This window comes from Nicotiana tabacum, chromosome 9 (genome assembly GCF_000715075.1).
Source record: "Nicotiana tabacum cultivar K326 chromosome 9, ASM71507v2, whole genome shotgun sequence".
Classification (NCBI taxonomy): domain Eukaryota; kingdom Viridiplantae; phylum Streptophyta; class Magnoliopsida; order Solanales; family Solanaceae; genus Nicotiana; species Nicotiana tabacum.
Window position 1 is genome coordinate 54,741,667 of NC_134088.1, and position 72,089 is coordinate 54,813,755.

Sequence of the window (72,089 nt, forward strand, 5' to 3'; positions counted from 1 at the left end):
GAACTTCTTGGATCAAGATAAGTAGGTCGAGGACTGGACTGGACTGAGACTGCCTATGAAAGCTTCGAAATTTCCTGAGCATTATATTTTTTGTTTATAATATAATTTATATACTAATTTTATATTATAAATATAGGGCCGTTATAAAAGGACCTTGGAGAAGCTCCGTCGCAATCAGCCGTCGGTTGATTCGGGCGATCCATCAAAACATTCGGACAAGGACGCTGATACAATTTAGTTTGATATTGTTGGTGGTCCAAGAAAGAGGATAGCATAGGGCCTTCCTGAGAAACCATTTCACTGTTACAAGTGTGGATTGTAAGGTATATGAACTTTCACACGGGATGAGGCACTTGATAGGGAGACTATTTCGGCTATGGAGAAGAAGGTCGCAGAGCTTTCTAGCGCTCTTCAAGTAGCAAAGACAGAGATAGGCATAGAGATGAAAATTTTGTTAGGCTTGAGGCTCAACTAAAGCTCACCTCGAGTCTGAAACTTTTTCATTGCCCTGGCCTCTCGTCCTCAATACGATCATTATGCCCGTGTGGTAGATGAGGTTCTTCAAGTGATCAAGGAGATACGATAAAGAACACTCCTTGAATAATGCTTGTGATTTGCCAAGTCTTCCTGGAACTATATTCATAATGTTATTAAGTAATTCGTACATGTTTTAGTAGTTTTGAGTTAGCGTGAATCATTTTAAATGTTTAAGTTATTTTGAGTTAGTGACACGAACTAGTTTGAATGTTTAAGTTGTTTTGATTTAATGTGTTTGGATGGTTTAGTTTGTGTTTTGGTTGGAGATCCTTGTTCGTTTGGGTGGAGATTGATGTAGTTGTGTTGGAGGAGGTTCTTGTTGTTGTTTGGCAGTAACATAATGGTGGACTATTTGATAGGTGGTGTAGCTATAAAATAAGCACTGCCTGCTAATTTTTATATAGAAAATCGATCGACTACCGATTATCGGTTTGTTCATAAAAATATTTCAGAGGATCGTTAAATACCGATCATGATCGGCCGGTTATTTGACAAAAAAATACAAAAATTAGAAAAAATCCATCGAAACCAGTCGGATAATTGGTCCAAAGAAAAATAAAATGGACAAACCTAATATGATTATACTCTAAAGAGAAATCACACCAATCATTAGTGCAAAGAAATTAATGTTAATGCCACGACTTAGCCAATTATTAAGAAAAATGCGCAACTACTTTAACGTTCTGTGGTCCACTAATGTTCAGAATTACCTTCTGAAGATTGAAAGAGACGCCGCATGATGCACTAATGATGTCAATAAGAAATTTGTCATTCATGTTTGGTAAAACATTAGGAAGATAGCATATATAACCTACGGTTCCTTCTCTTGAGGTACGCATATAGCTACAAAAGCCTCCTTGTTAGCTGGACTGCATCAAAACTAGTACCTATTATGACAGGCCAGATATATTGATTGGATTCCAGTTACTAATATATATGTACTAACCATACATATACTAGCGGGTGATCCCATGTCACCCCAATCCACATAAGTCTGACAACACCATCTCAATTGAAAAATATTCCTTCCACCCACACCGATAAGCCTTAGAGCCAAATATTTCACCATCTGAGTCTTACCAAAGACCCGATTCCCGCATAAATACATTGTATTAACCTCAAACATCTATCACAACTCATGCATATGCCCACAATGTATGACCACCCGACGTAATACATCGCCCATATGCCCATAACAACATCTCTGACCACCATAGCTGCCCATAATCAAATCCAGCACCGTCAGTTAACCTCGTACCAGCTAGAACCATGTTCCAAACCCTCACAACACTGAAAACAATGCAAGAAAAATGAAGATCCCATAGCCATTCACTCAAATCAATAAGTCACATCTAATGCCACCTGGGCACACACCTCGCAAGCTAAAACCCAATAAGCACAACACGAATGTGACTGAATATACATGAGAGAACTATCAAACAACCCGACAGGCACAACTCCCTATCAGTACTATACTATGAATCAATTCTGCAATGGAGAAGCAAAACATATGAACTAACCACAAGGATCTCATCCTAATATAACACCATTGCGGCACATAGCCCAGTTCAAACATATCAAACCACACGAAAACGCGAGGATCCCATCCTCAGCTCTGAATCTCAAGTAGTATACACATCATACCAACCAAACCCTTCCACTATTTCAATTCCGTGAAAACAAAATCACAATATGTAACGAACTCCCCATACCGGTAGAGCATCTAAATCACAAATAGTAACCAAACCATCCAGAAATCATATCAAAACATACTGTAATGAGTAACAAAAAGTCACTTCTAGTCTCATAGCTCTCAATAGTAAACAAAACAAAACGATAGACGCAGGCTACCACTATATAATCTCCCAACAGGGGTAAACACATAAGCAGAGTACAAAATCACAAAACTCACCCACATGTGAAGCAAGATAGGAGGACTCATCCCGATACGCAGAACCGAATCAAAATAAGAATGATGCTCCTCTATAACAAATCAAAACCATACCTGTAACGACACCATCTGGTGCAGCAGCCTCAGCCCTACCATAGAAAATATATCAACGGGCTGGGCCTCCCCCTCTAGAGCGCCCTCTACCCGCCTATCCTCCACCCCTAACTAGCTGTGCACGTGGGGTAGTAGCTGTATTCTGATGAAATCCACCCCTCCCAAGTCTGGGGCAATCTCTCATGATGTGCCTAGTATCACCACACTCATAACGACCCCTCTATGGGCGTGGCTGCTCGTACTGAGTCTGTGTTGGATAACGGGAATAATTGTTGTAGGGACCCTGTGCCGGTGGTACACTAAAAGAACTAACTAGAGCACCACGAGTAGTCTAAAGTATGGACTAGACTGGCCAACTGCCCTAGCCTCTACCATGATGGGTCATAGCTGAAGAGTAGAATCCCCTGAACCCTCCAAAACCTCGAGACCTCTTGGTCACCTTATCCTCCCTCTCCTCACCCCGAATACGCTTTAACATCCTAGCAATATCCACCACCTGCTGAAATGGAGTATCAGTCTGCAACTCTTGAGCCATTGCTGAGTCTAAGATCATAACTGATCCCATTAATGAATTTGCAGACTCGCTCTCTGACTGTAGGAACAAAAGTAGGTGCATGACGAGATAACTTGCTGAACCTGATGGCATACTCTAACACCATCATGGTGCCCTGATGCAATTGCTCAAACTCTGTACGCCACATATCCTGGAGGGTTTAGGGAACAAACTCCATCAAAACATCTTTGAAAACTAATCCCAAGTGGGTGGTGCTGCATCGGCTGGTCTACTCTCCTCATAAACCTTCCACCACTGATATGCTGCTCCTGATAGCTGAAATGTAGTAAAAGCAACTCCGCTTACCTCTACGATACCCATTGTGGTGACACTTCTTTAGAAATCCCTATGCATCCTCGGTAACCGTGCCACTAAAAGTAGATGGACTATACCTCTTGAACCTCTAAAGCCTCTTCTGCTCCTCCTCTGATGCCCCTAGCATGACCTCAGGGTGAACTGGAATAACAGGCTATACCGGCACCATACCCGAAACCTGACCAATGTGAGCCCGCTGCTCTGGCGTACAGGCGTTGGGAGTCTGAGATCATCCCCCAATATGCGAAGTAGTTGGTGAAACAGAGATCAATCCCACTTGAGCCACTACACCAAACATGCTGAGGACCTGCGCTAAAGTGTCCTGAAGTCCGGGGGTAACAACAGGTGCCTCCGGTGCCTGTCCCCCACTCGGAGCTACTGGCGGGTCCTCAATTGCTGCTCTGACAGGTGCTCTAGCTGCGGCGCGTGCCCCTCCTCGGCCTCTACCTTGTCCCCAGCCTCTCGCAGCTCTAGCAGAGGGCGCGAGAGTCTTCTTAGCTAACCCGGTAGCTCGTGTCCTCACCATCTATGAGAAAATAGAGATACAAAGACTCAAACTTCGAAATCGACAAATCTGCATGACAAGAATGAAAGAAGTGGAATTTCCTAATAGTTCCGTAGCCTTTCGAAGATAAGTACAGATATCTTCGTACTGACCCGTAAGACTTTACTAAACTTGCTCATGACTCATAAAACCTATGAACCTAGAGCTTTGATACAAATTTTCACGACCCAAAAACCCACCGCAGGCTTCGTGATGGCACCTAGTCTCTAAGACAAGGTAAGCCGATTACTAATTACTACTAGGTAAATTTTTAACAATGATAATTTGAAACAGAGTCTAGTATGAATACTGAAACAAAAGCGTAATAAGACTACGCGACAATAATCATAACAACCTCCTAAGATTTAGTAATACAGAGTCACAAACTCTAGCTAAGTACATGGAAAGATCTCAAATATCGAAATACAATACTGTTCAAATAACCAGCTGACGGTACAATAAAAGGAAAGAACTCCAAGGGACTTCGATGAGCAAGAAGCTCTACTTTGAATCCTCGCGACCAATATGCAAACTCTGCGCGAGTCCGATATCTCTAATACCTGGCTCTGCACAAAAATGTGTAGAAGTGTAGTATGAGTACATCACAGTCGGTACCCAATAAGTATCAAGACTAACCTCGGTGGAGTAGTGACGAGGTACAAGTCAAGACACTCACTAGACAAAATAACCTGTGCAGTATAGAAGTATAAAGCTAATAATGAAAGCAGAAATCAGTAAGTGGAAACAAGAATCAATAAGTGATATAAACAGTAAAGTAATAAGAACATCGTGAAGTATCGTTAAAACCAAATAAGGAACACAAAGGACAACCAATTAATCAAGCCGTTCTAACACAAGTTTCACAGTGAAATCACTTCGTGATACCTCATCTCATAATCACAAGTTACGGGTCTCAACCCACCATCCTATGCTCACGACACCTTGTGCCTACATTTCAAATCACAACCGCATGGACAACTCACGTGCCAATATCTCAATTCGCTCGACATGTTGACTGGCTCATATTCACAATCCGACTGGCGTGGTCACATGCTCATAGTCACAATTCGCCCGACATGGTCACAGGCTCAAAATCACAATCCCCCCGGCTTGGTCATAGACTCACTATCAACATGACAACTGATAATACAAACATATGGGCATAATTAATAAATGTCAAGTTTCATACTCCTGAGCTAGTATAAGTGGCATGCTACGGTATATGCTTGTGCGACTGTACTACTGCTGCCCAAGCTAACAAGTAATATCAAAGACATCGAGTAGCTCATCGAAGCAACACAACAAATCATGTAAGGTGTATGACATACACAAGGAAAAGAACACCATCACACGAAAATCATCACACATCATCCCTGACATTGCCACCCTTATCTCTCCGATAGCCACCCGTATCACTCTGCCCTGACAATATCATTAGCCACATGTATCACTCTGATAGCCACCCATATCACTCCGTATAATAGCCACCCTTATCGCTCCGCTCGAATAATAACACAATAGCCACATGTATCACTCCGTACATTCAACAACATTGAGATGCCACCCTTATGCCATGCATAATAGCAATGGTGAAATGCCATCCTTATACTCCGCATAACAACAACTAACCACACAACAATTCACATGTGCTAACATCACAACAACACGACATATCAACTCGTATCACAAGTGCCCATAGGCCACAACCTTTCCAAAGATCCAACAATATCAATATTTCCACAACCAATAGCCCACGGCTCAATATAATGTGTATAGAATCTCAATAACAACAAAATGAACGGGAAAGTAACTCAACAAGGAGAAACACCCCCTTTAAACACAACTTCAATTAAAATAGATTAATGTCTTCCGATAACCTCAATCCTAATTAATTGTTTAAGGATAAACTCAATAGTGAACGTATTTCTATGAAATGGCAAACTTCAGATTCTAGTGTTTGAATAGGTTAACAATGAAGGAGATGGAACGAACTATCACTACGTCTAAATGCATGAGAATAACCTCCCAACAAAAGGATATAATTTAACAACAATTTCAATTAAGACTAATTCCAGAATAAAATAAATCACATAATGATAAAAATGATAAAAACTTCAAATAAAGCATATAAGAGAAAACTCGACAAGTAGAGAATGTCACATATAACGACAACTTCAAATAAAGCATGTGATAGTAGACATAACGAATAAAAGATATAACATGTGCTAACAATTCCAAATAAGTACATGAAAGAAGCCTAAGAGTCTAAGCCGGTCAATTATCTACATATAAGCCCGAGTACGTACTCGTCACCTCGCGTACACGGCTTTCACATGACACAAATAGCACATTCGACTCAAATCCTAAGGGGTAGTTCTCCTACACAAAGTTAGGCAAGATACTTACCTCAAAGAAGCTAAACCCATACTCTAAAATGATCTTCTCATGTGAAACAAACTACGGACGGCTCAAATCTAGCCAAAATAACTTAATATCATAAATAAAAATCACAGGAAAGAATTTCGGATAATAAAGCTTCGATCTTTAATGAAAACTAAAAAGTCAATCCAAAAAGTCAACCCCGAGCTCGCACCTCGGAACCCAACAAAATTCAGAAACTCCGAACACCCATTCCGATACGAGTCCAACCATACCCAAATTATCCAATTCCGACATCAAATCGGCTTTCAAATCCTCATTTTCATTTTTGAAAGTTTATACAAGAATTCTCATTTTCTCCCATTCAAATAACTAATTTAATGTTAAAAACAAAGATTCAATCATGAAATATAATCAAATCCGGATAAAGAACACTTACCTCAATCCAAAGTGTGAAAATCCCCTTCAAAATCACTTAAATACGAGCTCCATAGCTAAAAATATGACAAAATGACCAAAACCTTCGAAATAGAGTACTTTAAACACTGCTCCAGAGATTTTCGTGATCAAAGTCACCAACCTCGCGATTGCAATTCAAAAATTTTCCAGCACAAATTTTACCCTTCGTGATCGCGGCCATTTCCCCGCGATCGCGATGAACAAATTCCCATTACCCTTCCCAAACTCTTCTCAAACAGTCTGTAGTATAACATCCATAATCTTTTGTACAAGACTCCAAATGACAAATGGTTTATTTTTTGAAAACTAGACTCAAAGGGCTACAACTTTCATTTTTGGATCATCTCCAAATTTCTTATAGATTGCAAGATATAAGTTTCCAAAGTCGGGTTAGTGACAACAGAATTTCCTCTACGCGATCGCGAAAGGTTTCCGTGATCGTGTTTTACAGTGCCCAAACAACAAATTTGCTCTTCGCAAACGCGACCCAAAGTTCGTGATCACGATGCATAGCTCTGTGGCCAAAAACCAACAATTAAAAATGGCATAAAAATGGTCTGAAACCACCTCGAAGCTCACCCGAGCCGCTTGGGACCCCATCCGACATACCAACAAGTTCAGTAACATAACGTGGACATGCTCGAGGCCTCAAATCACATCAAACAACATTAAAACTACAAATCGCACCTCAAATCGAACTTAATAAACTTATGAACTTTCAATTTCTACAACTCTCACCGAATCAGATCAAATCAACCCGGAATAACCTCAAATATTTCATGCAAGTCCCAAATGACATAACAAAGCTATTTCAACTCTCGGAATCTCTATCCAATTCCGATATTCACAGAGTCAACTCCCGATCAATCCTCTCAACCTTCCAAACCTTTAACTTTCTAATTTTTGCCAAAAAGCTTTAAATCAACCTACGGACCTCCAAATCAAAATTCGGGTATACGCCTAAGTCCAAAATTACCACACAAAACTATTGGAATTATCAAAACACCATTTCAGAGTCATCTACACAAAAGTTAAACTCTGGTCAACTCTTACCGCTTAAGCTTCTAAGACAAGAATCATCTTTCCAAATCATTCCCGAGTTATCCAAAAACTAAACTCAACCACACACGCAAGTCATAATACATAAACGAAGCTACTCGAGGCCTTAAGCCACCGAACGGGATGTTAATTCTCAAAATAACCGATCGGGTCATTACACTATATATACTCCTTACATGTTTACTCTCATGTTGTTAGTGTCCTTACTTGTGTGTTACGAGTTCGAATGGATTTGTGGCACATTGATATAATTTGTGTGGTATATTAATTTTTGATTCTAGGAGATATTGGTAAATTGTGATTTGAGCGGATTAATGACTAAATTAGAGCCATATAGCTGTGTTGATATTAATATTAAGTTGGCATGTACGCCAGACACCACATTAGGCTGAATGATATTGATATTAAGGTGACACGTGCAACTGGTCATGGGGCTGAATTATGATGATCATTGACTTTTGTTCCGATCAGCGCTTGGGCTAGGGTCCACCCCTTAGAAGTCAGGTGATAATCCATGTTGCTTTGGACCCTTTAAGTGCAGGCACTTGGTATGTGCTTAGTGTGGGGCTTTATGTCAGGCACCCGTACAATGCTGAGATTGTGCTTAATTGATGATTTGACTGTGCATTTGTTGATTTTGGCATTGATACTTGTCATGCAGGTGTAAATCTTCATCATGCTTATTGATACCTAATATTGAAATTGATATATTAATTGATTTGTTTGGAAAGCATGCCTATTTTTTCTGTTAATACGATCAAGTTAAACTTACTATTCTTGAGATGCTTTTCCTGTTGCCAATATCATTAGGTTGTTACTGTTATTGTTGGCTATTGAAAGTGAGTAGCGTACTTGTCCAATATCATCACTATCTACAATCCGAGGTTAAGCTTGCTACTTACAAAGTATATGGGTCGGTTGTCCTCAAACTACACTCTGTACTTTATGTGAAGATCCAGGTGTTGCTGATAAAGTTGATTGCTAGAGAGCCGTATCCGTACCTATTGGAGATTTCAAGGTAGCACTGATGTTCTGTTCGCAGGCCTTGGAGTTCCTTTCCTTATTTTTGTTATTACTGTTTATGTACTTTAGACAGTATTGTATCGTTATTCAGACCATTGTACTTATTCTATAGAGTTCATGTACTTGTTGCACCGTGTTCTGGAACGGTATTTAAATTTTATCGTTAATTGGCTACAGTTATTTATTTTATTCTGCTTTTGAGACTATTTCTCAGTGTTATTGAAGTTTATTTTTGTATATTGAGTGTTGACTTGTGTTGCTTCCAAATGCACATGCAAGTATGCGTGATCAACAAGTAATATAATGATAAGTAGAGTGTCGAACCCACAGAGACTTGTGTTAACTACCTACTAATTTAATTTCACTCAAATTGTTATTCAGTCGAGTCAATCAAAGTTGAATGGTGTGATTGTAACTAAGTAGAGAATGTAACAATTAGCTAATTTCTCAAGAACAAAATGGTTGTTAAGAATTTAGTAAAGATAAACATTCCAGGGTTATGATTGTTCACCAATCCTATTACGTTCTAGTTAACTCTCCTTTTCATATAATTCGCTTATGGTCCCTAATTAATCGAGTAATTGCTCTCATAGTATTCTCCCGAATTACTACTCGCCTATTCAAAATAGATTAACGCTTATATTCCTATGGAATAAATCTAATAAGAACACATTAAGATCATGATGTTAAATTAAGCATGGTGATTAGGTATATTCCTATACTAGCCACATATCCGCCCTCTACTTAGAGTTAAGATCATGCCCTCTTCAATTCTTCTCTAATCTAAACGTAGCTTTCCCAAGCATAATTCAGATAGTTGATAGAACTTAACAGTTGGCCAGACAATCAAGCAATTAAACACAAAATTGAAGAAATAACCATGTAATAGCGAATTATAATTAAGAGGAAATCAACTTCGATCAATAATATTGATGGCCAAATCATAACCCCATAAACTAATGGGTCTTAGCCACTCATGATAATGTTAAACAATTTCACAAGTGTTTGAATTGTTGAAAATACTAAGAAAGATGAAGAAAAACTGAAAATCCTTACTCCCAAGTGTTCCATGCTTATGTTTTCCTCTCAAGGTGGTGTCTCCTCCTCCAAAATAGGTTTAGACTTTTTTATATACGAGTTGGGGTATGTAGGACCGATAAAGACTTTGTCCCGAGCGAAGTGGGAAAAAATCCCGTCACTCGGCATCTAGGGAAGCGCGTCATGCTGGCCCTGTTATATCCCGTACTTTTCTATGTTGGATTTTTCATAAGATAATTGACATAAGTTCAATGACAAGACTATTTTTGAGGTTATAAGTGCTTATGATATTTATATCAAGTGCATAAGTGTATTTGTATGAATCCACGCGGAATCCTGAGGATAAGGGGGACTCATAACTAATCAACTTTATAAGGATTAAGGTGGAAGCAAGTAAGGAATTCAATATTGACTAGGCAAGTCTTGGAGCTAGGTGGCAAGATTAGGGAGTTTTGGTGGCTTAGTCATCAAATTATTGGGGTGGATAAGTAATTTAAATGTTTGGATAGGCTTGACTTGATAAGCCTCCCAATGTGTCAGCCAAGGAAAGCCCAATAAATGACTCTTAAGTCATAGAGCAAGGTGGCACATTTAGGAAATTGGTGGATAAGTTAGGTGGGAACATCACCCCCCGCGAGGCAACAAGTAAAAATGACTCAAACATCCAAATGGTGACTCTTTGGTTTATGGGATTAGGTGGAGTTTTAGGGGAAATTATGGGCTGCCACATGGCATGAAGTTGGCCAAGAGTAGCACCAATGTGCACATGAGTCATAGCTCTTGGTGTGCCTTGTTTACACGTGACAATGCAAGCCTTTAAGCCTTCATATTATACTTCTTTTGTAATTAAGACGTGGAAAGAAGGTTGAAATCTTTCCTTCTATTATTAGGGAGTCTCTTACTTTAGAAACATAGCAAAACATATATCCATGATACTCCATATGTCCAGCAACATGAAATATGCCATGATCATAAGAAGTGCTTAGTTCTTGTTCAAAGATTTAAAGGAGCAAAAATTGTTCTTGGAAAGCTCAAGTGAAAGTAGTTGATAATTTCTTCAAGTAAGGTATATTAAGGTTATCCCTTCTTTTCTTTTGGCATGATCCATATTATACAAACAAAACGAGAAAATGCACAACTTTCATAAATGACTATATTCATAGACATACTAGGTGTGCCTATGTTCTTGATTCCCCATGTGTCCTACTATCATATCGTCTGTTCGTGGGTCTCATGACATTCCGAGAGATCTTATTGACTCACTTCATTATGCATTGTATTCATTTATACATGTATATTAACCTATGACCATATGACATTATATACGCGTATATTATATTTATATGGGGTATGGGAAATGGTTACTGTATTATATACGCACCACCACCTGATCAGTTGGTATACGTTGATGATTTTTCCCACAGAGGCTAAGATGATATAATGGGATGCCCTCAGAGGCTTGATGATGTTATGTACGCACAAACATATGCATTATATGACATTTATACGTATATGCATGATATTATAAATATTTCATGATTTACAAAGCTATCCAGACTTACAGGTTGAGTCCTTTATTCCATGTTTCTTCCATGTCCTTTATACACTGATTTATATGCCATACATACTAAGTACATTATTCGTACTGACATCCTTTTGTTGTGGACGCTGCATTCATGCCTGCAGGTATAGATAATCAGTTTGACGAGCCCTTATAGTAGACGAAGTTAGCATTCAGCGAAGGATCGGTAAGACTCCACCTCATTCGGAGTGCAACCGAGTCTATAAATCATCATGTCAGAGTTTTGCTACAGACTTATGGGTAGGCCGGTACCCTGTCCTATTTTATGTCAAATAATATTAGAGGATTTGTAGACAGAGGTTCATTTTGTACAGTATGTTAGAGGATTCTTGTTTTAAGAATGATGGTTCATTGATACAACGTTTGCCCACTTATAGTTATACATTACGAGTCGTGGACATGTTGGCCCATGATAGTTGCAGAAGAAAAAGAAATGAGTTACAAAGTGGTTCGCTTGGGCCAGTACGGCACCGGGTGCCAGCCACGCCCCCCAGGTTTAGGGCGTGGCAGGCCCTGCGTTGGGCAATTGCCCCAAAAATTTTGCAACTGTTTTGTGCGCCCCAGGCAGCGCGATGCGTTGGCCTGGGTGCTAGCCTTGGCAATTTTTTCTCTTTGTTCTCCTGTTGCTTCAAATCATTCGCTTTCATCCCACATTGCATCTAGGTGAGTCCTACACAAAAAAATATCACGAATTAGCATAAATCATTACATTACACATACAATTTCCACAAAATATGAGTACAATGGGAGGCGATATGCATATAAATATATATGCTTTAAGCTGAATGTCAACACCCCACACTTAGACTCTTGCTTGCACTCTAGCAATGTTGTCACGCCCCAAAATCGAGGAGCGCAACCGACGCTCAACCGGGTGAACCCGGCCGAGCAAGGCTGTTAGATTTCCTTCTGCCCAACTCATCCATGAATAGAGATAATAAATATTTTCACTAATTAGACAAAAAGGTGTTCATGTCCAGAATACCAATTCATTACCAATAGTTCTATCATTTTTTTACGTCTTAAATAGAACAAGTAATACAACCACAATATAACATAGTTTGTCTTTTCCAGCACCAATACACAACCCACACTATGTCTACGGAGCCTCTAAAATACCAAAAAGTACAATGATAGTGCCGGCAACAAGGCTCCGGCTATACCTCAAAATACGATAACACATACGAAACAAAAGATGCTCAACCCCGGAATGAGATGGGGCTTACCAAGTCAGTTGGGAATAATGAGCACCGCTATCACTGGTCAAAATCCTCAGGTGTGGAACCACCTGCATCCATTAAAGATGCAGCGCCCCCGGCAAAAGGGTCGTTAGTACATGTTGAATAGTACTAGTATGAAAACCAAACACCAATTAAAGAATTCGTAAATACAATATAAATATGATGAACCATGGCGATAATAGAATAGCATAGTTAACCGTTTAAATCAAAGCAAGCTTATCAAGAGTTGTCATTAACATTTATATAATTTAAGATGAGATCCTCTATAATCATTCTCACACAAAATGGCCTCGCCACCTCACCCCAATGTATGCGGGTGGAGGTATAAACACAATACCAAAACTCTACTAAAGCGGTTCGTGCCGCCTCACCCTAATGTATGCGGGCGGAGGTGTAAAGAAAAAACTCATAACTCTACTCAAGCGGCCTTTCCGCCTCACCCCAATGTATGCGGGTGGAGGTGTAAACAAAATACCCATTTTCACACAAAGCAGCCCCGCTGCCTCACCCCAATATATGTGCGGGTGGAAATGCATCAACGATACCAATACCTACACAAAGCGGCCCTGCCGCCTCAATATATATATGGGGGTTGTGGTGCAACAATAATACTAAAATCATACACAAAGCGGCCTTGCCGCCTCACCCCCAATATATGTGGGTGGAGGTGTAACCCAAATCACATTCTCTACACAATTTGGCATAATAGTTTTTCACATAAATCACGACTTGGAATCATAACACGTAGATGCACAATCCATAGTTTGGAACACATCCTCAATTTATAATACAATATCATGGGAGCATTTGAAATGCAAATTAAACATATGTCTTTGTCACAAAACTTATTCGGAATACTCAACTTGTAATAAATATCTTGGAACTTACAAGGATATTGGGGTTCCAATTCTTAAATAAGAGTTTAGCCAACATACCTCAATGGAACTTCCTTAAAATCTAAAATGTTCCGGAATTCTTAGCAACTTCAATCTATTTTAGAAATATAACAAATTAAACCAAAATTAGGAAGATGCTCATGGTTCTAGCTCATTTGAGCATTTTATCAAACACTAGGTGAGCATTAAGGTTTCAAGGTCCTTTTATGCAGGATTCCATCATCCCACAACCCAATCTTTACCATTTTTAGCTCAACAATCTTCCTACACCCTTTGATAACACATGCATATAAAATAAACAACTTTCATGCCCAAAAGTTTTCTTGCTAATTATCCATTTCTAGACAAAATTCAAAATTGAGGTTTAGGGTGTAGAATCTTACCTCTAGGATGAAGACCTAGTGAGTTTCCCTTCTTAATATTTCAAAATTTGAGCAAAAATTGAAGAACAATTATTGAGGAACACCTTCTCACTCTAGGGCACTCTCTCTCACTCTAAAATGTCAGATTTTAGCTAAAAAATGGCCCAAAGCGTGTATTTAAAGAAGTAGGGTCGGGTTTTAAAAGCCCAAAAATGAAGCTCCGGAATAAGTTTTGCGATCGCATAATCGATATGCGGACCGCATATCAGCCGCATAATTGGTATCCAAAGCTGCCCACAACTCTGCCTGGGTCTGCGATCACTATGCGGCCCACATACCTGTTCTGCGGTCACATAATGAACCGTAGAACAGTTCTGTTGTCGCATAGTTGACCGCATAATGGAATCCAAAATTGCCCCTCTCCTGCCTCACTCTGCGGTCATTATGCGGTCCGCAGAGTGATTATGCGGTCGCATAATGGACCGCAGAATTGCATTTTTTTGGCAAACATTTTTCCTTTATCAACATTTTGCGGCCATTATTATCAGAGTGATTCTATCATCCTCAACACGTAAAACCAATTCGGCACCACAAAATATTATTTTCTTTTGCAAAATTTTATGCGGTCTTACAAATGTAACTCTCAACCATAGCCAAACATCTTACACATCAAATATGGAGGAGCAATTCATTATTGAATCATACACTCTACCCTTAACCATGGTCGATACCGGCAATCAAGTATGAGCATATGAAATTCACATTCTTCCCGTTTATACATGCCCAAGTATATGCATTTCAATTCAACTAATTCAAACAACCTACCCATAACTACCCTACCTCAATAGCCGACTCGTTACCACTAAGCACCCTCAACTCGCGCACTCACCCAACAAGAGAAGTTAACAATATTACCAATCCATTATGAGACCATGTGCCCTCACCAATAAATAAGAGAGTGAATATAGAAATAGTCCACATATTCAAGTATAACTTTGAACATAATTTAAGGACATCACACAATTGAATAAAAGTCACTCACTCTCGCAAAGAAATTCATGTGCATCCTGTGGTCCTACCATAAGCTTGCTCGTAGCGTACATCTCTACTAATCTAAGCTAGCCAAGTCTAGGATCAATTAGGTCTTTCCGGGTTGTAATGTAGGCTAAGGGACGAGTAGGATAAATTTAAGAATAATGACTAACTCTCCTAAGGACATTAATACACTACACTCAACATCGAGCACATATTCTTCTCAACCAATTTACTTTGCCACAAACCATACACAACATATCCCTTTTTCAATTAAGCACTTCTATAACCCCACTAGCATGAATTAGGAAGATTAGGAGGTGTGCTTTTTTCTTTTTGAATATCAACATTATTTTCTTTTCTCCTTCTCTTTTTTTCTTTTCTACACACACTCCTTACATTAAGCTTCATCGTCTAGTGGCCTTTTTATAACTTTGGTGCACCTTGCGGGCCCTTCCGTGGTTCCACTCAAAAGCTACTTTCCAATATCTCACCTTATTTCTTTTAGCGACTAAGTGCCTTCGGAGAGAAAGGTTCAACAAGCTTACGTTAAGAACAAAAATAGGGATACGACTTGTAATGTGGGTGCCAAGAAAAAGGTCTACAGGCTCAAAGGGGCTAACAACGGAAAAAATTATTTGTAAGTGATAAGCACATCTATGATCAAGAAAAGAACTGCCTATGTCATCTCCTAGACTAGCACCACTTAATGATTTCGCTTCGATTAACACACATGGCAAGTTCTAGACTACACAGAATATCACGAATCCTTACACACACATTGCACATGACTCAATCAAGATGGTTATGTTCAAATCTCAAGTCAAGCAAGAACATATAATTGAGAATTTAAGAAATAATGCACTAGATGACATACAAGTCAAGCAACTGAGAAAAGGCATCACAGAATAGGCTACTCATTTCACTTAGGCATCTCATTCCAAATCAAATACAACAGAAAGACAGAGAGCATTCCATAGCTAAATGTACCAGCACTAACATGTCAACATGTATCAAGAGCAACTCAGTTTTCTTCCTATCCCACTCCTAAAAGATAAAGCCAAAATACCCAGTTCAAACTACACCCTTTAATAAGAACCGGCGTCCAAAGAAAAACCAAGGGAATTACTACCTAACTATCCTAAAAAAAATAAAAAAAAATCTTTTTAGTATTTTTAATCGGACCTTAATCCCTCAAGAAAGTTGTCCAAAAGATCCATCGTTGGGAAAAGTCTGAGCTATTTCTGATTTTCTATATTTTCATTTTTGTTTTTATATATAATTGTCTACTACTCTATGCTAGATGACTACTAACAATGAGTTATACAAATATTTAATAACGACAAAATTTTATACAATTACACTACATAGAAAGTAATTCCCCCACCCTATACTTATGTAATGCATAGTCCTTGATGCATATAAAATATCAAAGTAAAGGTAAGGTGAGAAGAAAAACACCCTACTAATCCGACTCCTCTAGGTCATACTCGGGACCAATATCAGAACGCCCTCCAGCCGAAGCTCCGGGCTCATCATTATTTGCACTAAGGGGAACCAAAGCCATTGGCAACGTGACCTCAACATTTACATCACCCTCATCATTCGACCCTTTGTTGGTGTTATCATCTTTAGATGGGTGAATAGGACTGCTAGGCGTGATGGTAGGCTATACTCTCACGTTTTAGTCACTTATTGCACTCTAATTCAATACACTTTACTCGTGTTTGAGCTTTAATCACTTGTGTTTGGTACTGATTGCGTGTTTTATACCTTGTAGGGGTGATTCCTAGTGATGTAGATGTTATGGAGCTAATTCGAGCTAGTTGGAGCTTTGAAGTCTAAGTAATAGCCCAAAGGATAAAGTCGGGATCGCGTTCAGGGGTCGAGAACCACGTCTGGACATCAAAAATCAAACAAAAAGTCTTATACTAATAGGATTCCTAAAGGTAATTATGTAGGATTTCTAACGTGTAGTATTATGTCCTAAAACTAATAGGATTATAAGGCTAATATCTAGAATTTTAATTATGTCCTTTTATTATGAGTTATTATGCTTAATGTTATAAGGTTATTTTTGTAAACCAGCATTGTATTCATGCTTTTATAATAATTTAGATTAAAAGTACAAAGGGCCTTAGCGAAATCTCGTTCGCCCTTTTTTGCCCTTTTAAAATAGAGTTTACACCGGACAAAATATCCATTTAATTATTTTTCTAACATTTAAGATTACAAATCAATTAAAATTTAAAATTTTTCTTATTTGAACTATCTAAGAATTCCTAATATTTGAAAATTTAAAATTGTGTAAGATTTAACTATCTATAAATTCTTCCCTAAGGTTTGCACAATTAATTTTTCTTTTTTTCCCGACAAAGAAAATCTTCCACTTTCTTTTATTTCTTAAGGTACAAAACTTACGTGCACATACCCACATGCAAATGAATTACCAAATTTATCCGTGATCCATCCTACTTATTAGCGATTTGAGCTATTTTATGATTTTTGATCTATTTAGTAGTTCAAAACTTGAGACATTATCAGAAAATTTATAAGCTTTGGCATTTGATTTCTCACTTAGAAAATAACGTAAAATAAATAAAAAAAGAGAGAATACATTGGCAAGAATTGAAGCACCAAAATCACGGCAGTATCAAGATGTATAATACTCATTTTATTCTTTTGTAAGGTAAAATTAGTAATAGGAATTTTTAAGAAGTATATCTAAAAGAAATAGGATTACATGACTAAAGATATTTACTTGTTCAATTTTATATGAATTAGGCAGCCCGAAAGTAATTATACTAATAGGATTTCTAAAGGTAATATGTAGGATTCCTAAAGGTAATTATGTAGGATTCCTAACGTGTAGTATTATGTCCTAAAACTAATAGGATTATAAGGCTAATATCTAAAATTTTATTTATGTCCTTTTATTATGACTTATTATACTTAATATTATAAGATTATTTTATAAACCGACATTGTATTCATGCTTTTATAATAATATAAATAGATATAGATAGATAGGTATATCGGTGATTAATGGTTTGATTGGATTAAAATAGAAAAAAATCACGCTGGGTCGCAAGGAAACCCGTTTTTCTATAATCGGTCGTATCTGACCCGCAAAACTGGAGAAGAAGCAGCTGGTGCAGCTCGTGGGCGAAGGCGGGAAGCCCACTCTCAGTTGAAACTTGTTCTGGAGAGTGCGGTTCACCCCGACATCCGTTTGTGATAATATTTTTGTAGTTTTGCTCGAAATTAAAATACTCTTTCTGTATTTTTTATTTAATTGTTGAACCATGGAAAATAGTTTTTCCGTATTTAATACCATTCTGAAAATGTTAATTCTGTATTAATTATTTAAAGGGTTATTTTTCAAGAATAAAAAATATGGAAATAAATGTATGATCCCGAAAATGTGTCTATGTGAATCACTCTTCCTAGATGCCTATGTAAAATAAATGTTCTATTTTTACGTGAAATTAGGCATAAATATTGATTTTCTTCTTAACTTGTTCTTGGATAAATAAGAAAATCAATTTATCAATTAAAGTTTTCTACTAATATATATGAGTATCAAATATTTATAGATATTTCATAATTAGTATATATATATATATATATATATATATATATATATATATATATATATATATATATATATATTTGTTTGTATATAGGACTTGTTTAATTGAGAAATAAAAATATTTGACAGATATTTTTATTTTGTGACTTGGCTTGAGTTAATTTGGTTAATTTATATTTAACGTCTATCCTTTGACAATGATTGGGAACATAGTAAAATTTCGAATCTAGGATTTATGTTTGTGTTTATTAGCCTTGTCAATTTGCTAAAGTTACATTTAAGTGTGTACAAAATATTAAACATGCGTGCTTCTAGTCTAAATTGTGAAACCCTGTGTTTTGCAAATGTGTAGAACTTTTGTGTTCTATAAAGACCATCTACTGCTTTAAAAAATATTGTTGCAGAGCTTATCAAAAGTGAAAAGCTCAACGATAACAATCATAAAACTTTAAAACATTAATTTGTGATATGTGCTGGAAGAATATATATATATTGGATTATAAATAATGTCGTGGATAAAGCCTATGACGCTTGAAAAATAAGAACTTCCTAGCTCGCATGACGTTGCTGAGCAGTGAAGATATCACAAGGAATTCTACTCACAAGATTACCAAATATCTGGTAGATGCTCTTGAATCTAAGTATGATAGCAATACGATTACCAGACTTAATGTCATAAGTAGACTAATGAGCACTAAGTCCAAGCGATTATCTGTTTCCTACCTCAAAGTTAGGAGCATATAAGTATGCACCTGACTCATAATAAGCGAAATAGTGTGTTTGATGATGCGAGGCAACATCTAGAGTTAGGAGAAGAGCGGCATGAGTCTGCCTAAGAAGGTGTAAATGTGCACATAACTACAACTTCTAGTTCAAAAAATGGTTTTAAACGTAAAACCAGTAGAAAACTGGAAAAACAATTCTTGACATTGAGGCATATGAATAACTCATTTTTGTTCTGGTTTTATAAAAAAAGATTTTAAATGGCATAACTCATTTTTGTTCTGGTTTTATAAAAAATGATTTTAAATGGATTTGGATATTAGTTCCTTTGATCCATATGTTGGTTTTTCATATTTGCCTTGTCACACAATCATGAGGTAACGTGAAATTTGGCATGCTAGACTTGGTCATATGGGCCTAAGATATGCAAATACTTTCAAAATAAGTTTGTTGGCTAATTTTGAACATGTGGATAAGTTCACTTGTGAACATAATCTATCCAGAAAAAGCTAATCAGAAATCATTTGATAATAATACTAGGACTGAATTTTTATTGAGATTGATTCATTCGGACGTCTGTCGTCCTATGAATGTGAAAGGTATGAAGCTTCTAATATCATCATATTATTTGATTGAAATTACTTCTATTTGATGTTACATAAATCTATGGCAATAAGTTGCTTTAAGAAATGTGTAAACGTAGTTGATAATCAATTAGATGAATTAATAAATGTATTGAGAATCAACTGAGGCCATGAATACGTCTCGGCCCTATTAAACAAGTTTTTATGATAAAAAAGGAATTATTCATCAGTTGACCATTCCTAAGACCCTACAAGAAAAGGATGTTGCAGGGAGACGGAGATAGAAGCTCCTCAAATGGTTAGATCGATGATGGCCCAAGAAAACTTGTTTTCCTATTGAAGAGATACACTATTGATTGATGCCTATGTTCATGATCATGTGCCAACAAAATCAGTTACACCTAATTCACATGAGTTGTGGACTATTAGGGAACCTAAACTAAAGCGTTTTGAGACTTTAGGATGTGCTGTCAAAGTGAACACTCTCCTCATAGAAAATTGGGCTATAGAGGAAGCGAATGTGTCTATATGAGATACTCTAAACTTTAAAAGGTTACTTGTTCATGGGGCTACAAAACTTTCACGACCTCAAATCTCACCTTAAGGATCGTGATGACACCTAGTTTCTAGGACTAGGTAAGCCTATCATTGTAATGAACCTGTCGATAGTTTTGGATAATTGTAGCCTTGTTCCCCTATTTATTGCCTCTTCTATGTTTATTTGTGGTTATGTGACTTGACGGTATGGTTGGATTGGTTTCGGGAAGATTTTGGAGTGAATTAAGACACTTACTCCCAAGGTTGAAAGCTTAAGTTGTAAAAGTTAACCGGAGTTTGACTTTTGCATAGACGACTCTAGAATTGTATTTTTAGGATTCCAATAGCTTCGTATGGTGATTTTGGACTTAGACGTATTTTCGGATATGGATTTGGAGGTCTGTATGTTGGTTTGGCGCTTTTTAGCGAAAGTTGAAAAGTTGAAGGTTTGAAGGTTGATAGGTTTGATCGGGAGTTGAATTTGTTGATATCGGGTACGAATTTTGGATCCGGGAGTTAGAATAGGTTTGTTCTATCATTTGGGACATGCATTCAAAATTTAAGGTTATTCCGGGTTGGTTTGATGTGATTCAACATGAGTTTCGGAAGTTAGAAGTTCAGCAGCTTCATAGGCTTGAATCGGTGCGATTAATGGTTTTTATGTGATTTGAGGCTTTGAGTAGGTTTGTGTTATATTTTGGGATTGGTTAGTATGGTTGGACGGGTTCCTGGGGGCCTTAGGTGTGTTTCAGATTGGTTTCGGCTTGTTTTGGATTGTGTTGCATTTTGCTGAAGTTTGCTGGGACTAGTGTCTTCACATCTGCGGAAGTTTGATCGTAGATGTGAGTCCGCAGAAGCAGACAATAAGACACATACGTGACGTTGGCCAGAGGAGCAAGGGGTTCGCAGATGCGAAAGGCTCATCGCAGAAGCGGAGCCGCACCTGCGAAGAGGGACCGCAGAAGCAGGTGCGTAGGTGCGATTGGTTTGGCTATAGAAGCGGTAGGTCGGGGTTCTAGTGGAACTTGCAGATGCGAGCTTGTGCGAGCTTGAGACCACAAATGCGGTATCGCAGAAGTGGCTAAGTGACTGCCGATGCGGAACCACTGGGCATGATTTATTATTCGAAGGGTTTGGTCATTTTCTCATTTTGGGAGTTGTGGAGCTCGGATATGGGCGATATTTGTGAGACTTTTTGCTGCAATTGAAAAGGTAAGTAAAGTTTATTCAATTTTTATGATAGATACTAATTACCCATAGATTATTAAATCTAGTTTTTGTGCATTTAAGGTGAAATTTGGAGATTTTTTGTTATGGTTTTGGAGAGTAAAAAATATTGATTTGAGGGTCGATTTGTGGTTAGATTTGGGTGAAACACTTATATTTGGACTCGTATCATAATGAGCGTTCGAAATTTGAGAGTTTAGTAGGGTTCTGGTGTGCGGGCCAAGGGTTAGATTTTTGGGTTGACTTTGCTCAATTGAATAAAGACTTTGATTTATTATTTGGGATTGTCTTCTATGGCATCTATTGATGATATTAAGTTATTTTGGCTAGATTCCGGTCACTCGGAGGCCGATTCGCATGGGAAGGGATATATGGAGTATTGAGTCCCGCGTTTTGAGATAAGTAACATATCTAAACTTGAATTTGAGGGTAATTATCCCTAAAACTATGTTATTTGGGATGTGTTGGGGTGACACATGTGCTTGGTGATGGGCGTGTGTGCGTGCACCGGAGTATTCATTATTCGGGTGGACTTTAGACTATTACTGGACTTGTTAGCTATCATGCCTCATTATATCCATGTTTTCTCTATTTGTGTGACTGTTTGAGCTATGATTCATGTTAGAAATCGTGTCAAGGCTATGCGCTTATTTGATAGAGATATATTGGGCTATTCTTGCCATTTTGAGTTATTTGACTGAATCGTAGTCATATCCTCGGTCATAATACTTCATTTGCATGTTATATCTCAGTCTCTGTATATTATTTGTTGTTACATTCCATGTTGATGTTGTTTTCCCTATGTGATACTGTTTGCGCTGAGCTCTACGAGAATGTAAGCCTTTGAGACTTGAGAGGTTGATGACTGATATGGGCCATAGAGCCGTGTTTTGAGTGATATTTGGATAAGGTTGCACGCCGCAACAGAGTGATATTTGGATCGGATTGCACGCCGCAACATATCATATTGACTATTGATTAGCTCTTGGGCCAGGATCCGCCCCTCCGGAGTCTGAATTTACAGTGAGCGTAGGCACAATTATATATGTATATATATATATATACACATACACACGTTCTTTGGTGAGGAGAATTTATGCCAGGTATCCGTACAGTACTGAGTGTAGTTGTGTATGATAGTGAGGAGCCTTGTGACAATCACTGTGAGCGTGCTAAGTGTGGTTATTCTTGATGATTTCATTGTGATGATATTGAATTGACATGCATATTTGACATATAAGCATAAAGATGTAGCTTATTCATGCTAGCTGGTAACTATTATACTTGAAAAATATGTCTAAATTCCTGTAATGTGAACGAGCTAAACATGCTATCATTGAGTTATTTTCTTATACTGCTTCCTTTATATCCTGACATGTTACTGATTATTGATGTTGGTAACTGACTGTTTTCTCTGAGCTCGTCACTGCATTCAGCCCAAGGTCAGGTTTGTTACTTATTGAGTATATGGGATCGGTTGTACTCATACTACACTCTGCACTTTGTGTGTAGATCCCGGTACTTTTGGACGTGGAGATTGCTAGAGTTGTGTTGGTACCAGCTTTTGGGAGACTATGAGGTAGCTTCTATATCATCCGTATACCTTGATGCCCTCTTTCATTTATTTCTGTTATTACTGTTCTATTGTTCAGACAGTCGTATTGAGAATTTGGCCTTGTATTTTGGTATTCAGTAGTGCTCATGTACTCGTTGACACCAGATTCATAAGATGGTTGTAGTAGTGTTATCACTGTTCTTCTCATATATTTTCATGATATTTCTGTTTCTCAGATTACCACTTTTTGTTTATTTAGTTTATTGTTATTGTGAATCTGTTGGCTTGCCTTGCAAATAGTGTTTGGCGCCATCACAGCTCCGGTGGGAGTTGGGTCATGACAATATGGTAAGATCAACATAATCAAATAACAACTTTAATATTATTGAATGTGGAAAATGCCATAGCATAACTATAATCGGAATACATTAGTCACATAAATTCCAAAATCCAGTAATACTAAGTCATAAGCTCTACAGAGAATACACAAGAAATTACAAAATATAACATTGTTTGGAAATATAATAAACAGTAGCAAAGAAACTATAGAAGGTGACTCTGAGGCCTGCGAGCGGAATAGCAGGTATACCTTGAAGTCTCCACAACTCAGCTCAAATCTCTAGCGACCAACATGATCCGACGTACCTGAATCTGCACCGAAATGTGTAGAAGCGTAGTATGAGTATACCACAATCGGTACCCAGTAAGTATCAAGACGAACATCGGTGGACTAGTGACGAGGTTCAAGTCAAGTCACTTACTAGACATATAACCTGTACATAATATCAATATAAAACTAACAACGGAAAGCATAATCAATAAATGGAAACAAAGAGTAGGCTTGTAATAACATGGCAAATTAACCAAAACAATTAAAACACAAAGTGAAATCATTTAAGGAAAACAATGACATGTTCAAATCATCAAGCCATTCCAACACAAGATTTACAACAAAAATCATCCGATGTACCAAATAACAAAATCACAAATCACCCTTATGTCGTCGCATGAGCTTCACATTTTAAATATTTTCTCTATATAGCTTCACGCGCATAAGCCCCCTTATCTCGCCGCATGTGCATCACAATGAAGTATTTTCCCTCACTTGTAACACGCGCATAAACTCCCTTGTCTCGCCGTATGCACATCAATTCACACCACCCATAAGTCTCTGCATGCGCATGTCTCTTACAATACAATAATCAACCCGTACCACATGAGCACATATGCCACACATCGCCCAAACAACAATACCAATGCCACAAAAATACATAGCCCACGACACAACAACAGCGTATGTAAGAATTACAACAATAACACAAGGATACGGGAGGTAAATCAACAATGAAACGTGCTTACATAACAAATAACTCCAAATCAAGGCATATTAATAGCCTAAAAGTCTAATCCGGTTAATTTACACACATACGCCCGTGTACAAACTCGTCACCATATGTACAAGTCGTTTCACATAGCACAAATAATGCAATTAGACCAAATCCTAAGGGGAAGTTCCCCCATACAAAGTAACGCAAGATACTTACCTTAATTAGGCCAATTCAATACTCTAAATATGCTTTTAATTCCTTTAACATTTACCTCTGCTCGACTCAAATCTAAAAAAAATGACTTAATAATATCAAACAATGCAGGAGAAACCAATTTCGATCAATAAAGTTAAGGTCTTTACACAAAATCTCCCATAAGTCAACAAAAGAAAACCCTGGGCCCGTCCGGTCAAGACCCAAGTCAAAGGGTTTATCTCATCTACCCATAACCCCACAAGTCCATATATATATTTAGTTTTCATATCCGTGTCCAATTAGACTCTCAAATCTCAAATTTTTATTTCTCAAAACATAGTCAAAATTTCAAACAATTCCTTTTAAAATCAAACTGATTAGATGTTTCATGTTATGTAATCAGAATTGAGTCAAAATCACTCAACCAATAACTTTTTATGAAAATTTCCTCCTAAAATCGCCTCCCACCAAGTCTAACGGTCCAAAATATGATAAAATGAGACTAAGTCCGAAATCCCACTATTTTGTTTAGTTGCAAAAGTCGCAAATGCGACCCAGGATTCCGCAATTGGAAACCCTAGAAAATGTGACCAAAGGATCACAATTGCCCTGCCTGACAAGCCAAGGAAATGTCGCAAATGCGACTTAGACATCGCATTTGCGAAGTCTGCCCAGGTCGCAAAAGTGACCAACCCAGACTCAGACCCACCTTCGCAATTGTGATAAAGGCATCTCATTTGCGACATCTGACAACACCCTGCCCTCTTCGCAATTGTGAACTGGTGCTCGGAATTGCGCTAACCGCAGCACTAGCACACCAGCAACCTGGAACTCAAAACCATACCAATCCGAAAAATGTTCGAAATTCACCCGAGCCCCCGGGGCTCCACACCAAACATCCACACAAGTCTAAAAGTATCATACAAACTCACTCGCGAACTCAAAACACCAAAATAACATCAGAAACCATAAATCCGACACCAAAACACATGGAAATCACAATGAAACTCAAGAATCGCTAATATCACAATCAAGCATCTGATTCCTACCAAACCAACTCGGAATGATACCAAACATTACACAAAAGTTCGAAATGAAAAAACGGTACAATTCCAACTCCCGAAACCAAAATCCGAACCCGATAGCTGTAAAGGCAATTTAAGGTCAGACTTAGGAAATTTCTCTACCTTTAAATTGCCAACTTTCAGTAAAAAGAGCCAACTCAACCTATGAACCTATGAATTCAATTCCGGGCATACGCATAAGTCCAAAATCACCATACGAACCTATTAGAACCATCAAAACACCGTTCCAGGGTCATTTTCACAAAAGTCAAATTTGGGTCAATATTTCTAACTTAAGCTTCCAAACTAAGAATCAATTGATCCAATTCAAACCAAAACCTTTCCGAAATAAAACCAACCTTCCCCGCAAGTCATAAAACCTCAAATATACATATAAGAGTCTTCTAAAGGGGAAATGGGGCAAAAATACACAAAATGATCGGTCAGATCATTACATTCTTCCCCTTTTAAACACATGTGCGTCCTCGAACGAGTATAGAGACATACTTGAAGTGCCAAAAAGATGAGGATAATGGCTCCGCATATCATGCTCGATCTCCCAAGTCACCTCCTCGACCGATTTACCTCTCCATTGATCTTTCACCGATGCAATATTCTTTGACCTCAACTTACGAACCTGACTGTCCAAGATAGCCATCGACTCCTCAACATAGGTCAAATCCTGGTCCAATTGCACCGAGATGAAATCTAACACATATGATGAATCACCATAATACTTCTGGATCATGGAAACACGAAACACTGGGTGAACTCCTGATAAGCTCTGTGGCAATGCAAGTCTGTAGGCCACCTCACCCACTCTCTCAAGAATCTCAAAAGGACCAATATACCTAGGGCACAACTTGCCCTTCTTCCCGAACCTCATCACACCCTTCATGGGTGAAACTCTATGTAGAACCCTCTCACCCACCATAAATGCCACATCACGGCCCCTCCGCTCAGCATAACGTTTTTGCCTAAACTGTGCTGTACGAAGACGATCTTGAATCAACTTCTCCTTATCCAAGGAATCTCGAACCAAATCAGTTCCCAACAACCTAGCCTCCCCCGACTTAAACGAAATCGGAGAATGACATCGCCTCATATATAAGGCCTTGTAAGGAGCCATCTGGATGCTCGAATGATAAATGTTGTTGTAGGCCATCTTTGTTAGTGGTAGAAACTGATCCCATGAGCCCACGAAATCAATAACACAGGCACATAACATATCCTCCAAGATTTGAATAGTGCGCTTGGGCCATCTATCCATCTATGGATGAAATGTCGTACTCAGCTCGCCTGTGTGCCCAACTCAGGCTGCACGACTCTCCAAATATGCGATGCAAATTGTGTTCCTCAATCCGAGATAATAGACACTAGCACACCATGAAGGCGGACAATCTCACAAAGATAAATCCGAGCCAGCTACTCTGAAGAGTAGGTAGTCATGGCTGGAATGATGTGTGCAGACTTGGTCAGTCTATCCACAATAACCCACACAGCGTCGAATCTCTTCGTGGTTCATGGAAGCAAAACCACGAAATCTATAATGATACGCTCCCACTTCCACTACGGAATATCAAGCTTCCGAAGCAAACCACTAGGTCTTTGATGCTCGTACTTAACCTACTGACAGTTCAAACACCGATCCACATACTCCATAATATCTTTATTCATTCTTCTCCACCAGTAGTGATGTTTCAAATCATGGTACATCTTCGTGACGCCCGGATGAATGGAATACCGCAAACTATGAGCCTCCTCAAGAATTAGCTCCCGTAACACATTAACATTGGGCATACAAATCACGATCTTAAGCCTCAATACCCCATCATTACCAATAGTCACCTCCTTGGCATCACCGTACTATACCGCGTCCTTAAGGACAAGCAAGTGGGGATCATCATACTAACATGCCTTGATGCACTCAAACAAAGAAGACCATGAAACCACACAAGAAAGAACCCGGCTAGGCTCTGAAACATCCAACGTCACAAACTTGTTGGCCAAAGCCTGAACATCCAAAGCTAACGGTCTCTCCCCAACTAGAATAAAAGCAAGAATTCCCATGCTCTCAGCCTTCCTACTCAAAGCATCGGCCACCACATTGGCCTTCCCGAGATGATAAAGAATGGTGATATCATAGTCCTTTAGTAGCTCTAACCACCTCTGTTGCCTCACATTCAGATCCTTTTTCTTGAATAAGTGTTGTAGACCCTTGTGATCTGTGAACACCTCACAAGACATGCCGTAGAGATAGTGCCTCCAAATCTTGAGCGCGTGAATAATGGCTGCCAACTCTAAATCGTGTACGGGGTAATTCTTCTCATTGGTCATCAACTGACGTGAAGCGTAAACAATAACTCTACCCTCCTGCATCAACACACACCCAATGCCGATCTGTGAAGCATCACAATAAACTGTATAAGAACCCGATGCTGAAGGCGGAACCAGAAGTGAAGTTGTGGTCAAGGCAGTCTTGAGCTTCTAAAAGATCTCCTCACACTCGTTAGACCACCTGAATGGGGCACCCTTCTGAGTCAATCTAGTCAAAAGAGCTGCGATGGATAAAACACCCTCCATGATACAACGACAATACCCAACCACGCCTAGAAACTCCAAATCTCAGTAGCAGTAAAAAGCCTGGGCCAACTCTGAACTGCCTCTATCTTCTTCAGATCCTCCTTAATCCACTCACTGGAAACCACGTGTACCAAGAATGCCACTAAATCAAGCCAAAAACTCTCACTTGGAGTATTTAGCATATAGCTTTTTCTCCCTCAAAGTCTAGAGCACGATCCTCAAGCGCTGCTCATGATCCTTCTGGCTGCGAGAATACACCAATATTTTATCAACGAACATGATGACGAAGGAATCAAGATATGGCTGGAACACGTTGTTCATCAAGTCCATAAAAGTTGCTGGGGAATTGGTCAGCTCAAAAGACATAAAAAACACTCATAGTGGTCATATCGGGTCTTGAAAGCTGTCTTTCAAATATCTGAAGGCCGGATCTTCTACTGATGGTACCCCGATCTCAAGTCAATCTTCGAGGATACCCTAGCACCATGAAGATGATCGAACAAATCATCAATAGTGGTAGTGGGTAATTGTTCTTGATGGTAACCTTGTTTAACTGTCTATAGTCAATGCACATCCTCATAGAGCCGTATTTCTTCTTCACAAATAGAACTGGAGCACCCCAAGGCGATACAGTCGGTCTATTGAAACCCTTATGAAGGAACTCCTGAAGCTGTTCCTTTAATTCCTTCAACTACACTGGAGCGCCATGTCAATACAAAAATCAATATCCATATCGGGTGGCATACCTCGTAGGTCTGCTAAAAACACATCAGAAAACTCTCTCACTGCCGGAACTGACTCAACGATAGGAGTATCGGCACTAACATCCCTTACAAAGGCTAAGTATGCCAAACACCCCTTCTCAACCATCTATTGTGCCTTTAGGAAAGACACCACCCTACTAGGAACATGACCCAATAAACCTCTCGATGCTAACCTCGGCAACCCTGACATAGCCAACATCACGGAGTTAGCGTTACAATCAAGAATATCGTTATATGGTTGCAACCAATCCATGAAAAAAATCACATCAAAATCAACCATATTGAGTAACAGCAGGTCAACCCTAGTCTCATAACCCCCGATAGTGACCAAACACGAAAGATAGACCCGGTCTACCATGTTAGAATCCCCAATAGGCATAGACACATAAACATGGATACTCAAAGAATCATGAGACATATCTAGATATGAAGCAAAATATGATGAACACATACGAATAAATGGAACTCGGATAAAATAAAAATGATGCATCCCTATGACAGACCGGAACAATACCTGTGATGACGTCATTTTGATGCAATAGCCTCACTCCTACCAGGGAAAACATAACAATAGGCCTGGCCTCCCCCTCTAGGACGTCTTCTACCCGCCTATCCTCCACCCCTAGCTAGTTGTGCATGTCGAGAAGCAACTAGAGCAGAAACCATAGCTTGAGTACCTTGTGGAGGTCCACCCCTCCGAAGTCTAGGACAATCTCTCACCATGTTCCTAGTATTACCATACTCCCCTTTATGAGCATGACTGGCGAGGCTGTTGGTACTAAGTCTGATACGAACGACTAGAATAACTTGTGTAGGCACCCCGTGCAAGAGGTGAACTGGAATATAGCTATCCAAAATGAGTGCTCTTAGGTCCCTAAATAGCTGGAGCACTGCGAGTAACCTAAAGTGCAGACTCAACTGGTTGGCTGATGTAACCTCTAACATGACGAGCTAAATCTATAGAGTGGGAACCACTAAATCCTCAAAAATATCGAGGCCTCTTGGCCTCCCTATCCTCCCCCTCCTGGCCACGGATATGCTCCAACCTCCTAACAAACTCTACAACATGATGAAATGGAGTATCATTCTCCAACTCCCATGCCATCTCGAATCTAAGACCATAATCGAGTCCCTCAATAAATCCTGTGGACTCTCTCCCTAACAGTGGAAACCAAAGCAGGCGCATGACGAGATAACCCACTAAACCTCATAGCATACTCAAACATAGTTATAGTCTCCTTGCGCAACTGCACTAACTTGTTGCACAACACATCTCTGAGGGTTTATGGAATGAATTCCCTCAAAAACAGATCAGTGAACTGAGCCCAAGTAAGTGGCACTGCGCCAGAAGGAATACTCTCTCCATAAGCCTGCCACCATCTATATACCGATCCCATCAGCTGAAAGTAGTAAGGTCGGCCCCGCACGGGCAGCGGGAGTCTGAGCTCCTCCCCCAACCTGAGAAGTGGCTGTTGCAACTGGGATCAATCTCGCCTGAGCAAATTTACCGAACATGCTCAAGAAATGTGCCAAGGTCTCCTGAAGTCCAAGGGTAGCAACAGGCGGCTCAGGTGCCTGCTCCTCAATCGAAGGCTACTGGTGGCTTCTCGGTCGCGGCCCTTGCACAGCCCCTAACTGCAGCATGTGCTTCGCCTATGCCTGGGCCTCTAGCAACACCAGCACCGGGGGCAGCATCGTTAGTAACTGAAGCTTGTGTCCTCACCATCTACGAGAGAATAGAAAGACAAAGTGATAACAACACGATAGGGGTCCAAGAATTACTAAAGAAAATCAAGAAACGCGCGGAAGCTAAAAGAAAATAAAGAAATAAAAAAACAACAAAAAATTAAAGATAAATTAAATTCAAGAAAGAGTTTCTTGAATTCAAGAAGTCTATTATTGAAGTTGAATCCTAAGAACAATAATTAGCTAACAAAGAACTAATCGCCTTTGGTAGAGAATTAAAAACAAGAGATAGATTGTGAAACCCGACCCTTTAGAATAACAAGAACAACAATAAGCCTACACTTATCACCTTTCTTGAATACCTAGAAGTGATCTAAGATTTTGAAAGAGTTTAATCTTACCACCTTAAGTTGAGTCTTGAATGTTGAAGAATAAATCCAAGAGTAGCCACACACAAGAGTGCAAGAAAAATCTCACAATTTTTATTGATATTGTCTATAATAATCTAAAATCTAAAAACAAAGAATACACCCCTTTATATAGAGAGGGGGTCACAAAATTCCTACCTAAAAACAAGGAAATAAAGTCCTAAACTACTTTAGACAACAAGTCCAAATACCTTAGGTAAAGGAAAAACACTAGGAAACAAAAACCAAGTCAATCTTGGAAAGTAACTCCAACAATCTTAGGAAAAGGAAAACATAACCTTAACTACCTAGGAAAGCAATAAATCTAGTACCAAAATATATGGAAATAAGTTAAAACCAATCTTGGATAGAATCTTGAAAGTCCCAAACCAATCATGAATAGGATCTTGGAAATCTTGAAGGCAACTTGCAAGCAACTTGGCACCAACTTATATCACGCCTATTGAACCTTTCTTGGGGAGAAAGTAAGTCATTTTTATGTTATAAAAACGTGACTTCATGTAGGACTTATTGGCTGAAAGTTTGGACACATTTTTAGGTGCCAAATAGGTCTAATAGTGGCCTGATTTGGACCTTCTTCAGAGGATGTCTCTTGGGATCTAATCCACCTTTTCTTGGACATGAATTTGGACCATAAAATAATTACAATACCTAGACAACTCATATCCTTTTATCCTTGAGCTCTCCATCTCAATTAACAATTTCTTTATTTGCACTTGAAATCTAATGACCTTGTTTTGCAGCTCTTTAGCTTGACATCTTGTTAAAGGCCCTCTTTGAGATTCCAAAGCTTTATTCTTGTCCTTGAATAGATTTGAGCTTCCTAGTATGCTATCATTCCCCTCTTCTTGAAAACATTCATCCTCGAATTTCGACCTTGCAAAAAAAGAAGCCACGCACTAGTAAATGGCATCCACTAATCTGAAAAAATGGTAGGAATAAAACAAGATAGTGACCATGTGTCCACTTAACCCAATTAAGCCTAATAGGTGTAAATAATCCTTTATAAAGCATATGGACATCATCATCCCAATAAAATTTATGCCTACTTAGAGTTGTCCAATAAAAACTTTTCTTAGATGCACTATGTAGTGAAATTTGCAATGCGATCTTGTCAATAAGGTAGTCCAAAGATGTGCATGCCAAAGAAATTACAAAATATTGGTCATGCATCCATTTAACACAAGTATCTCTGCCACATGTATCAAATAAGATACTCTTATGATATAGCCAAGTATCAATTATAAATCCCATGGATTCTTCTACATGTAAGTTATTCAAAGAAGCACATAAATTCTCAGAAAGGTCAGAAGAACCCATAAATTCTAAAATACAAATTTCAATACATTCAAGCTCATGATTATAAATTTCCCCAATAATATTCACAACATCAATGGATTCTACATAATTGCTCAAACTGTCACAGAAAGAGTCATAGATAGGTTCATGAAAGAGTATTTGATCACTAACGTCACAATAATCATGCATATCCTCTTTAATAGTAGCAAACACTTTTACAGGCTCACAGTCAACATGTCTATAGGAATGACTTCCCATCAAACAACAAAACTCACATTCTAGCAATTTATCACATGAAAACTCATTAGACACTTGAATAAGAGAAGAAAGAACATTTAACTCATTAGAAAGCCTCTTCTCATAAATTTCATGCCTCTTTCCACCAAGTTGGAATGCATAATTATGCAATAGCCTTAAAAGGCCGTTGCAATAGATCTTCACAACCGTTGCAATAGCCTATTTACCGTTGCTATAGTCTCATAAAAACGTTGCGATAGTATTTTTAACCGTTACAAAAGGCCCAATAACTTACATAGCGACGGTTAAGAACTGTTGCATTTGCCTTAAATAACCGTTGCACTAGGCAGAGTTATCGTAACGACTGTAAGCCCGTTGCCATAATAGTCTATCGTAACGGTTTTGAAACCGTTGCATAAACCGTTGCAATAGATCTATTGGCACGCGACCTGATGAAACGGGCCCTAAACCGTTCCAATAGATCAAGAGCAACGGTTTTCCTATCTACAGCAACGGTTTTGCAGCCGTTGCCATAGGTCAAAATTCCAGTAGTGTGTTCTCGGCCATAATAGTTAATAATTCAAAATATTTAAAATTATTTAAGAAAAACATAATCAAAGAAGAACCTATTTGCCTTCTCAAATAGTGATGTTGCCATATAGATTGAAACATACAGAGTATTATTTCTAGAACAATAGATAGATGGGCACAAGCTATTCTCTCCATCCCAATTTATATATGTGGCATTTTTCATTTTTCGAAAGTTAATTTTCCTAATCTGTGAAGTTAAATCGGATTAAATCAACTCAATATTTTAAAACTAAAATTTAGATATTGAAAAATATTATAAAAAGTACTATAAATTGTAAATCTTCTCGTGTCAATATGATGGGAAAAAAATTAAAATTATGGTCAAAGTTTACAGAATTTGAATATGAAAGAGTGAAAAGTATCACATAAAGTGATAGAAGGAGTAATATGGATAAATGAAGAGAAGAAGAGTATGATGTTATTGATCACTTACAGCAATGTAAATGTCCCTTCTGAAGAAGCCATAGAAAAACCACATAATGGCGCAGAGAGTGAGGAACAAGGATAAAGTGAAGGGCATGAACTCTACGCTCTTCGTTCTTATGACTTGCCTCTGCAATCCATATACATAAGAGTTTGCTAGTACTCTAAGCATATATTAAGGGATAAAAGAAAGAAATAGAAACAGACAAGAATGTGTTGAGACCATGATGCATAAAGGAGCAGCAAAGACAGCAACGTTGATAGCAGCACAAATCCATCCCACAATCGTCACTCTTTCTGAGCCTTGTGCAAATGCATAAGAAAATAGCATCACCATTCCTAGGGCTCCCACTTCCAAGACCGTCAGCCATCCCGTGAAGATCTGCAAATAGCCCAAGTACTAGAGAGTTAATAAAATCAAAGCCAAAAGGAAGCAAAACAGCGGTAGGAAATACATACTCCTACTATATTATACATATGAGTTATTTTATGTCCTGGCAGTGTAAGAAAAATAGTTTATATGATTTGATCATTTATAAGGTAAATACAAAGAATTATCTCTTAAAATAATTAATTAGTAACCTGTTAAAAATGTAACTAACTTGATATAGCATGTTAAACGACACTAATAGTGTAAAAGAATCTTTGCATTGTTAGTGTATATACTTCCTAAGTTTTATGCACTACAACAACTACTATGTCTCAGACCCTAACAAGTTGGGGTCGGTTATATCATGAATCCTCATTTCTCCATTTAAGCTCAACTTATGTCCACATCATATCAAATGTTAAGTTTTATGCACTAACAATAAAATATTTACACAATCAGACGGCTTATGAGGCCCGGTATGTAGTTTAAGAAAATAATGAAAACTTTTGAATCTTGTGGTATTAAACTAAAAATGTGTAAAATGTACTAAAATGCGTTTTGAATCTTGTGGACTTAAACATGTCATATAGAATGTTAGACTCAAGGAGTTAGTACAAAAGATAGAAAGGGATATTCTTTTTGCAACAGAAAAAGAAAGTAAGACACTTAAGTTGAAACTGAGAAAATAATTATTAGCAAATGTCTATAATAAACATTTATTGGTAACTTGGTAAAATTGATATCTAACCTACTACAATATTAAACTACAATAATAGAATAAAAATCTTCATAATGTCATTATATATAAACTAATCCTATAACTTAAACCATATTCACGTATATATGCTTTTATTAATCTATTTCTTTCTTAATGAGAAAGAGCAAAGGGGAGGTTGCTGGAGTTCACCTGAGACTTTCTGGGTGCGTAAAAGAGAAAAAACCGATATAAGCTAATTCAATGACACATCCAAAGGCGTTAATGCTGATGATAAGGTAGGCATTCTTTTTTAGGTAAGCATAATATAGCAATAGTCCTGCACTGAATAGTGCTACCAAATATGGTATTGCTTGAAATCCTTCTGATGATTTCCTTTTGTATATTGTTACATTTGATACATCTCTCAGATTGAGAGCACAAAAGAATGGAAGTCGAGTGTTTCCATGAGAGAGAGAAGAAGCTTCTCGATATTTCTTTTATTATCTATTGTAAGAGAAAAAATGAATTAAAAGTCTGTACAGAACAATAAAGCCTAGTTAAATATAAGATTAGGCCGGGTCCTATTACTGGCCCAAAGTAATCAGCCACTATCAAAATGGGCCTAGTTCAACAGCCGCCTTCAAGCTGGAGGGTGACACAACCCCCAGCTTGCGAATATGAAGATGATGAGCAGGCCCAGGTAACACTTTGGTAAGAACATCAGCCACTTGAGAAGCGCTGGAAGTGTGAAGAAGACTGATCAGGCCATCCCCAAGCTTACCACGAACAAAATGACAGTCCAACTCAATGTGTTTAGTGTGTTCATGGAAAACTGGGTTTCTTGCAATGTGGAGGGCTGCCTGATTATCACAAAACAAAGGAACGGGTAAAGAAAGAGAAACTCCAAAATCAGACAACAATCTGGTGAGCCAAGACAACTCTGCTACAGCCTTACTCATGGATCGATACTCAGCTTCAGCGGAGGAGAGGGAGACAACAGGTTGCTTCTTTGATTTCCAGCCCACAAGCTGCCCCCAAGAAAGATACAAAAACCAGTGACTAACCTGCGACTGTCTGGGCAAGAAGCCCAATCACTGTCACAATAAATCTGCAAGGACAAGTCATGAGAGTTATTGAGAAAGATTCCAAAGTCAGATGTGCCCTTGAGGTATCTCAGCAGGTGCAGGGCAGTCTGCATATGTGGAGCACAAGGAGACTGCATAAACTGACTCAGATGCTGGACAGCAAAACTAAGTCAGGCCTAGTGTGTGTCAGAAAGTTCAGCTTACCCACTAGACTCCTGTACTCTTTAGGTTTGGGCAAGGGAGTTTCAACCTTATCTTTCAACTTCACATTCAACTCAAGAGGGCAAGTGACAGAAGAGCAATCAGAGGAATGAAAATCAACAAGCAAATCATGAATGAACTTTTTCTGATGAAGAACAACCCCAGAACCAGTGTATAAAACCTCAATGCCAAGGAAGTAGTTAAGAGAGCCCAAGTCCGTAATCTTGAATTGGTCATTTAGAAAGGACTTCAAATCAGCCAATTCAGCTAGATCACACCCAGTCAAGATGATGTCATCTACATACACATCAAGATGACTAAAGAATCTCCAGAACCCTTGGTAAAAACAGAGTAATCATTTAAGGAATGAGAAAAGCCCTTAGACCATAAGGCTTGAGACAATTTAGCATACCATTGTCTGGAAGCCTGTCTTAAACCATAAAGAGATTTCTGGAGTTTGCAGACCAAAGGAGCAGAAGAAGAGGAAGAATGAGGAACAGTGAGACCATGTGGCAGCTTCATGAAAACCTCTTCATCAAGGTCCCCATGTAAGAAGGCATTATTCACATCTAGTTGAAAGAGGGGCCAGTGTTGCTTAACAGCTACAACAATTAGAGTTTTGACAGTAGACATCTTGACCACAGGAGAAAAGGTTTTATTAAAGTCAATACCCTCAACTTGAGTGTCCCCCCTAACTACCAACCTAGCTTTGTATCTTTCAATACTTCCATCAGCCCTATATTTAACCTTGTATACCCATTTATATCCAATAGGTTTCTTGCCATGAGGCAATTCAACAATGTCCCAAGTTTTGTTGGCATCCAAGGCCTCAAATTCACATCTCATGGCTGCCTGCCAGGAATAGCAATAGCCTGAGAGTAAGAGTAAGACTCAGGAATATGAGGCTGACTAAGAGAAGGAGCATTGGAGACATACCTGGAGGGAGGAGGAGAAGAAGTGGAGGTGCAGGCATAACTTTTGAGATAGCTGGGTGGATTGTGTGGCCTGGAAGATCTTCTCAAAACAGGAGGAGGTACAAGAGGGATAGAAGCATGAGAAGGAGAAGAGATGGAGGTAGGAATAGAGAAGGATAGAGGAGCAGTAGAAGGATAAGGTGAAGGGTCGGAAAGAGAGGAAGATAGAGGAAAAGAAACCTCATCAAAACAAGCAGAAAAGGGAAAGGGGAAGACCTGAGGTACAACATGAGAGAATTGGAAGAAAGGAAAAATGTGTTCATATAAAATGACATCTCTTGATATAAAACAGGTGTTATTCTGAAGATTAAGGAGCTTGTAGCCCTTTTTGGCAAAAGGGTAGCCAATGAAAACACAAGGAATAGACCTGGGATGAAATTTATCTTTGTGAGGGGTGGTGACAGTTGAGTAACAAAGGCATCCAAAAGCTCTAAAGTGGTGGTAAGTAGGAGTGGAAGAATGAAGCAATTCATAGGGACTTTTGTGATTAAGAAGAGGAGAAGGAAATCTATTAATCAAATAGGTGGCAGTTAAGAGGCAGTTACCCCAAAATTTAAGTGGTAAGTGAGATTGAAATAAAAGTGCCCTAGCAGTCTCTAGTAAATGTCTGTGTTTCCTTTCCACAATACCATTCTGTTGAGGGGTGTGAGAACAGGAGGTTTGGTGTACAATCCTTTTTTCTGAAAAGAAAAGGCAACCAAAAGAACTAGATCCCAGCTCCAAAGCATTATCACTCCTAACAGTTTGAACTTTAGAGTTGAATTGGGTTTCAACCATAGCAATGAAAGCTTTGAGCAATTCAAAGGCATTACTCTTGGCCCCATTAAATGTGTCCAAGTAGCTCTAGAGTAGTCATCTACAATGGTTAAAAAATACCTAGAACCATCATAGGTCGGAGTAGGATAGGGTCCCCAAGTATCTATGTGTATTAGCTGAAAGGGCTAAGTGGAGTGAATAGAACTATCAGGGAAGGATAACCTTGTTTGCCTAGCTAAAGGACAAACTGGATAATTGAATGACTGTTTGGAAGACAATTTGTAATTAAGACTAGAAATGCACTTCATTTTAGAGAAAGGGATGTGGCCAAGTCTGTAATGCCAAAAAACATCATCTTTATTCACATTATTCAAAACAGTATTGGTATTTACAATGGCAGTATCATCAGGTACAGAAATATGAGCAGAAACTAAATTAAGCAAACAAGAATTAAGGGAATTAGAAAGAGGTAAAGTAGATGATGTTGTAGGCTTGGCATTCTAAAACAGTTTGTAGAGTCCATTGTCCAATCTACCAAGAACCACTGGCTTCCACACTGAAGGGCCCTGTAGGGTACAAGCAGCCTTGGTAAATTGTACAATATCAACATCATGGAAAAGTAATTTGTACACAGAGATGAGATTATGTTGAAAACTAGAAATATAGAGCACATTATGAAGAACCAAGTCAGGGAACAAGGCTAATGATCCAATATTAGTGACCTTAACCTTATACACATTAGGGAGAGAAACAAGGTAGGGTACAAGAAGTGTTTGAACATTAAAAAGTAAATGTTTAAGGGAGGTCATGGGGTCAGATGCCCCAGAGTCTATCACCCAAATTATACTATCTATCTTAGTCAGCATACATGCACCATAAGATACACCCTTGGGAGGTAACAACTCACCAGCAAAATTGGCAGAAGAAAAATAGTTGGTTGAGGAAGTAGATGATGTTGATGGAGACAGTTGAGATTGCTGAAGGAGTAACATTAGCTGGGAATATTGGTCCTTGGTAAGACTAGGAACTGTATAGGACTGTTCAGGAGCAGAGGCACCTTCAGAACCAGCTGACATAGCAGAAACACCAGAAGTATCCACTTCAGCATGGGCAGTAGACCTTCTGGGAGGAGGAGATCTATTTGATTTGAAATTTGGAGGAAAGCCATGGAGCTTGTAGCATTTATCAATGCTATGTTCAGATTTCTTACAATACTTACAGACAATAGCAGACCTGTGAGGCTCAAAAGATCTCTTAAACGTGGCACTAGACCTTTGAGGTTCAAAATTTATTTTGGGAGATGGAGGAGGCCTGGATACACCATCACTGAAAGAAGCAGAGTTGGAAGCAAATTGAGTTCCAGCAGAGACTTGTTTCTACTTTTCATCAGATAGCAAAATCCCATATATATTACCAATGGAAGGTAAGGGCTTCATCATGATGATGTTGTTTCTTATTTGCACATAAGTGTCATTCAATCCCATAAGGAACTGGTAGACCTTTTGTTCTTCATCTTCAGCAGCCTTACCCCCACAAGTACACATTCGAACTCTCCCAGTAGACAAAGATGCAATCTCATCCCATAGTTGTTTAATTTTGTTGAAGTATGATGCTATGTCCATGGACCCTTGGGAAATATGAGCCAGTTCCTTCTTTAGCTCAAAGATCATAGCACCATCAGCTTTCCCATACCTCTCTTTTAACTCAGTCCAAATATCCTTAGCAAACTCAGAGTATTCAACAATCCTAGATATTTCTTTGGATATAGAATTAGTCAGCCAAGAGACCACAAGGTTATTGCAGCGTTGCCACTGTCTGGCTAGAGGAGAGCCTTCAGGAGGTCTCTGAGAAGTACCATTAATGAAGTCTAGCTTGTTACGAATAGATAGAGCAACTAGGACATTACGCTTCCAACTCCCATAGCAACTTCCATCAAAAGGACTGGAAACTAAGGAAGTTCCTAGCACGTCTGATGGATGAACATATAGATGGTGACAAGGATGGGTATAGCCATCTTCATGGAAAATTAGGCGTGAGGGAGTGGAAGAAGTCGCATCAGCACTGGTGACATTATCGTTTGTCATTTTTAAGCAGATTGTCTATTAGCCAACACAGTACATACACATCTACGGATCAAATAGGCATGCGATTCACAACAATGAAGAATAAAATGATACGAGGTTACCCAGCTCTTTTCACGACCGGAAAAGAGGAAACAACCTTCAAACACCAACGAGAAAGAAGAATCTTCGGCTAGACAGTAGACGACTTCGAAACCCTAGCTCGGGATGAAAACCACAAAATTCTCAAATCTCATCACCAACCGAACAATTTGAGATCACAAATGTTGAATATATGAGAATCTGACTAAGAAATCAAACAAAAAAATAGTAGAAAACCCTAGATGAGTCGAACATCATCTCGAACAAAATGCATCTCTAAAATTGACGAAAACAGGATCTATCGGAAGCGAAGAACGTGTTATAGAAGGATCTACGCTCTGATACCATGTTAGATTTGAAACATCTCTCAGATTGAGAGCACAAAAGAATGGAAGTCGAGTGTCTCCATGAGAGAGAGAGAGAGAGAGAGAGAGAGAGAGAGAGAGAGAGAGAGAGAAGAAGCTTCTGGATATTTCTTTTATTATCTGTTGTAAGAGAAAAAATGAATTAAAAGTCTGTACAGAACAATAAAGCCTAGTTAAATACAAGATTGGGCCGGGTCTTATAACTGGCCCAAAGTAATCAGCCACTATAAAAATGGGCCTAGTCCAACATATATTTTTTAAAATGTTGGCCTGGAAAATAAAAAGAGAACGAAATGGAGAAATGCAACTTAATTTTACTTGTCCATCATATATGTTATTATTATCTGAAAAGTTCTGAAATAGATATGAAAACTCTCTTACATCGGTGCTAAGAACACTATGAATGACACGATATTACCTACATAACAATGGAACAGATAGGGAACTGAAGTTAGAGATTGAGAGACCAAAATGAAGATATAAAGTTGATGAATGATAAAGGTGCATTTTACTCTGATTGCAGGTGCCTTCTAACTAGCATGGGAAACCCTCATGTAAGCCAGGTCTATAGGAAGAGAAATTGAGTGTCGGATTGTCTTGCTAAATGAAGAACGACACTAAATGCATTTGAATATGTACGTTTTGTATTTTGAATAGTGATAGAAGACAATTCCCTACAACTATGTTTAACTAACATGCCCCATCCGTTTCAATTTAAATGTTTGACTAGGCATGGATTTTAAGTAGAAAAAAAGGAATTTTTTTAAATATTGTGGTTTTAAAGTAAAATTGTGTGTAATGCATGTACCAAAATTCTTTTTGAATCTTGTGGACTTGAATTTGCCATGTGGAATATTAGAGTAAAGAGTTACCAATTTTAAAAAGAGACATGCTAAAAAGGAAAATAAAACACTTAAATTGAAACGGGGAGAGTAATATATTTTCCTTTTGCGTAAGAAAAAAGAGAAGGGTGCATTTTAACGTACCAAGAAGGCCAAACATGAAAGACAAGTCATGAGCACTTAATTGCGCCATGGTTATCTAAGTGAAGCCCTTTTTGAGTTTCAAGTGCTGAATGCTCTTGTGGATTTACAAAAGGGACTTGAAGAAACTATGCACACTGCAAATGCTATTTTATAGTGGAGAATTACAACAACACAGAAACAATGAACAATAATTCGGTAAAGGAAGCAATTATGATGAATTCGGAAATATTGTTTGGCAAGAACTTATAAAGCACACACTTTTTTCTTCATTTTGTGTAGCCCAAGAGATATATCATGAGGGCTTAATACATACAAAATCTGCGGTGCCAAATTCAAATGACAAATACAATAATAACAACACACGTAACAGAGTGAATATTGATTACATCATTAATAGTAGTACTATTTTTAGTGGACTAGTACTCGTTAAAATGAAAATGCCGTAGTACACGTAGGGGTGTTCAAAATCAAATCGAAATCGAAAACCGAACCGAAATCGAAGCTTAATGGCTTATTGGTATCGGATTAACGGTTTAACGGACGGGAAACAGATTGAAATTTTTTTATTAACGGCTTATCGGTTTGGGGGCGGATTATTCAATTTTCTTAACGGATAATCCGTTAACCAGTTAAGAATATATATATAAATATCAAAAATATATATATATATATATATATATATATAAAATTTATTTTTATCCATATATATATTAAATATCAAAAACTCTTCCACTTCTTCCAGCTATTTGCTTAGCTTATTCTCCCACCCTACTATAAGATTGTTTAAGCTGCTGTCTATGGTTCACCTCTGCTTTTTTTTTTAAAAACTAATGCCTGTTGTCTATGTTTAATAGAAGAACAACACTGTTGTTGCCACAACTTTTATCCCACAATATTGACGATAGTACTGTCTTGAATTATGTTCTGGGGAAATAGCGCATCTGTGTTTCCTGTAAATTGTTTACTACTTATAATCCATACCTATTTTTATACATAACTGCCTTTTGCTCGGTATTGTTTGTATGGTTAATGATATAGCGTGAAATACCTGGTTGAGAGTTTAAGTTAGAAATTTGAAATTGTTGTTTGAACTTTGAAGCTGCATAAATTCAAGCTCTGTTAGGCATTAGCTGCAGGCCAAACATTTCTGTGTATTCTGCTCACTTATGGATTAATCATTTTGAAATATGTATCCTGGACTCACTTTGAATATAGACTGAAATTTTCTATTCTGAATTTGTATGCTAGGCGTTAACAGACATATGTATGTCTGGACTCATGTAATGTAGTCTGCTTTGGGATTTAATGGTAGGCGTTAACATACATGTATGTCTGGACTCATATGTAGTCTGCTTTGAGATGTAATCTAGCCTACAATGTGTTTTACTTTTTTCACTCTACAACACATGACACACTACATCATTCTTATGTAGGCATTAGCAGACATGTTTGTCAGGACTCAATGTGTAATTTTCTATTATGAATTTGTATGCTAGGCGGTCAACAAACAATTAATGCACGCAATATAGATTAAATTAGGCCGATAAACCGCCCGATAAGAGCTAAACCGATACCAATCCGCCTGATATCTTATCGGATGGCTAGCGAATTAATACATTTAAAAGCCGATAACTGTTAAGCCAAACCGTTAAGAGTAATTAACCGCCCAATCCGCCCGATAAGCAGCCCTAAGTACACGTATTGTAAAGTGCAAACCAAAATTTTACATCAATTTTTAGTAATATTATTGATTGTAGGAAATAATTAAAGGACAAACTGGAACTTTCAATTGGTTTTGGCTCTTCTAGTCCACCCACCCATGTAAGATGTAGTTTTGGGTGATTGGTTAGAAAGAAGTTTTGGTTTGCATATACTAAAGAAATAAAGCGAAAGTTCTCCATTTCTAAGGCTTGAACTTACAACCTCTACTATAAAGTAAAAAGATCTCAACTATCCTATCATATTCACGGGGTCACGGCCCATACGCAACTACCTAGGTATTATCCGCTTTGCGGCGACCCTTTCCATTCCAATATGAGATTTGCTGAAAGCAAGTTTTTGCAAGGTGTATACGGATAAAATCGAGGATAGAGTTATTCCCGATTTCCCGTTGCGAACGAAGAACGATGTTACTTGTTGCTGGCTCGGGTAAGCCCGAAGATATCCACATATTGGACCAAGAACAGACGAATGATATAACGGGTCTCGAGCATGGCCGAACCGAGAGGGAATCAAGCTCGAGTGAGATGAAGAATCGAGGGTAAAGGAAAGGCGGTTGAAGGAGACAAACGAGAAGCCAAAATATCCTCCATCAGTCGGATATTGCGGTGCGGATCACGCTCGGTATTGGCTGCAGATCTTATTTTCGTGGGAAAGAAGGAAGGAAAAGATTTTTATTTCATTTAGACTTATACTAGGGTTAAATCTCCTCTACAATATAAAGAGGAGGACCCCATTATTTTTCGGACTTACTTTTTCACGCATAATAAGGCAATAAAATTTACTTTAGCTCTCAGCAATCGTTTTAAGCGTTCTTCAGTTATTTACTCATTTATTCGGATCCGAGCTCTATCTCAAGGGCTCAATCGAGACCGATCGCTGGCATTTAAGTTAAACGCAAGGCTTAATTACTACGTCACTTTGGTTTGATCATTCCATCTTATTTCAATTCAACTTTTTACTGTTCTTTGATCATTTGTGTTAAATTAAATCATATATCCTTTAAACCGCATGCAAATTTAATAGTTATCCATTTTAAGGGTAAACAATTTTATTATGACCCTAGTTTCTCTCCATAGGATGTCGTGATGACACCTAATCTCTACGACTAGGTAAGCCTAACATTTGATAACAATTGAACAGATGTAATCAAAGAAATACTAAAAACCAGTCTGATAAACTCATATAAACTTCTGAAAAACTTAATCTTAACCATGCAATCCCAAAGAACTGTGGAACAAAGTCATAAGCTCTATAAAGTAAGCTAAAGTGTCTAGTTCATCAGTGTCCAAAGAAAGTACAACGGTAAATAAGAACAAGGGAAGGTGACTCTGAGGCCCGCAGACGCGGAGTATGTATACCTTGAAGTCTCCAAGAAGCAACTCAAATCAACTCTAGCGTCCGGCACGGGTAGACGTACCTGGATCTGCACAAAACGTATGCAGAAATGTAGTATGAGTACACCACAATAGTACCCAGTAAGTATCAAGCCTAACCTCGGTAGAATAATGGCAAGGTCTGGTCAAGACACCCACCAGGATATAAATAAATAGAATAAAATCATAAGAATGAATAATAATAAAAAGCATAGAAATAACTAATACGAAACAAGATAAAAGCATGAACTCATACCGAAAATTAAGCATGAAAGTAACATAAAATAAGCTGCTAAAGAGAACCAAAATGATCATATATGGACAACAACTACTAAACATGGAAAAACAAACAACTGAAACGTTTCCACCAGAACTATTTGCAAAATGAGATAAACAACAAGAATCACAACGAGGTACCGCCTCGTGTACAATAAGATTCACCACCGAGGTACCGCCTCGTATAAATAAAGAATCACAACGGAGGTACCGCCTCGTATTCACAATTCACAATATCAATAAAAAGCTTTCTTTATACCGTCGCGTGAGCCTTACATTTGAAATAGGTTTTGAAAATAGTTTTCCCGAAATAGCTACACGCACATTACCTTATCTTATGACGCTGCGTGGCTTCACGTAGTTCCCCTACAAGAAACACAGATATAAGTCCCACCTTATACCTCCGCATGCACATTAACCGCAAGCCTTATACTGCCGCATTCCCTTCAATATCACATTAACCGCATGCACATTAACTGCAAGCCTTCACAAGTGCCCATATATCAAAATTTGCCAATAATCAACAATATCAATGCTTCCACAACAATAGCCCATGGCTCCACCACGATGGGTACAAGAATATCAACAATAACAATGAATGTAAACTGCCCAACAAGGAAGTTGTTTCAACAATAACAATCTCGCCTCAATATGATAACGACTTTCACAACCTCAACACCAACACCTCAACAATGAGATAATGTATAACAACAATATTAAATAAGAATGACTCTCAATGGAAGAGATAACGTATAACAATGACTTCAAATAGTGGAAATCAACAAGGAAAGAGATAACATGAACAATAACTTCAAGTAATGATAATCAAGAATGAAGGGGATAACACGAACAATAACTTCAAAAAATGATAATTAACAATGAAGAGATAGTATGTAACAATAAAAGAGGCAACAAGTTCAACTAAGGCATGAGAGCACTTTATCAAGTAGGATGTGGAACAAGTAAATTAAGGCATGTACGAATAGACTAACAAAAACATGAATAGATTAACTAAGAGGATTGAGAACGTGATATGGAATTTCAACTAAATTGTGGAATATAGTTTAAATAGCCTAAACCGGTCAAATACCATGTACACCCCGTGTACCCACTCGTCACCTTGCGTACACGGCTTTCATATAGCACAAATGAATCAAATCAATACTAATCCTAAGGGGTAATTACCCCACACAAAGTTAGGCAAGACACTTACCTCAACTAGGTCAATTCAACACTCGAAAATAGCTTTTTCCGTAAAATTCGCCTCCACACGGCTCAAATCTAACCAAAATCGATTTAATATCATCAAAAAATGCAAGGAAAATCAATTACAATAGATAAAGCTAAGATCTTTACACTTTTTTAAAAGGTCAACAAAAGTCAACCCGGGGCTCGCCCGGTCAAAACTCGGGTCCAATGGTAGATTCTGACTACCCATGACCTCACGAATTCATATATGTAATTAGTTTCAAAATACGAGTCCAAATCGACTCTCAAAACTGAAATTCTTATTTTCCAAAAATTTGACAAAGTTTCACAAATTTTCACTTTGATTCACATGATTTTGATGTTAAAATCTAAGATATATTGATGGAATATGATTAGAAATAGATTAGAATCACTTAACCAAGGTTTGTAGGTGAAAATCCCCTCTCCAAATCGCCTCCTACCAAGTCTAGGGTTCAAAAATGAGAGAATGAGTTCAAAAATCCCGTCTCCCAACCCTTTAACCAGCTGCAGATGTCGCATTTACGACGCAAGGTTTGCATTTGCGAACCCTCGCAATTGTGGACCAGGAATCGCATTTGCGAACCCTGACAGCCTAAGTCAACATCGCATTTGCGATAAAGGCTTCGCAATATCGAATCTGGGAATTTCGCAAAAGCGAACAAATATTTGCAATTGTGAACTCAGTCCAAAATCTACTACCTTTGCAAATGTGAAGGGGAAGTCGCATTTGCGACATCTGCCACCTTATTGTCACCTTCGTAATTGCGAGGCTGGTGCTCGCAATTGCGACATCAGAGCACTAGCACAACATCAGTTCATTTTTAAGCTCAAACCATTCTGATACATGTCCGGAACTCATCCTAGCCCTCGGGGCTCCAAACCACAGATCTACACAAGTCTAAAAATATCATACGAACTCACTCGTGCAATTAAAACACAAAAATAACATCTAAAACTACGAATCGAACACAAAAACTATGAATTTCAAAGTAAGGTTCAAGAATTTCTAAAATTACAAGTAAACGTCCGAATCATTTCAAATCAACTCCAAACGATACCAAATTTTGCAGGCAAATTCTAAACACCATAACAGACCTATTCAAAGTCCCAAAATCAAATTCCGAGCTCGATAGCTAAAAGTCAACCTACGGTCAAACTTTTCAACTTCAAATTGCCAAATTTTGGCAAATCAATATAAACCAACCTACGGACTTCCATAATCAATTCTAGGCATATGCACATGTCCGAAATCACAATACGAAGCTATCAAAACACAATTCTGGGGTCGTTTTCACAAAATTTAAAGTTTGGTCAATATTTTCTAATTTAAACCTCTAAGTCAAAAATCAAGGGTCTAAATCGACCCGAAAGCTTCCTGGAACAAAACTAACCGACCCCGCAAGTCATAAAACCATAAACATACATGTGTGAAGCATCAAAATAGGGAACGGGGCGCAATTACATAAAACGACCGATCGGGTCGTTACATTCTCCCCCTCTTAAAACAAACGTTCGTCCTCGAACGTGCATAAGGACATACCTGAAGTGGTGAATAGATGAGGATAGCCACTCTGCATGTCGTGCTCGACCTCCCAGGTCGCCTTCTCGACCGGATGACCCCTCTATTGAACCTTTACTGAAGCAATACTCTTTGATCTCAACTTCCGGACCTGTCTGTCATAGATAGCCACAGCCTCCTCAATATAAGTCAAATCATCGTCCAATTAGACTATGCTGAAGTCTAGAACATGAGACGGATCATCATAATATTTTCGGAGCATAGAGACATGGAACACCGGATGAACCGCAGATAAACTAGGTGGCAAAGCAAGCTTGTAGGCCACCTCCCCAATCCTCTCAAGGATCTCAAAATGTTTGATATACTTAGGGCTCAACTTGCCCTTCTTCTCGAACCTCAACACACTATTCATGGGTAAAACTCGGAGCAAGACTCGCTCTCCAACCATGAAAGCATCATCGTGAACCTACTGATCCGCATAACTCTTCTGTCTCGATTGGGTTGTACGAAGCCGATCCTGGATCATCTTGCCTTCTCCACAGCATCTCGAACCAAATCAGTGCCTAATAACTTAGCCTCTCCCGGATCAAACCATCCGACTGGAGAACGACACCGTCTCCCATATAGGGCCTCATAAGGAGCCATCTGAATACTCGATTGGTAGCTGTTGTTGTAGGCAAACTCCGCAAGTGGCAAGAACTGATCCTAAGCATCCCCAAAATCCATAACACAGGTGTGAAGCATATCTTCCAATATCTAAATGGTGCGCTCGGACTGTCCGTCCGTGTGAGGGTGAAATGTTGTACTCAACCCAACCCGTGTGCCTAGGTTACGCTGTACAGCTCTCTAAAACCACGATGTGAACTGTGTACCCCGGTCAGAAATGATGGATATCGGTACGCCATGAAGTCAAAAAATCTCGCGGATATAAACTTGAGTCAGCTGCTCTGAAGAATAGGTAGTCACTACCGGAATGAAATGAGCCGACTTGGTCAACTTGTCCACCATCACCCATCTGCGTCAAACTACTTCTGAGTCCGTGGGAGCCCAAAAATAAAGTCCATGGTGACCTGCTCTCATTTCCACTCAGGAATCTCAAGTCGCTGAAGCAAACCACCTGACCGTTGATGCTCGTACTTTACTTGCTAACAAATTAGGCACCGAGCTACATACTCGACTATGTCTTTCTTCATTCTCCTCCACCAATAGTGTTGCCTCAAGTCCTGATACATCTTAGCAGCACCCGGATGAATGGAGTACCGCGAACTGTGGGCCTCCTAAAGAATCAACTCACGCAAACCATCCACATTGGGCACATATAACCGGCCTTGCATCCGCAACACACCGTCACTCCAATAGTAACCTCATTGCCTTCGCCGTGCTGAACCGTGTCCTTAAGGACAAGTAAATGGGGGTCGTCATACTTGTTGCACCCTATTTTGCACTAGTCAAGACAGGATTCAACTTGTTATTTCTCTGTTGTTGATGAAAGAGAGTCACCGCCTAATATTTAAAGGTATACTAGGGTACCTATTTAATTACTAAGTCATGTTCTTTGTTGTTCTGCTAACCTGTGAGATTATGGGTAAGAGTTCTTATTCTTCTAAGGGGAAGGTGTTAGGCACCCCTTAAAATCTACCTAAGGTAGCTCCATAGAATTTAGACTAAGTTGGGATCAATTATTTATAAAATGTTTTGATTAGTAATAAGGAATGTTGCTTACTATATACCTAAAAGGAGAGTATGGTATTGATAGAAAGAATGTGAGACCCTAAAGGGATGCGAGTTTATGGAGAAGTTCATAAGATATGTTGAAAGAGCTTTGAAATTGGTATATAAGTGGTCTAGATTCTATAAGTTTATAAAAGAGATTGAGTCATGAAAATACTTTGATTCTGGGGCTGGTTATTTACGTAATTCTAAGGGGTGTTTTGTAAGAAAGCGAGTCTAAAATTTCCTTAGATTCAGAGGGTTTTCAAAGAAGAGGTTATTACCCGAAAATTCCTTAAGGGCGAGAATTCTTGAAGTTCTGAATTTTCTTTTGAAAATGAAGTTGAGATCTGATTTCTCCTTTTGAAATAGAGTTGCCGTTTTGCTATGTTCTGGATTTTAAAAATTTTTAAAGGAAATAAAGGTGAGTGAAAAACATAATAATTTGCGAGCAGATTATAATTAGTGAGTTAAGGATCTACTTCTAACTACTTTCCCTTTTAAATCCTATATTGTTTAAGGCTTGCTTAAGTTTATATGATACTAAAGCATGAAAGAAAAGCATGTGATCTAATATATGAGTGTTATATACACGAGAGATAAAACAACAACAAAGGCATAACAAATGCAACCAACAGTAAATTAAACTAGCAGAAGCAGTAAACTTAAACTAATCGAGACAGTAAATAATGGTAAAGGAGTTGAGGGAAAGAGGACTGGACTCTGGTGATTGGGCCTCAAGAAGGTAGGCCCAACAGTAAAGAGATGCGACTACAACATGATTTTGGGCTCCTCGACGAAATGCAACGAGGCTAGAATTGGGCCTGTGTTCATCAGGAACTTAACGGCCCAAATAGATGTACATGTCAAAAAATAAGAAGGTCATTAGACACATATTTAACATATTTAGCATATTCTAACTGCAAATCATACTTTGATGTATATGACAAATACACAAATAGATAACTAAAGAAAGAATAAGATTGATATGGTAGAGGAAGTTATATATTAATGTGATGGCTTTACTTAGCAAATAATTCACATTGGAAACCTTTCGTTGTCATTAAACACTAAACCCTTAAAGAACTGAATGCGTCAACGAATTAAGATCTAAGGAGGGAGCCCCACTTAAGGTAGATGCTCCCTTTGGATCCCCCGAAACTTCAAAGTTACCAAGGGACTCAAGACCTAGGGCAATGCTTGTGCCGAGGAGCACATCCCAACCTAAAGTCGAATTTCGCTCCCAAATACCCTTAATCACTGATGACATATTTTTCTTATGGGTTTATGTGCCAACGAGGCCCTTCCAATGCAAACTAAATACTAAAGTATTACTTACAACAAAATATATACTTTCCTCTTAATGAAAATAATACAATGGAATACAAATTACTTTGATACTTAATAAAGTAAACCTAAAAGGGGGCTGACTTTAGAATACATAGAGATAAAAAGAAGTTTCATAATCATACTGTTGCAGGAATGAATCATTAAGGCACAACATATTCAAACATGTATTAATAGCATTACTTGGCACCTTGAAGATCATCAATGCAGATTCAAACCAACAGTCATGGTCAACCATTGTTAAAGAGAGGTTATCAGGAATGGAATTAAACCCTCATCATGATTACAAATTCACACGTTCAAACGTGGCACCCCTAAGGTCTCAACATGGTCATGATTCTAATAGTATTAGCAAGTCAATTTGTTCAGATAATATCAACAAATGGATTTCATAAGGTTTGAGAGTCAAGTTCAACTTCAGGTTAACAATCAGGGGGAGGACTGAGCATAACTCAAGATAGAACATGCTGTTACAGAGTTAAGCAAAGATGCTTACAACATTCAATCAACTACACATAGGTAGGGTGAGTGAGACAGTGACCTCATATAAGCAGGGGAACTTTGCACATTACAGAACCAATTACAGAACCAAATCAACATGTTGGTAAAGAAAGGAGATGGAAAACATTGCATCAAAACAAGGGTCACTTGATTATAACATAGTGTCTACATATAGGTATGAAGTGATCACGCTTCAACTCCTAAATGGGTCACTTGATTATAACATAGTGTCTAAGTCCTTTATTCATGGAAGATAAGTTAATAATAGATGCATGCAGGCTTTACAGAATCAATAGTGGCTCAAAGAGATTAAGGACAGGTATGTACTGCACAAGTTTTGAATTACACATGTATATGAAGATCTCAACTAACCATGGGGGCAAACAAACTTAGTTATGCAACAATTACCAGTTGACTTTATCCAAACAAGATCATGACTTGCATGTGAAGAGGAAGACAGCTTAACTTTAATAGAATATATATATACAACAGAGATTCATGAGAATAGGTCAGTGTGATGCAAATAAGACAACTTCCTATAAATGCATACAACAGTTGAGTATGATCATGAGAAGTTTATAATGATAGCCCAGGTATTGCCCTAAAAGTTAGTAGATGCAGATGTAGAGAAGGAAAATATCTAATCACTTAAATTCTTTCACATTAGCTTAGTGATATAGACTCGTTAAAGTTTCAGATGTATACCAACTAAGATTACCAAATAATGAACTCGATCATAAAGTAAATAAGATGCAAGGAATAATATGCAAAAGTGAATATCACAACGGTATCATTAGTGAAGGGAAAACATGAACATGATTGGTTTAACAATGATAATAATCAAACAGAGTAAAGACTATAGTGGTAACTCAGAAACAGTTTAACAAACACAGGCAGAGAAGATAGTATTTAAGCTCATGCTCAAGGTTAAAAATCAAGGGAAAACAAATCATCTTAGTTTAGGTTTCATTTTAGACATAACTATCAGGTAGTAAACTCAATTTCCAAAAACGTACAAAATTCCAGAAGTGCTATAAGACAGAGATGAGTTTACTGTAAGTCATTGAGAACTATGAAGTTTGTATTGAACATAAACATATAAGAATTTAGGCATGGAGAACAAAGATCAACAATTATCAATGACGATTATCACTTTAGAGAAACATAACAGAACAAGTTGACCATAAAAGGTCGTCAAACTAACAAAGCATAAACGTCAAACATGTCAAACACATACATAATTATAATTTACAGAACTTAACTCGATAAATCTAAATCATTTAGACAGATTAACAAAAAGAAAAAGGGAGAGAAAAATGCTGACCTTTTTGAGGGCAGCAGACCAAACTAAGTATCTTTGTTTGCTCAAAATCCCAGAACCTTCGAGCTTGAACCAACAAAAGAACTTGACAAAAGAGAGGGAAAACATTAAGAAAGCTAAGACCAGAAACCCTAATTTTCTTAGTGTTTTCTTTTGTGTGCTTAGTATGTTCGTATTTGTGTATGTGTGTTAAGTTGTTGTAGATGAGAAGATTAAAGGCCCTATTTATAGTTCCATTTAAGGCCTTATAGTTTCAGATTTCAAACTAAGATAGTGTGGCGTAACAATGAATTGATGATATGGTAAAATAAGAGAGAACAAAGGGGAAATCCATGTCAATTTTACCTGAGTGTGAGAGATATGAGAGGTTGAACGTTGAAGCATAAAAGGCCATCGGTCAGAACCCTAATACCCAGAGGTCATTACATTTGACATCTAGGTGTCGAATATCAATGATGAAGCCAGCTAACGTATCATTCTTGCTTCGATTTTAAAGGACGAAAGAAGAAATCTGGAGAGTTAAAGTTTCACCTTTTAGTCTAACTTCTTTGATTAGGGCTTTTGAAATTGAATGGTGAAAATGGGAAAAATGACGAGATCAGGAGTACAACAACAAAATGAACAACCATGCATGCCATGGATTTGAAAGGTCAAGGGCGATTTGAGGTTTTATCTTTGGGATTAGGGTTTGGATTTGGGAGATTTGAATTTTGATGATGAAACATGCAAAGATTCAGCGAGAATCGTGGATATGGGAGACAAATGAGATGATTTGAGGTTAATTTCACGACATTGCACTAATTTGTGCGATGTCTATTGACTGATGGAGCTAGGGCAGACAAGAGAAAAGAGATAGGAAGGGGAAAAAAGGGCGGCTCGGCAGGTAACAAATGATTTAGGGTTTTGGGGTATTGGGGAGTCTCTAAGGTTAAGCTTAGGAGATATGATACGACACTACTAAAAAATCATGTTTTATCGATGGACAAATTCTGTAGCTAAACAGAAAAATTCTTCGCTAATCTCATTTAGCAACGGATTAACGACGGATTATCAAAAAATTCTGTTAGCAACGAGCGTTTTAGCGATAGATTAGCGACGACATTCGTAGCTAATTTTAGTTTTTTTTGTAGTGCGGGCCGTTGGCTCTGGTGATCAACGGCCCTGGAATTTCGGGCATTTAGGATTTTTTAGAAATAATTTTAATGGCCATTGGATTATAAGGTTTGAACGGTGGAGATGGGGTCTTTGGGCGGGTGTTTAAAAATCAAAGGAAAATCAGGGATTAAATGGGAGTCGTTGATCAGATGGATCAATGGCTCAGATGCATGTGTGTTTGTTTTGTGAGTGATAAAGGAGGGTGACGTGGCACGATCTCATTAGTTCTCAAGGAGTGGCATGTATTGCCAACTTGGAATGAGATGGGGTATTTGGACTGGGTCAATTCCGAAGTGGGCTTGGTATTTGGGCTAAAAAGAATTTAACTAATAGCCATTTTTTATTTAGTAGGAGATTTGCAATTGTAGCCTTTTGGTCTTCTAACCCTTTTAAAATTAATTTAATTAAACTTGATTATTTTCAATAAAATACAGTAAAATTATAATTACTAAACACACTACTAATTATTATAATTAATTATTTATGAAATACTTTGTTTTCTAAATTATAACACTAATTTGAATAATATAATCAAATTAATCAGAATTTGAGAAATAATTCATAAAAATAATTATAAAGCCTAGATAGTGTATTTTAGAAATTGCCTCAGTGATATAAAAAGTAGTAAGTATATTTATAATTACATAATGTTAGTAATAGGTTATTAATTTCAAAACTAATACTTAATCAATTTTGTAAAATAGGTATTTATTGATAGAAAATACTTTCAAAACATTCATTGTGAATTATTAAGAATAAATAAATTAATCTTAAAAGGGAGGGTCAAAATTAGCCGTCAACAATACTGACGCTCTCTGATACGATCATATAGAGAAGATCGAGAAACCATGCAGACATGAACTCGATTGGGCTCCGAAACATCCAATCTAACAAATTGGTTGGCTAAGGCCTGAACATCCAATGCGAATTGCGTCTCCGCTGCCGGTAGATATGCTAAACTACCCAAACTCTCCGCCTTTCGACTCAAGGCATCGGCCACCACATTGGCCTTCCCGGGATGATATCGAATGGTGATATCATAGTCCTTAAGCAACTCTAACCACCTCCACTGCCGTAAGTTAAGATCTTTCTGTTTGAACAAATGTTGTAAACTCCGATGGTCGGTAAAGACCTCACAAGGGACACCGTACAAATAATGCCGCCAGATCATCAATGCATGAACAATGGCTGCCAACTCCAAGTTGTGGACTGGGTAATTCTTCTCATGGGTCTTCATTTTTCTAAACACGTAGGCAATCACCCTACCGTATTGCATCAACACCGCGCCAAGGCCAACACGTGACGCATCATAATACACAGTATAAGACCCCAAACTCGTAGGCAACACCAACACTGGGGCTGTAGTCAAAGAAGTCTTGAGCTTTTGAAAGCTCGCCTCACACTCCTCGGACCATCTGAAAGGAGCACTATTCTGGGTCAATTTGTTCATAGGTGCAACAATAGATGATAAACCCTCTACGAAACCACGATAATACCCGGCCAAACCAAGGAAACTCCAGATCTCAGTGGCTGAAGACGGTCTGAGCCAACTCTGCACTGCTTCAATCTTCTTCGGATCTACCTTGATCCCCTCACTCCACACCACATGACCCAAAAATGCCACCGAATCAAGCCAGAATTCACACTTGTGAGAATTTTGCATACAACTTCTTCTCTCTCAAGGTCTGGAGCACGATCCTCAGGTGCTGCTCATGATCTTACCGACTGCGGGAGTACACCAAGATGTAGTCAATAAACATAATGACAAATGAATCAAAATAAGGCTAGAATACACTGTTCATCAGGTGCATAGATGTTGCTGGGGCGTTGGTCAGCCCAAATGATATCACAAGGAACTCGTAGTGACCATACCGAGTCCTAAAGGCAGTCTTCAGACTGACATCTCTCACAAAGGCTAGATAAGAATCACACCCCTTCACAACCATACCTTGAGCCTTTAGAAATGGTATAACCCTGCTAGGAATATAATCTAATGCACCCCTCCACTCTAACCATGGTAAACCTAGTATAGCCAGCGTCACAGTCTTGGCGTGACAATCTAGAATGGCTTGATAGAGCGACAACCAGTCCATGCCCAAGATAATATCAAATTTTACCATATTAAGTAATAATAAATCAACTCTGGTCTCAAAACCACCAATAATAACTAAACACGATCGATACACTCGATCTACAATAATAGAATCTCCCACAGGCGTGTACACAAAAATAGGATAACTCAAATAATAATGAGATATATCCAAATATGGAGTAAAGTAAGATGACACATACGAATAAGTGGATCCCTGATCAAATAATACCGATGCATCTCTATGGCAAACTCGAACCATACCTGTAATGACTACGTCTGAAGCAACTGCCTTCGTCATATCCAGAAAAACATAGAATCTAGCATGGCCTCCCCCTCTAGGGCGACCTCTACCCGCCCGTCCCTACCCCTAGCTGGCTGTGTGGGTGGAGCGACAACTGGGGCATCAATCATGGCCTGAGAAGTTTGTGGACCTGACTGAATCCGCAGAGCTTGAGTAGTCTGTGGAGGTGCACCCCTCCCGAGTCAGGGGCAGTCTCTAACCATGTGGCGAGTATCACCACACTCAAAGAAAGCTCTCGGTGGGCGTGGCTGCTAGAATTGGCTCAGGCCTGGTCAACTGGACTAACCGCTAAATGCACCCCGTGCAGGAGGTGCACTAGAAAGTGGCTAAGCAAAGTGTGCAACCTGAGACCTCGGAATACCCGGAGAATAAACTGGATGACTCACAAGGCCTCTACTATGACGGGTTGTAGCTGCATTGTAGCCACTACTAAATACTCCAGTACCTCGAGGCCTTTTGGCCTCTCTGTCATCTCTCTCACGGCCCCGCATACCCTCCAACATACGTGCAATCTCTACTACCTGCTGATATGGGGTATCTGTCTCCAAATCTTGGGCCATGCTGAACCTAATACCATAGTTGAGCCCCTCGATAAATCGACAGACTCGCTCCTTGACTGTAGAAACCAAGGTAGGTGCATGTCTGGACAAATCACTGAATCAGACAGCATACTCCGACAGTGTCAGAGTCCCCTAGCGCAGATGCTCAAACTCTACGCACCATGCATCCATAAGGGCCTGGGAGACAAATTTCCTCAAGAATAACTCTAAAAAATGAACCCATGTAAGTGAAGTTGCCTCGACTGGGCTACCCTCCTCGTACACTCGCCACCACTGATATGCCGCTCAGGACGCTGGAAAGTAGTGAAAGCAACCCCGCTCGTCTCCAGAATACCCATAGTGCGGAGAATATGGTGGCACTCCTCAAAATATCTGTGTGCATCCTCTGAAGCTAAACCACTGAAAGAATGAGGGTGATACTTCTTGAACCTCTCGAGCCTAAGATCCTCCTCCTCAGATGTTGCTGCCCTAATCATGGCTTGAACTGGATCAACATGTTGTACCGGTATAACCTCTGGGACCGGATCGACCTTAACCCATTGCTCAGGGGTTCGGGCTGCGGGAGTCTGTATTCCTCCCCCAACCTGAGATGTGGCTGGTGCAAGTGGGATCAACCCCGCCCGAGCTAAGGTACCGAACATGCTCAAGAACTATGCGAGGGTCTCCTAAAGTGCTGGGGTGGCAACAAGCACCTCGGGTGCCTGTCCCCCCAACTAGAACTACTGGTGGCTCCTCTATCGCAGCTTGGGCAAGTGCTATGTCGTCACCATGTGCCCCTCCTCGGCCTCTGCCCCAGCCCCGGCCTCTCGCGGCTCTAGTAGGGGTGCAGGTGTCTGATTGTCGGATCCAACAGTGCGTGTCCTCACCATCTATGAGATAATAGAAAGTCAAAGTTTTAGTTTTGGAAATCAACCAATTCGCACGATAAGGAATCAAAGAAGTGAAGTTTTCCTAACAATTCTGTAGCCTCTCAAAGATAAGTACAGACGTCTTCATACCGATCCGCAAGACTCTACTAAACCTGCTTATGACTCGTAACACATATAAGCCTAGAGCTCTGATACGAACTTGTCATGACCCCAGTTTCCCTCCGTAGGATATTGTGATAGCACCCAATCTCTACGACTAGGTAAGCCTAACATTTGATAACAATTGAACAGATGTAATTAACGAAATACTAAAAATCAGTCTGATAAACTCATAAAAACTTCTGAAAAATAGAATCTCAACCATGCAATCCCCAAGAACTGTAGAGTAGAGTCATAGGCTCTATAGAGTATGCTAAAGTGTCTAGTGCATTGCTGTCCGAAGAAAGTACAATAGTAAATAAGAACAAGGGAAGGTGGCTCCGAGGCCTGCGGACGCGGAGTAGGTATACCTTGAAGTCTCCAAGTAGCAACTCAAATAAACTCTAGCGTTCGGCACGGGCAGACGTACCTGGATCTGCATAACAATTGTGCAGAAGTGTAGTATGAGTACACCACAATGGTACCTAGTAAGTATCTAGCCTAACCTCAGTAGAGTGAGTAGTGACGAGATTAGGTCAAGACACCTACCGGGATATAAATAAACAGAATAAAACCATAAGAATGAATAATATTGGAAAGCAGAGAAATAACTGATACGAAACAAGATAATAGCATGAACTGCTACCGGAAATTAAGCATGGAAGTAACATAATAGAAGCAGATAAAGAGAACCAAAATGATCATACACGGACAACAACTGCTAAACAAGGAAAAACAAACAACAAAAATGATCCCACCAGAACTACTTGCCAAATGAGATAAAAAACAAGAATCACAACGAGGTATCTCCTCTTGTACAATAAGATTCACTACCGAGGTACCACCTCGTATAAATCAAGAATCACAACTGAGGTACCGCCTCGTATTCACAATCTCAATCACAATCTTTCCTTATACCGCCGCGTGAGCCTTACATTTGAAATAGGTTTTGAAAATAGTTTTTCCAAAATAGCTACACGCACTTTAGCCCACCTTATGATGCCACGTGGCTTCGTGTGGTTCCCCTACAAGAAACACGCACATAAGTCCCACCTTGTATTTTCGCATGCACATTAACCGCAAGACTTATACTGCCGGATGCACGTCAATATCACATCACAATAACAACTCGCCCCACAAGTTCCTATATATCACAATTTGCCAACAATCAACAATATCAATGTTTCCACAACAATAGCCCATGGCTCCACCACAACGGGTACAAGAATATCAACAACAAAAATAAATGTAAAATGCCCAACAAGGAAGATGTTTCTACAATAACAATTTTGCCTCAACATGATAACGACTTTCACAACCACAACACCAACAGCTCAACAATGAAATAATGTATAACCACGATATTAAATAAGAATGACTCACAATGGAAGATATAACATATAAAAATGAATTCAAATTATGAAAATCAGCAAGGAAAAAGATAAAATGAACAATAACTTCAAGTAATGATAATCAAGAATGAAGGGGATAACACGAACAATAACTTCAAATAATGATAATTAACAATGAAAAGATAGCATGTAACAATAAAAGAGGCAGTAAGTTCAACTAAGGCATGAGAGCAATTTATCAAGTAGGATGTGGAACAAGTTATAAACAAGTCAATTAAGTTATGTATGGATAAACTAACACAAACAAGAATAGATTAACTAAGAGGATTGAGAACATGATATGGCATTTCAACTAAAGCGTGGAATATAGTCTAAGTATCCTAAACCAGTCAAATACAACGTACAACCCGTGTACCCACTTGTCACCTTGCGTACACGACTTTTACATAGCAAAAATCAATCCCAATACTAAGGGGAAGTTCCTTCAAACAAAGTTAGGCAAGACATTTGCCTCAACCAGGCCAATTGAACACTCGAAAATAGCTTTTCCCTTACAATTCGCCTCAGACGGCTCAAATCTAACCAAAATCGACTTAATATCACCAAAAACTGCTATGGAAATAAATTTCAATAGATAAAGCTAAGATCTTTATACTTTTTCCAAGAAGACAACAAAAGTCAATCCGGGCCTGCCCGGTCAAAACCCGGATCCAATGGTAGATTTTGACTATGCATGACCTCACGAGTTCATATATGTGATTAGTTTCAAAATCCGAGTCCAAATCGATTCTCAAAACTCAAATTCTTATTTTCCAAAAACTTGACAAAGTTTCACAAAATTTTCACTTTGATTCACATGATTTTGATGTTAAAATCTAAGATATATTGATGCAATATGATTAGAAATAGATTAGAATCACTTACCCAAGATTTGTAGGAGAAAACCCCCTCTCCAAATCGCCTTCTACCGAATCTAGGGTTCTAAAATGAGAGAATGAGTTCAAAAATCCCGTCTCCCAGCCCTTTAACCAGCTGTAGATGTCGCATTTGCGACACAGGGTTCACATTTGTGAACCCTCGCAATTGTGGACCAGGGCACTCATTTGCGAACCCTGACAGCTTAATTCAACATCGCATTTGCGATAAAGGCTTCACAATTGCGAAGCTGGGAACTTCACAATTGTTAAGCTGGGATCTTCGCAAAAGCGAACAAATGTTCGCAATTGCAAACTCTATCCAAAATATACTGCCTTTGCAAATGCGAAAGGGAAGTCACATTTGCGACATCTTCCCCCTTACTGTCACCTTCACAATTGCGAGGCTGGTGCTCGCAATTGCGACATCGGAGCACCAGCACACCAGCAGTTCATTTTTAAGCTCAAACCATTTCGAAACATGTTCGGAACTCATCCGAGCCTCGGGGCTCCAAACCACACATCCACACAAGTCTAAAAACATCATAAAAACTCACTCGTGTGATCAAAAAATAAAAATAACATCTAAAACTATAAATCGAATACTAAAACACATGAATTTTGAAGTAAGGTTCAAGAATTTCTAGAATTTCAACTAAACGTCCGAATCATATCAAATCAACTCCAAACGATACCAAATTTTGTAGGCAAGTTCTAAATACCATAATGGACCTATTCCAAGTCCCAAAATCAAATTCCGAGTTCGATATCTAAAAGGCAACCTACAGTCAAACATTTCAACTTCAAATTGCCAAATTTTGGCAAATCAACTTAAATCAACCTACAGACTTCCAAAATCAATTCCGAGCATATGCCCAAGTCCGAAATCACGATACGAAACTATCGGAGCCATGAAAACACAGTTCGGGGGTCGTTTTCACAAAAGGCAAAGTTTGGTCAAAATTTTCTAATTTAAACCTCTAAGTCAAGAATCAAGGGTCTAAATTGACCCGAAAGCTTCCCGGAACAAAACTAACCAACCCCGCAAGTCATAAAACCATAAACACAAATGTATGAAGCATCAAAAGGGTAAACGGGGTGTAATTACACAAAACAACCGATCGGGTCATTACAAATTTGGTACCCACCATGGGGCTAAGGATAATAGTGGTGATTTAATACAAGTCTTGATAACGCACATTATTTTACACATGTTCTTTCGAGTTTGTTTTCTGGACAATTAAATATGTTAGACTCTCAATCTGACATATTGGTGTTGATGCCGAATCAGGCCATCTTGGTGAAAATAACAACGGGGTGCCGAGCAACAAAGTATCCCCTGTCGACCCTAATGGCGTGCCAATCGCTAATCTGGTCAATGCCAACTCACAGGTTGCTATCAACACTAACCTACAGACTGATCCCAATAACAAAATTCATGGGGCACCTCGGTCATCAGTTCGTGAAGCACCCGAAGACGGAGGTGATGGAGTTAGCTTACGTTTGATTTTTGAGATGTTGCAAGCCCAACAAGTTGGCATAGCTGTTATATCCCGCATTTTCGTATGTTAAAGTTTCATCGTAAGTTAATCGACGTAAGTTCGTGAATGGGATTATTTTGAGATTATAAGCATCATGCTATTTCAAACAAGTGATGAGTAAATTCGTGAAGGTGAGAGGGGAAGCAAGTCAAATAAAATGAATTTTCGTCCAAGTTTGACATATTGGGATAAAATGCGGGCCTAGAGATAATACCCGATATTTATGGATTAGTACCATACAAGGTACCAAATGACCATGATAGTATAATGTATAAAGGGTATTAAAAATAAGTAGAATTTTAAGTAATTTGAGATAATTCTTAATTATGCGGGTAATTAATTAATTACCGGGTAGCGGGATATTACCTAATTAGTTAATTGATTATTGGATAAGAATAAAACCCCTCCCCCACCCCATGTGGAAGCAAGCCACCACCCAAACCAAATGACTCATTAGTCATGTTGGGTTAGGTGGCAACTAGCTAAAGTAAAACCTTGAAATTCAATAAAAAGCTACATAACCTTTAGCTAATTAAAAGGCTTCATATATCTAAAATTTTGGCCACAATATGATATTATATGCTCAGAATCCCTTAGTTGCAAGCTGGTACGTAAGGATAGGTGAGGCACTAGGCGTCAGTCTCGCCCCCCAGGTTCGGGGCATGACAAAAGTAGTATCAGAGCAGTTCTGTCCTAGGGACTCTACAAGTCGTGTCTAGTAGAGTCTTGTTTATGGGTGTGTCGTGCACCACACTTCTAAGCAGGAGGCTACAGGGCATTTAGAAGTGTCACTCTTTCTTCTTACTCTAGATCGTGTGGTAGAGCTCAGTTGTAAGAACACAATTTCCTAAACTCGACCTTATTCATAATACGGCGATGCCTACATTTAGAAAGATGATTGGTAAGGGATTGAACGCGGTTGTGAAAGAGTTGAGTCAGAAGAACCCGGTGAGCTTCTGGAAAAGGAGCCTTAAGGCAGAAATATCTATCCACCCCTATGGTGAAAGGCAATGAAAGATTCAGAAGATAAATACAAGTTTCAACAAATAAAAGAAGCAAGGTGAAGAAGGGTACGAGGTACCTAATTAGTAGAGATGAACATTATATACAATTCAGGAAGAGAGATATAAGCATTTTGAGTTACCTTCAACAGTAACAGAGGTATGTATAATTGGCCACACCGATCTAAGTTATGCTCTATGGGAGCTAACAAATATGGTTTAAGAGAAGGACATAATATCACGATCTGACTAGGGCTAGAGTGACCCAAAATGGTGGATGAATTGTTTGTGTTAGTTGACATTTCCAAAGGATATTGCAAATGTTCTAATAGATCTCCTTGTGAGACACCCGGATGGTGTACTCTAAAATAGTACAGCTAGATATGAGTACTACAAAGATAGGCACTGGAAGCCTTGAAGGGAGATATATCACCTTAGTATGGCTCCCGTCCCTAGTAGAGAAAGAATGTTAGGCAACCTGAAGAGTCAGTAGATGGGGCAAGGGGAGGTAAAAGCGAAAGAATGTCTTGTTAAAGTTTCAGAATAAAGTGATAGATAGAAATATTAGCAGGGAAGTACGAAGAGGGATAATGAAGCATTATGAGTGAGATGTGATACATGGATGGCAACGGTAGAGTGTTACAGAATCTATAGTCAAATGAAGAAAAAGACGAGAGGTGATGGGCCTTAAGACAACAAAAGAGTATGGGCCATACAGTCACATCCTTATTTCGAGAAATAAGTTCGCGACTCTAATGTGATTAATAGAAGGAAAAGTTAGACCCCAGAGTAATAGAAATCAGTATGGACTGGTGAACAAGATAAACTAAACATGAATTAAGAACTGAGTGATTTGATAATATTCAGCATCATGAGAATTTCAGATTGCATTCTGGCAACAATAGAATGGACAACAGAAGAAGATCCATGATGAATTCAGAGAATTGTCATTCAGGGAGACGCTTCCCTAAAGCAAGCAATATGAGCAAAGTTAAGCTTAAGGTATTGTATGTGCCAGTTACACTAAGTGTCACCATCGCGAGTGAGGAGATGTGTTATCCTTGGCACAGAAGGATTACCGCAAGGTGAGTAAGGGTCATTGATGATGTGAAAGGATGCCAAAGATGAAGAGGAAAATCATCTATAGGCAGGTCGTCATAGCTCCAAATCTTAGTACTCCCCTAAAGGGGGGAATATGTAATGATAAAGGAAGAATGCGATAAAAATGAGAAAGGGATGAGATTGGACTTATCCAAATGTTACAGATATGCTATGATTCCAGAATGTTATGTAAGCACGACGTCAAAAAAAAATGTAAGGGTTCCTGCCCGGGATGTTATTGATAGATAAGGAGCCAGTACGTGAGGTAATTTAAGACAAGGAAATAACCCAAGAAAGATTACGCGGAATATGGATATGAAAATGGGCCGATGAGTAGTTAGTAGTTGATTTAGGAAGAGCCTAGTCATTACTAGACAAGAAGTTACAAACAAATCAGCAAATCATGCAAGATAAATGTAGTAAACCCCAACATGGAGAATTCAGCCTCGCAATAATGTCATTATAATACTTGAGATACATTCAAATAGGAGTCGGGGTAGTTAAAGATACCGTAAAAGTGTTACAGGGATAAAAGAAAGTGCCACTGGGAAGGCAGTCAAAATATCAGTTCAGAAGCAACCATATAAGCACAAGGGCACGGAGGTAAGAAACTACCGATGATTATAGGAAAGGAAGGACATCAAAAGGTTCGTAATAAGCTCATAGCTTTACAAGAGTCAGAGGGTCCTCCCTAAGTACGATAACGAAATTCTAGCTGAGGAAATAAGGAAGACGGCTTCAACCTAAGCATAGTAACTTAAAGAAGAAATGGTCTTGTAGTAGCAGTCTCACTACAACATTGTATGCACTCCATAAGAAAGTGGCACCTATCGGAGCTAATGAGAGGGAAATAAAATCAAAAGTAATATTTGAGACCATGTGAGTTGCATAACAATTTTAGCAGATGTGGGAACTAAGATAAGCTAAGTTAGCACACAACAAGGGGGCAGAAAGACAAGGAAAAGTAATAGCTTACGTTTAAATAAAGCTAATATGGAACAAAAGAAATTATTAAATCAATGATCCCGAGTGGGTTACGTTATGAACGCACTTAAGGGTTCAGAGTTTTATGCGTGCAACATATACAGCCGTAGAAGATTCTGGTATACGTTAAAAGAAAGAATTGAGTCCAGGTCATAGACAAAGGATTAAATTGTTAAAGGATTATATCATGCATATTCCTCAGCGCCCATGAAAGGCTAAACAGAATAACTAATACCATGAACCACAAATCGGGAGATAACTTAGGCCGACATAAAGGCCGATCAGAAGAAGGAGGAAACTAAAAAGTTACATCAACGAAGTAAATCAGGAATCCGATTATTGGACCCAGAAGTTATAGGAATCATGATTGAGAACATAGCAGGATCACTCTTAATATCAGAGGTGCAAGAGAGATAGTACAACAACCATATTCTATAACGGCTCTACGATAAAGCCAGTTAGGAAAATACTAGCCTCATAAGAATTCAATATGGAGCTCCCACCAGATTGTATATGCACCAGAGGTGCAAGTATTATAATAGAGCTTCAAATGGTGGATGTGATTTATACCTATATGGGAGGGAGGTGATGAAAAAGAGATAGAAGAATGTGAGGTTATATTTTAAAGTAAGTAAGGTAAAGATGAACAGCGTACGAAATACTCAAGTATAGAAGGATGAGAGTGGTCCATACTTCAGATAGAAGACTAGAGCCGCTAGGATTCAGTATCCAGGAATGATAGCAGCGTCGTCAGTGGCATATCTTCCAGCCTATGGTTTCTAGGCACTGAGAGGTCTATTTAAGAGAATAAAGAAGAATTAGAGACGATGCGATGTCTCGCTTGATGTTCCAGAAAAGCATAAGGGAATCGATCGCAAGCTAAAGTATGATAGAATGACAAGGTTGTAGGAAGACAAGAGTAAAGATAAGAAAGGGCGAATGAGAAGGTGACAAGAATGGATAAGTCCTCGGGATTAAGCCCACAAAAATGAGAGAGAGCTGATGTATTCTATAAATTATATAAAGCTCAGTATAGCCTAAATGAGCTCAAAGGAGTCTAAGACTAGTAGCATTTAGAAGAAATAGAATGGGGACCTGGTAATAAAATGAGGATGTGATTGTGATAGATAAAGGATGACGTTTGGCATTCGATTGAGTAATGACTTGAAGAGGATTTCATGAATTATACAGGATTAAAATACCCATATAAGGTAAGTCATATTGGGATGCTAAAAAATACGGTTATGGAAGTATAGTATCGCCCCTAGGTGGATCAATCTAATTACTCCAGATGTCCCTGATGAGACGTGAGCCCTAACGGCAGTGTTACATAAGAGATCAAGTCATCAGTGGTAGATGATAGATCAACATTAAGTTGAATCAACAGTGGAAGGACAAAAGTCACAAGGTATGAGGTGATATTAGGCCGTCATTCTTAAGATGAACAAGTAATGAGGAGGCATTAAAGGACTTAGATTTATACATATGGAATAAGTAACGAAGGTAACTTGGAGTTCGGTAGCAGACCTTAGTAGCAATGAATCGAAGTAAGAGTTATGGTATAATAAGACCTACCTAGATGCAATAAATTCATACGAATGGATAAGTGGATCTATGAAATACGGTATAACAATATTTGTAAGTTCGACAAAGTACCAGTATACCTACAGATACCCAGAGGGACATTTTATCAAGCTCTGTATATGTTTACAAAGTGAGGCCTAGAGATTGGCTAAAAGCTTGAGGAAAAAGGAGAGAAGAGTCGCATAGGAACATTTACAAGGTCAGAGTCATAGAGGCTGCATGACAGAAGGTAGCAACAGTTACGAGATTGGAAGGATTCCGGCCATAAGTCATGGTATAAGAAAGAGGGCTAAAGAGGGGAATGCCCTAGCCTTTGGACTTATTCACAGAACAATTGCCTAGATGGCAAGAGGAGCACTAAAGTATTTGTAAGAGCTATGGGTTATGAGAATGATAAGTGCATCAGTCAACATTCGAGGACGAATGTTCCAAAGGGGGGAATGATGTTATATCCCGCATTTTCATATGTTAAAGTTTCGTTGTAAGTTAATCAACGTAAGTTCGGGAATGGAATTATTTTGAGATTATAAGCATCATGCTATTTCAAACAAGTGATGAGTAAATTCATGAAGGTGAGAGGGGAAGCAAGTCAAAGAAAATGAATTTTCGTTCAAGTTTGACATATTGGGATAAAATGCGGCCCGAGCGATAATACCCGATATTTATGGATTAGTACCATACAAGGTACCATATGACCATGATAGTAGGATGTATAAAGGGTATTAAAAATAAGTATAACTTTAAGTAATTTGAGACAATTCTTAATTATGCGGGTAATTAATTAATTACCGGGTAGCGGGATATTACCTAATTAGTTAATTGATTATTGGATAAGAATAAAACCCCTCCCCCACCCCATGTGGGAGCAAGCCACCACCCAAACCAAATGACTCATTAGTCATGTTGGGTTAGGTGGCAACTAGCTAAAGTAAAACCTTGAAATTCAATAAAAAGCTACATAACCTTTAGCTAATTAAAAGGCTTCATATATCTAACATTTTGAGGGATTAGGAAAGAGCTCTCCAGGAGACTCTCTGAAGCCAACAGAAATGCTACTTGAAGCCAACGTGAAGGCAAATTGAAGCTAACATAAAGGGGTACGGGTCTTTAATCGATCGGACAGAGATTTTGCAATTTTAAGGGAGTACGGTGTAAACCTTCTCAAAAATATCACACGGATTTTTCCCTACTCCAGGTATGTTAAGGCTAATTCCTTCCTTCATTTTGGCATGATCTCATAATTACTCGAGTTTGATAATGAGGCATAAAGAGAAATTCATAATCCTGAATTTATGTACATTTCCTAGTCTCATAAGTTACAGCATTTTCCCTTATCGGGACTTCATATTTAATTGAGTATTGTCTTATTCCAGTCAAGAGAGTAGAGAGCCTATATATACAGTATTATAGTATTTTCATTACCAACGAGCTATAATCGATGGGCAGGCCCCTATTGGGCAACCTCTAATCAGATGGTAAGTTATATACTGAGCCTACTGTGGTCGAGCGCCTATGAGCGAGCCCAGTTGGTCGAGATACAGAGCCTAGTATGGCCGAGTGCCTATGAGCGAGCCTACAATGGCATAACAATTATATGTATATACCGAGCCTTATAAGGCCGGACAACTATTTTACTTACTATGTTGAGAGAGTTGAGTCAGTATCAGCAGGTAAGCATACCTTCAGATTATCTTTGACTCCCAGTTGCTTACAGTTATTATATTATCAGTTAAGTTTTAGCTTTCAGTATATTGCCTTACATACTCGGTACATTATTTCGTACTGACGTCCCTTTTCTGGGGGTGCTGCATTTCATGCGTGCAGGTTCAGACAGACAGACGGGTAGACCTCCTCAGTAAGTGTTGCCCGAGTTCAGCTTGATCGGTAAGCTCCATACCCTTCGGAGTTGCCGGGTCTAGAGCTTTACGTACATCTTTGTATATATATATATATATATATATATATATATATATATATATATATATATATATATATATATATATGTTATGAGTAGGTAGGGGCCCTGTTCCAATCATAGTATATTCATCAGTAGAGGCTTGTAGACATATCCTGCCAGTTAATGCTATATGTTGGGCTTGTAGGCCTTTTATGTACATTTTATTAGTTTGTCAGCTGTAGTAGTTATGACGGCCTTGTCGGCCCAGCTTTATATTGAGATTTAGTCATTAATCACAATTGTCTTGCAATGTAGCCCATGGCCAAAGTATGACATTATATGCTCAGAATCCCTTAGTTGCAAGCTGGTACGCAAGGATAGGTGAGGCACTGGGTGTCGGTCTCGCCCCCCAAGTTCGGGGCGTGACAATAGCAAATCTGCATAATCAAAACCATGCACATAACGCAGTTGAAACTGGAAAGAGATACTCGGAGGGAAGAATGACATGTCATCGAGCCTACGGATCCGGATCCGGGGAAACTTCCGAGGTGATGAAAATGCACGAGGCACTGACAAAGCGGGTATAATCCAGCAAAAAGAAGATAGAGGCAAAAGATAAGAAAGTGGAAACCTACAACTCGAGGGTTGATCAGATCCCGGGGAACCTCCGAAAGTGAAGGGACCCGATTCCAAAAAGTTCATTCAAAACCCTTTTCCCCTGAGCGCGGCACCAAAGTTGATTTCAAAAAGGTTTCGAATGCCCTATATTTCAAAATACAATGGGACTACAGATCCAAACGAGCATGTGAACTCTTACACATGCATTATAAAAGGTAACAACCTCGAGGATGACGAGATCGAGTTGGTGTTGCTAAAGAAATTCGGGGAATCCATGTCCAAGGGAGCGATGATATGGTATAATAATTCACCTCAAAACTCTATCGATTAATTTGTTATGCTTGTAAATACCTTTGTTAAAACTCACGCTGGATCCATTAATGTTGAGACAAGAAAATCGGACTTATTCAAAGTCAAACAGAGGGACAACGAAATGATCCGAGAATTTGTGTCAAGGTTCCAAATGGAACGAATCGACTTACCACCAGTTGCAGACGATTTGGCCATTTAGGAATTTACTCAAGGGCTTGACCCCCAACGCTCGATTGTGTCTCAACAATTGAAGCAAAATTTGTTAGAATATCTAGCGGTTACCTGGGTCGATGTCCACAACAAGTATCAGTCAAAGATAAGAGTCGAGGACGACCAATTGGGAGCTCCCCCGGGGTCGTTTTATCCCTGTAAAGTGAATGACAAGTCTAAAGGAGTAGTAGATTGGGAGTTGAGGCCGCCCCGAGACCGATACCAGCCTTACAACTCAGATAGAAAAGGAAAGGGATGTAGTTACAATTCAACCAGGAACGAAAGAAGAAATGATCATGGTTCGAGCAATCGAGGGTTGGTGAATAGAAAAGGGCCCGACAGACCATCTGGAGACAGGGATGCCCCGAGGATATCAGAGTATAACTTTAACGTAGATTCAACAAGCATAGTGTCAACCACTGATCGCATCAAGGAGATCAAATAGTCGAGGTCGCTTCAGTCTGATCCGGCACAAAGGGATCACAATTTGATATGCAAGTATCACGGTACTCACGGGCATAGAACCGAGGATTGTCGACAGTTAAGAGAAGAAGTCGCTTGTTTGTTAAATAATGGGCACCCGGTAAGGCTCACTGCAATATTTTTATGACTGATTACTTCTCCAAATAGATTGAAGCATAGGCGTTTGAGAAAGTTAGAGACATGGAAGTTATCTACTTCATCTGGGATCACATAATCTGTAGGTTTGGGATGCCGACCGAAACTACATGTGACAACGGAAGACAATTCATCGGCAACAAGCTCAACAAGTTCTTCGAAATCACAAAATCAAAAAGATTTTATCGACCCCTTATCACCCGAGTGCGAATGGTCAAGCAGAGTCGACAAACTAGATCATACTGCAGAACTTGAGGAAAAGATTAACCGATTCAAAATGAAGGTTGAAGGAAATTCTACCCGAGGTCTTGTGGGCATATCGAACAACCTCGAGGTCAAGTACCGGTGAAACATCATTTTCTCTAGTCTACATGGTAGAGGCATTGAATCTAGTAGAAGTAGGGGAACCGATATTGAGGTTCCAATATGCTACAGAAGCTTCAAATGACAAGGCCATGGCCAAATATTTAGATGTACCGGATGAACGGTCAGAAGCCGCCCTGGTCCGGTTATCAGCTCAAAAGCAGCGGATGGGAAGATATTATAATCAAAGGGCAAACCTTCGACACTTCCAAGCCAGGGACATGGTCTTGAGAAAAGTCACAATGCATACCCAGAACCCGAATGACGGGAAATTAGGCCCAAATTGGGAAGGACAATACCAGCTTGAGTACGAAAGTGGTAGACAACTGCAAAACAATTAGAATGTGGCACACTTAAAGTGGTACTATTACTAAGGTATGAATATTCAATTTTATTTAAGGTTTATTATCCTTCAAAACTAACCCGTGCAGATACTCAATCGAAGTCAAGACCAAGAATCATAAAATTATGTCTGAAAGCACGTGTTGCACACTTTTTTCCTTCGACCATTTTTTTTTTCCCGAAGTGGATTTTACGGCACGGTTTTAACGAGCCAACATGAAGCGTGCTACTTTATTTTTGAAGACCGTTCAAGGATCGGGGACTTGGAACTACCCACATCGGATCAATAGTACTCGAGCCCTCGAATTTCGGCCTCAAGTACTAAGGGACTATCACACCCCAGATCAACATTCGAAGATCTTCGAAAATTTCGAAGACACTTTTATTCGACATTCAGAGCCAAGACTTGAATAATAGGATTTATTATAAGGGTCAAACGATCAAATGAATCGTGTCTAGATAGTTTATTCTGGCCACTACAACTATTTACACTACATTCAAAGAAATAAAATGAGAAATTCACCCTCTATACTTCATCAGTTTACGCTTACACTAGCAATGTTCCCGTTATATCACTTAGAATAAATATTGGGGTCAAAACCTTCTAAGCTTGCGGTCCATCATTAACCGGGGGCATGAAACCCCAAAGGCAGTAGAAGTCTACGAGACTGTGCCCAATCATTTAAAGACCCCTAAACCTATGGGTTACCTTGAACCGGGGACTGCCATCTAATAATAAGACCAGGTAAAATCAGGTTAAAAAATCCCGAGGGCACCAAGCCTACAAGGCAGGGCCTAAATACAAAAGGCTAAGGTCAAATTAAGATCTGAAGCTATTGGAGCCCCGACCCCAACGTATAAACGACTCGGAGACGTCTGAGATCGTAAATATAAAAAGTAAGGTCCTTACACATTTTAAGTCTACAAAGACTATGTCCGATTTGATCGAATCAATCGATTTTGAATTTTAGCCAAGGCAAAGGTCACCTTCGGCAAAGACTAACTATGTCCGGATAAATCATTCGAATACACGGCAAAGACTTCATTTTGACCCAGGTCTTATTCGGACTTTGGAAGTCAAACAATTTTAGTGATGATAAAATTTATGCTAAGTCAACGACGATAAATTAGTCATACTGAATCCGAGACATAATTTATATATTCTAAGTCCTAAGAAAAAATCAAATGCGAAAAAATTAAAGGACACAATGTATCTGAAAGGTAATTCCATATATTTACCAAAAGATATTTACAGAGTCACGAGAAACGGCCCCAAAGTACAAAATCTACGAGTACAGAGAAACAAAAATAATATAAACTAAGGCATTACTGCCTAATCTTCATTATAGCCCAACTCACTATCTGACCCCTCGGGGTGGTACTTCCCTTTGGCCTTGGCTTCGAACCTCTTGGCCTATTCAATCTTGTCCGCTACGTCAATGCCTCTGGCTTGGATCTCCTCGAGATCCTCCCTTCGAGATAGCCACCTCACATACTCGATCTTTGTTATAATCAGGGCTTCGGCTACCTCGACATCAGCCTTATACCGAGCCAGCATATCCTGGGCGTTCGAGATCTTGCTCGAAGCCACTTCCAATTTGAACTTCAGCGCAGTATACTCTTGACAAAGAGTATCGCGCTCTTCCATGGCCGAGGCGAGTTGTGCCCGGAGCTCCTCGTTCAGCCGAGACCATTTTTTGG

At 38.9% G+C, this 72,089-nt stretch overlaps 1 pseudogene; it reads right to left on the reverse strand.

Moving 5' to 3' along the window:
- Nucleotides 1–30,759: 30,759 nt before the first annotated feature.
- LOC107797250 (bidirectional sugar transporter NEC1-like) lies at nucleotides 30,760–41,486 on the reverse strand (annotated as a pseudogene).
- Nucleotides 41,487–72,089: the final 30,603 nt, after the last annotated feature.